Source organism: Chanodichthys erythropterus, chromosome 11, assembly GCF_024489055.1.
Source record: "Chanodichthys erythropterus isolate Z2021 chromosome 11, ASM2448905v1, whole genome shotgun sequence".
Classification (NCBI taxonomy): Eukaryota; Metazoa; Chordata; class Actinopteri; order Cypriniformes; family Xenocyprididae; genus Chanodichthys; species Chanodichthys erythropterus.
This window is the reverse complement of record NC_090231.1, coordinates 227,790-299,878: the sequence shown is the minus strand read 5'-3', so window position 1 is coordinate 299,878 and position 72,089 is coordinate 227,790. Positions and strand designations below refer to the sequence as shown.

At 37.9% G+C, this 72,089-nt stretch overlaps 2 protein-coding genes and 2 long non-coding RNA genes across 5 annotated transcripts; 2 read left to right on the top strand and 2 right to left on the bottom strand.

Moving 5' to 3' along the window:
• Positions 1-33,192: 33,192 nt before the first annotated feature.
• LOC137030165 (uncharacterized) lies at positions 33,193-37,070 on the top strand (the record flags this gene model as incomplete). Its single annotated transcript, XM_067400326.1, has 11 exons — positions 33,193-34,138; positions 34,217-34,356; positions 34,440-34,644; positions 34,827-34,931; positions 35,005-35,198; positions 35,276-35,417; positions 35,533-36,174; positions 36,332-36,427; positions 36,527-36,618; positions 36,795-36,911; positions 36,978-37,070. Coding segments are annotated over 11 exons (2,772 nt in total), but the record flags the coding sequence as incomplete, so codon positions are not given.
• Positions 37,071-37,750: 680 nt separating this feature from the next.
• Positions 37,751-39,013, top strand: LOC137029973 (structural maintenance of chromosomes protein 5-like). The gene is made up of 6 exons (XM_067399839.1): positions 37,751-37,873; positions 37,979-38,032; positions 38,118-38,162; positions 38,258-38,322; positions 38,395-38,458; positions 38,692-39,013. The coding sequence occupies exons 2-6, from the start codon at positions 38,024-38,026 to the stop codon at positions 38,980-38,982; spliced, it is 474 nt and encodes a 157-aa protein (XP_067255940.1). The 5' UTR covers positions 37,751-37,873; positions 37,979-38,023; the 3' UTR covers positions 38,983-39,013.
• Positions 39,014-42,794: 3,781 nt separating this feature from the next.
• LOC137031005 (uncharacterized) lies at positions 42,795-46,801 on the bottom strand. 2 transcript variants are annotated; one of them, XR_010896488.1, is made up of 7 exons: positions 46,762-46,801; positions 46,359-46,438; positions 46,192-46,249; positions 46,028-46,069; positions 45,693-45,768; positions 43,677-43,745; positions 42,795-43,405 (listed from the first exon to the last, which is right to left on the bottom strand). It is a non-coding gene; the product is annotated as an uncharacterized lncRNA (long non-coding RNA). The 2 variants fall into 2 exon arrangements; XR_010896487.1 differs by lacking the exon at positions 46,762-46,801 and having other exon boundaries at positions 42,798-43,405; positions 46,359-46,751.
• A 21,760-nt stretch (positions 46,802-68,561) lies between these two features.
• On the bottom strand, positions 68,562-70,889 carry LOC137030615 (uncharacterized). Its single transcript, XR_010896436.1, has 3 exons — positions 70,176-70,889; positions 69,378-69,446; positions 68,562-68,971 (listed from the first exon to the last, which is right to left on the bottom strand). It is a non-coding gene; the product is annotated as an uncharacterized lncRNA (long non-coding RNA).
• Between the last annotated feature and the right edge of the window lie 1,200 nt (positions 70,890-72,089).

Below are 72,089 nucleotides of genomic sequence, written 5' to 3'. Positions count from 1 at the left end.
GGACAGTGAGTGTTGGGGGTCGGGAGTTACGCCTGGTCTAATGCGTATCTTTTTGTGCTTATATCTCAAGAACGCCTAGACCAAATCGCACCAAACTTGAATCGAATCTAGTTGGGGAAAGGGCCTTTCCAACGAGCCCTTCCCCAAGGTCCTAGGAGGTAGGGCTCGGGAGTTACGGCCGTTTAAATTCGGGGGTCCCGCGAACTAGCGATCCGCGGGGGCGTCCCCGAGGCCCGCGACGGATGTGGCCGCTCAAGGGCCGGGAGGGGACCTTGCCATCCGAGTTTGAGCTCGCGGGGACTTTCGGTTCCTGAGTTAGAAGCAAAAATGTACCGGGATGTGACGTCATTGGCGGCCGCCATTTTAAATCGCGCCCGCTGGTTTTTGGCTAATATCTCGGCGAAAATTCAATGAAAATGCCTGAAATTCATAGTGTGGACAGACGTCATCTAGACTGTTCGAATGAGCTCAGTGCTGGCTGGATTGGTTGAGATTTTGTTTATAAACATAGGAATATTGTCATTTTTCATCATTATAACTGTTATAACTTCTATACCTGTTGCCCAATCTTCACAAAATTTGTCATGCTTATTTAGAACAATATTTGGCATATGCTCACTTATTTTCGTGAAGTTCCGAGTTTTCGTTTAGGATTTATAGGCTTTTGAGTACAATTTGCCACACCCATTTTCTAAATGACCAGTTATAGCAACCCACAGGACAAAGTTCAACTTTTTTTTGATAATTATTGATCTAGAGAGTCCATAGAATTGTCCTACACTGGTTTCATTCCAATCGGGTGAAAAACCTAGGACTAGTTCGCAAAAGTAGGTTTTTCACATATTTGCGAATAATTAATGAACGATTTGATTGACAGAATTGGTTCTTGAGGCAAAGTTGTTCAGCATGAGGAGATCTATCAAATGATATGCATTTTATGAAACACCATGTGATTACCGAGGCGTAAAACTCGTTAGCGCCAACTTGTGGCCGATTTCTTTCAAAATTCTTACAGACCTCTAGGACCATGAGTTGAACATGCCCATTGAGTTTCGTTCCGATCGGCCTCCGTTAACCTGGTCTAATAGGTGCTCAAACTTCATTGGCCGATGGCGGCCATGTTTTTTGAGATACGCCAATGTCCTCATAGACCATCATGCCCCCTTGGACCAAGACACTGCATGCCAAATTTCAAGTCGATTGGACTAACGGTTGCTTAGTTACAGACGTGTTTATGTTTTTTTCAAGTTATAGCGCCACCTAATGCCCAATCGACGAGATTTTTTTATCGTGACCAAAGAATGAGCCCATACATATGTGTACCGAGTTTGGTGCAAATATCTCTTTTCGTTCTCGAGTTATAGCCATTTTAGTAAAAGTGGCTCCGCCCTTAACGTACGTTTTGGCGCCCCTTCGTGACCGTGAATCAAAATTTCAACTTTTTTTTTGATAATTATTGATATTCACACTCCAGAGAACATTTCTGCACTGGTTTGGTTCCGATCGGGCAAAAAACCTAGGACTAGTTCGAAAAGTAGGTTTTGGACAAAATTCAAAATGGCGGGAAAACGGGACCTCGGAGAGCAAATCTGATCTTCTACGCTTGTCACCGCCTTGATGCAAGGATTCCAAATATGTAATTCTTTTAATCTACGACAAACGGTTTAGGAGTTATGAGCCATTTTGCGCATTTGATCGCTGTAGCGCCACCCATTGGCCGATTTGGGTCATACTTTGTCAACCTCTCCTCGATTTTTGTACTATCATCTGACAAAGTTTCAAGTCTCTAGGCCTTACGGTTTGGGCTGCACGATGCGTTTTACGGCAGAAGAAAAAGAATAATAATAATAATTAAAGCTGCAAGCAGCATTTACCGGGGTTCAAGCATTTAAGACCTTTAAGCAGATATGCATAAAAAGATACTTTAAAGTTTAAAAGATATTTAAGTTTTATTTAGCAAGCATGTAAACACCTAAATCATAGAAGGTATTGACCATTTTCAGCCAAAACAGGCAATTTACCATTGAAAATATATGGATTTTAAAGCTTTTACAGTTATAGCGCCACCTATTGGTCGATCTCCATAAAAATTGGCATGCTTCTTTAGAGGCATATGCTGCGTGTGCTCACTTAATTTCGTGAAGTTCTGAGTTTTAATTTAGGAATTATAAGCTCTTGAGTACATTTTGCCACGCAAAATGTTTTGTTGTAGATATTTGAAATTACATGATAGGTAAGAAAATCTTAGTGCAAGTCTTGTCTTTTTCACACCAAAATAATGAATGAATGAATGATGAATAGGAATTTGGTTTATCGCTTATATCTCAGGAACAGGACATCGAAAAATTCTGAAACTCAGAGGGTAGATAGAGCTCAACGGGCCCTGTGGAACGAGACCATCGCCGGGACAGTGAGTGTTGGGGGTCGGGAGTTACGCCTGGTCTAATGCGTATCTTTTTGTGCTTATATCTCAAGAACGCCTAGACCAAATCGCACCAAACTTGAATCGAATCTAGTTGGGGAAAGGGCCTTTCCAACGAGCCCTTCCCCAAGGTCCTAGGAGGTAGGGCTCGGGAGTTACGGCCGTTTAAATTCGGGGGTCCCGCGAACTAGCGATCCGCGGGGGGGCGTCCCCGAGGCCCGCGACGGATGTGGCCGCTCAAGGGCCGGGAGGGGACCTTGCCATCCGAGTTTGAGCTCGCGGGGACTTTCGGTTCCTGAGTTAGAAGCAAAAATGTACCGGGATGTGACGTCATTGGCGGCCGCCATTTTAAATCGCGCCCGCTGGTTTTTGGCTAATATCTCGGCGAAAATTCAATGAAAATGCCTGAAATTCATAGTGTGGACAGACGTCATCTAGACTGTTCGAATGAGCTCAGTGCTGGCTGGATTGGTTGAGATTTCGTTTATAAACATAGGAATATTGTCATTTTTCATCATTATAACTGTTATAACTTCTATACCTGTTGCCCAATCTTCACAAAATTTGTCATGCTTATTTAGAACAATATTTGGCATATGCTCACTTATTTTCGTGAAGTTCCGAGTTTTCGTTTAGGATTTATAGGCTTTTGAGTACAATTTGCCACACCCATTTTCTAAATGACCAGTTATAGCAACCCACAGGACAAAGTTCAACTTTTTTTGATAATTATTGATCTAGAGAGTCCATAGAATTGTCCTACACTGGTTTCATTCCAATCGGGTGAAAAACCTAGGACTAGTTCGCAAAAGTAGGTTTTTCACATATTTGCGAATAATTAATGAACGATTTGATTGACAGAATTGGTTCTTGAGGCAAAGTTGTTCAGCATGAGGAGATCTATCAAATGATATGCATTTTATGAAACACCATGTGATTACCGAGGCGTAAAACTCGTTAGCGCCAACTTGTGGCCGATTTCTTTCAAAATTCTTACAGACCTCTAGGACCATGAGTTGAACATGCCCATTGAGTTTCGTTCCGATCGGCCTCCGTTAACCTGGTCTAATAGGTGCTTAAACTTCATTGGCCGATGGCGGCCATGTTTTTTGAGATACGCCAATGTCCTCATAGACCATCATGCCCCCTTGGACCAAGACACTGCATGCCAAATTTCAAGTCGATTGGACTAACGGTTGCTTAGTTACAGACGTGTTTATGTTTTTTTCAAGTTATAGCGCCACCTAATGCCCAATCGACGAGATTTTTTTATCGTGACCAAAGAATGAGCCCATACACATGTGTACCGAGTTTGGTGCAAATATCTCATTTCGTTCTCGAGTTATAGCCATTTTAGTAAAAGTGGCTCCGCCCTTAACGTACGTTTTGGCGCCCCTTCGTGACCGTGAATCAAAATTTCAACTTTTTTTTTGATAATTATTGATATTCACACTCCAGAGAACATTTCTGCACTGGTTTGGTTCCGATCGGGCAAAAAACCTAGGACTAGTTCGAAAAGTAGGTTTTGGACAAAATTCAAAATGGCGGGAAAACGGGACCTCGGAGAGCAAATCTGATCTTCTACGCTTGTCACCGCCTTGACGCAAGGATTCCAAATATGTAATTCTTTTAATCTACGACAAACGGTTTAGGAGTTATGAGCCATTTTGCGCATTTGATCGCTGTAGCGCCACCTATTGGCCGATTTGGGTCATACTTTGTCAACCTCTCCTCGATTTTTGTACTATCATCTGACAAAGTTTCAAGTCTCTAGGCCTTACGGTTTGGGCTGCACGATGCGTTTTACGGCAGAAGAAAAAGAATAATAATAATAATTAAAGCTGCAAGCAGCATTTACCGGGGTTCAAGCATTTAAGACCTTTAAGCAGATATGCATAAAAAGATATTTTAAAGTTTGAAAGATATTTAAGTTTTATTTAGCAAGCATGTCACCACTTAAATCACAGATGAACAGCTATGATATATGCTAAACCAAACACAGAGAAAGAAAAGGCTTAAACAATAATACGCATGCTTACTCATACACACACACACACCACTTATTAGGTTCACTTTCATTCTGTGTCAAAACAGTATCTGTTTTGTGTTTCAAGTATATTTCCATGTTCACTACATTAATTAAACGTGCTTACAAACACATTTTGTTGCAGATATGGATATTTGAAATCAATAATGAGGTAAGAAAATGCTTATTCCAGGTTTTCCCTTTAAAAATCATCATTTTCAGGTCTCAATGTAATTGTAATGTTGTATTATTGCAAAAAAACATATGTCAGATGAACAAATGAAGAGGTAAACCTTGACAAAATGTGATTTGTAATGATATAATAAGGATTTATATAGTTTAAAAGAGATTGGAAAAACCTTGAAATCTTGAACTATATTAGTGGCCTTCTACTGCCATCTGGTGGCAAATGACAATTTCAGGACATACAAAACATATGAACATTGTCATTCAACACATTTTTAACTGTTAAAGTTAGCTATTGTCCCGATCTCCATGAAATTGCTTGTTTAGAGTCATGTCACACGTCCTTGCTTATTTTCAGAAAGATCTGAGCATTCCTTGGAGAGATATATGGCTTTCAGGGACACTTGGTGAAGGCCACATTTTGAAATGACCCTTTTATATCCACTAATGCAAAAGTTCAACTTTTTTTGATCATTATTAAACAACAGAGTCCAGAGAATTGTACTGCATTGGTTTTATTCAGATTGAGCAAAAAACCTGATTAGTATGCAAAAGTAGGTTTTTAAAATATTCTTGAATGAACAATTTGATTGGCAAAATAAATGATGGGTAACAAAATGTTTACTCCAAGTCTCCTTAAAGTTTCACATAATGTGGCAAAATTGTCATTAATACTTCAACCGAAATTAAGTGATGCATTTTGACAAAATGTGATTGTAATCATTAATAGTGATTTTATCAAGTCTAAATATGGATTATAGAACAATATGACAACTTTAACCAGCAGGTGGCAGCAAAGGACCAGTCATTAGCCTACTTTCATGGTCTGGTTTTGGTTTTGTACATTTTCCATGACTGCATTAAACATGTTTACACACACATTGTTGTAGATATTTGAAATACATGATAGGTAAGAAAATCTTAGTGCAAGTCTTGTCTTTCTGACAACAGAATAATGAATGAATGATAAATGGGAATTTGGTTTTTCGCTTATATCTCGGGAACAGGACATCGAAAAATTCTGAAACTCAGAGGGTAGATAGTGCTCAACAGGCCCTGTGGAACGAGACCATCGCGGGGACAGTGAGTGTTGGGGGTCGGGAGTTACGCCTGGTCTAATGCGTATTTTTGTGCTTATATCTCAAGAACGCTCAGGCCAAATTGCACCAAACTCGAATCGAATCTAGTCGGGGAAAGGGCCTTTCCAACGAGCCCTTCCCCAAGGTCCTAGGAGGTAGGGCTCGGGAGTTACGGCCGTTTAAAGTCGGGGGTCCCGCGAACTAGCGATCCGCGGGGGGGCGTCCCCGAGGCCCGCGACGGATGTGGCCGCTCAAGGGCCCGGAGGGGACCTTGCCATCCGAGTTTGAGCTCGCGGGGACTTTCGGTTCCTGAGTTAGAAGCAAAAATGTACCGGGATGTGACGTCATTGGCGGCCGCCATTTTAAAACGCGCCCGCTGGTTTTTGGCTAATATCTCGGCGACAATTCAATGAAAATGCCTGAAATTCATAATGTGGACAGACTTCATCTAGACGGTTCGAATGAGCCCGGTGCTGGCTGGATTGGTTGAGATTTCGTTTATAAACATAGGAATATTGTCATTTTTCATCTTTTTAACTGTTATAACTTCTATACCTGTTGCCCAATCTCCACAAAATTTGTCATGCTTATTTAGAACAATATTTGGCATATGCTCACTTATTTTCGTGAAGTTCCGAGTTTTCGTTTAGGATTTATAGGCTTTTGAGTACATTTTGCCACACCCATTTTCTAAATGACCCAGTTATAGCAACCCAAAGGACAAAGTTCAACTTTTTTTGATAATTATTGATCTAGAGAGTCCATAGAATTGTCCTACACTGGTTTCATTCCAATCGGGTGAAAAACCTAGGACTAGTTCGCAAAAGTAGGTTTTTCACATATTTGCGAATAATTAATGAACGATTTGATTGACAGAATTGGTTCTTGAGGCAAAGTTGTTCAGCATGAGGAGATCTATCAAATGATATGCATTTTATGAAACACCATGTGATTACCGAGGCGTAAAACTCGTTAGCGCCAACTTGTGGCCGATTTCTTTCAAAATTCTTACAGACCTCTAGGACCATGAGTTGAACATGCCCATTGAGTTTCGTTCCGATCGGCCTCCGTTAACCTGGTCTAATAGGTGCTCAAACTTCATTGGCCGATGGCGGCCATGTTTTTTGAGATACGCCAATGTCCTCATAGACCATCATGCCCCCTTGGACCAAGACACTGCATGCCAAATTTCAAGTCGATTGGACTAACGGTTGCTTAGTTACAGACGTGTTTATGTTTTTTTCAAGTTATAGCGCCACCTAATGCCCAATCGACGAGATTTTTTTATCGTGACCAAAGAATGAGCCCATACACATGTGTACTGAGTTTGGTGCAAATATCTCATTTCGTTCTCGAGTTATAGCCATTTTAGTAAAAGTGGCTCCGCCCTTAACGTACGTTTTGGCGCCCCTTCGTGACCGTGAATCAAAATTTCAACTTTTTTTGATAATTATTGATATTCACACTCCAGAGAACATTTCTGCACTGGTTTGGTTCCGATCGGGCAAAAAACCTAGGACTAGTTCGAAAAGTAGGTTTTGGACAAAATTCAAAATGGCGGGAAAACGGGACCTCGGAGAGCAAATCTGATCTTCTACGCTTGTCACCGCCTTGACGCAAGGATTCCAAATATGTAATTCTTTTAATCTACGACAAACGGTTTAGGAGTTATGAGCCATTTTGCGCATTTGATCGCTGTAGCGCCACCTATTGGCCGATTTGGGTCATACTTTGTCAACCTCTCCTCGATTTTTGTACTATCATCTGACAAAGTTTCAAGTCTCTAGGCCTTACGGTTTGGGCTGCACGATGCGTTTTACGGCAGAAGAAAAAGAATAATAATAATAAAAATCAGCACAATAACAATAGGGTTTCAGCACTACGTGCTTGAACCCCTAATAATAATAATAATAATAATAATAATAATAAAAATCCTAACAATTACAATAGGGTTTCAGCACTTCGTGCTTGAACCCCTAATAATAATAATTAAAGCTGCAAGCAGCATTTACCGGGGTTCAAGCATTTAAGACCTTTAAGCAGATATGCATAAAAAGATACTTTAAAGTTTAAAAGATATTTAAGTTTTATTTACCAAGCATGTAAACACCTAAATCATAGAAGGAATTGTCCATTTTCAGCCAAAACAGGCAATTTACCATTGAAAATATATGGATTTTAAAGCTTTTACAGTTATAGCGCCACCTATTGGTCGATCTCCATAAAAATTGGCATGCTTCTTTAGAGGCATATGCTGCGTGTGCTCACTTAATTTCGTGAAGTTCTGGGTTTTAATTTAGGAATTATAAGCTCTTGAGTACATTTTGCCACACAAAATGTTTTGTTGTAGATATTTGAAATTACATGATAGGTAAGAAAATCTTAGTGCAAGTCTTGTCTTTTTCACACCAAAATAATGAATGAATGAATGATGAATAGGAATTTGGTTTATCGCTTATATCTCAGGAACAGGACATCGAAAAATTCTGAAACTCAGAGGGTAGATAGAGCTCAACGGGCCCTGTGGAACAATCCTGTTCCTGCAGATCTACCTTCCTACAGAGTTCAGCTTTAGCCCAGCTCAACACAACACACCTGTCTGTAATTATGAAGTGCTCCTGAAGATCTTAATTAACTGATTCAGGTGTGTTTTATCAGGGTTATAGCTAAAATGTGCAGGTAGGTAGATATCCAGGAACAGGATTGGGCACCCCTGGTTTAAAGGGATTTTAAATGACAAAACATTGAATTCTTGAAACCTTGAATTATATTAGTGGCCTTCTGCTGCCATCTGGTGGCACAAAATGACAGTGTCAGGCAATTCATTATAGAACCCTAGTGGAAAATCCAGCTAAAACCAGCTCAAGCTGGTAGCTGGTCCAAGCTGGTCCAAGCTGGTCATTAGCTGGTCCAAGCTGGTCGGGACCTGGTTGAGCTGGTGGACCAGCTTGGCTGAGCTGGTCGTGACCTGGTTGAGCTGGTGGACCAGCTTGGCTGACCTGGTTGAGCTGGTGGACCAGCTTGGCTGAGCTGGTCGTGACCTGGTTGAGCTGGTGGACCAGCTTGGCTGACCTGGTTGAGCTGGTGGACCAGCTTGGCTGAGCTGGTTGAGCTGGTGGACCAGCTTGGCTGAGCTGGTGGACCAGCTTGGCTGAGCTGGTTGAGCTGGTGGACCAGCTTGGCTGAGCTGGTCGTGACCTGGTTGAGCTGGTGGACCAGCTGCACCTAGTGTTGCATACCAGTCACTGTACTTAGATTACATTTGTACAGCCCTTTTAAAATGGATATAGTATGCATATGGTATATTGACTATTAAAAACATTACATGATTTTTGCATGACTTTTTCCAAACTTGGAAATCACAATTCTGAAATTACCTCATATTCGTTTTTCATGAAGCTGTTAGACTAGCTTATTTATATAAAAATCCAAGTGCCCCATTCAAGCCATTTCTAAGATGATTTGATATTAAAGATCCGATTAAAGATTCCTGGTGCAGTTTACTCTCAGCCAATAAGATCCATGTTACATTTTCATATATAGGTATACAGCCTACTGCATATAGGTATTCAGATAAAAAGTCAGTCAGACAGAAAACTAAAACATCAACAGCTAAATGGCAAATAAGTAACTGTTTTCATCCTTGTTGCTGCTTTAAAGTTTGTTAATTGAAGTCTGAAGCATGTGGTGATGTGCGTATTTGCAACACAGTAAAATGAAGGTGTTTTCTTAATTTGCTGGTGTTTTTTTTTTCTATATGCATGTTTTCTTCAGTTGCAGTGTGTTGAGGTTTGTGCTAATTACGGTACATTTGCGCTAATTAAATACAAAATAAAATACAGATCTAATAAATAGCAAATATGAAACTTTTAATAAGTTAGGCAAACAGATATTAAATAATGAAACAGAAATGTAAAAATGACTATAATTCATACACAAGATAAAAATACAGAACACAGAATACAGCACAATATTCCATTTTAAATATTAATGTACATGTAAGCTAAACAAATATTTAAAAATATAATTTTTTAAAAGATATTTATAAAATATTCACACATACATACACATACAATTTATAATATAAAGTAATTTTTTTAAAGATATTTATAAAAAAATATGTATATTTTGGAAAAAAATACAGTGTACGAATGCAAATAGGTACATATTGACCTTTTAAATGGTTTAAATATCATATAGGTAAAATACTATAAACTACAGTTGAAATAAAATGCTAACATAATATAATTATTCAAAATAATTGTTTTTGCGCCTAGCTATATATAATAAAGTAGAATATCATAACACATGTGACACAATATCACACATGTAACCTAACTTTTTACAGTAATTTTGTGGTGCTGTTACAGAGTTTATATTTTCAATTCAGTTAAATGTCCCTTTCAGTTGTGTTTGGAAAGATGCAGATGTATTTTTCATTTGTGAAGGTAATGTATAAGCATTTTTTTAAGATTTCGGTTGGTGGAATGGCCCTTAACTGACCAAAATTAGAAGCGCACAGTAAAATATGTGGAAGAAAAACCCTTGATCTTCCATTCTCCAAAAGGGGTGCATCAACTGGACATATTTCTTTTATCAGCAAAAGGCATCTCTCTGACTCTTCAATTTTCAAAGTTATGATCTTACTGACAATGCCAAATGTTCCATCCTTTAAAACAACTACAGTGTCATTTGACCTGACTGGTTTTTGGTAATCAGTGGAGTGAATGACCTCAGAGTTCACCATCAGTCGGCAGTAGATGTTAAACTCTGTACCTCTAGGCATGTTTTGAACAATTTGCCTCACAGCAACGTCCTCCTCAAAACTGAGTGACAAAATTTCAGCTGAGCCAAGGAAACAGACTTCACCAAGTGAGTCAGTATGCTTTAGTCTATTTGTTTCAGTAACTTCTCGACAAAACTGGAGTGTGCTCTCACTGATTGTGTCTGTGCTTGCTAATAATGGAAGAGTTCTACTCATAATGAACTTGTTAACAATTTGAAGTGGTGCTCCCCTGGCATTTTTAACAAGTCTTACAAGCTTTCCATTGCCATTTTCAAAATTAAATGCTGAATGCGCCCAAAGAGGTCCCCAATTTTTCACACTCGTTGACAAATGCTGTAGTAAGTGGACATTAAATGTCATACACTTTCCACCATACAGAATCTGAAAGCGAAAAACAAACTCAAGGAGTAGTTGGTCTGCTTTGTTTACATCATCTTTTGAAATGCTGTCACTCAAAAGTAGGTAAACAGCTTGCACTAATAGCGCAAAATGGCAAAGATATTTTGAAGGGAGAATATCTTTCAGGCAAGGCAATGCATAAAAAAGAAGCCAAGCTCTCCACTCAGCAGCCTTCCAGTGCTTTCTTTCACTGAGATCCCTGGGAAGTCTGCGAATATACTGAGGGGGTTTTATTTTAGACAAGCGTGCATTAACAACACGTTGATTGTCTGGAGAGCCAATGTAGAACTCTCTACCAAATTCCTCCAGCCACAACTTTGACAATTGTTTAGTCACGCCAAGTAAAACACAATGCATATAATCTGGCACAAATCCATAAACCACATCAAAATATGGTAAATTTACCAATGGTGATAGGCCCTTAACCCCTCTGATAGGTTGCCCACCGCTAACTGCCTCCTCCATGTCATGGATCATTTCTGATGCATTTCTGTCAGCGTGTTGCTCCTCACTAACAGGGTACCTGACTGCTCCACAGATATATTCTCCTGGATGGTAACAAAACCCACAACCATAGTAGCCATTAAACTGGGTGAGGTTTTGCATCATGGGTCTAGCAACAGAGTCCACACAACAGCATAACCCTACCATTTTACTTTTTATCCATGAATTTGTGATTTTGTTCCACCACATTACTCCATCTACAACCAGTTTTTTCGCTTGCTCTACAAATTTTTGAAGAAATATATCCATCCTTGGTTCCCCTTTCCCATGCCACAAACCAGCAAGTATCATGTTTTTTCTACGTTCAGCAGGTGGAATTTCATTTATAGCCAGCTGTATTGGCCAGATTGATGTACCTGAGGCTTTGTACAAGGGACTTCCGTCTGAATTAAACACGTATGAAAGGTTATCCTTATTGTGCAGAATTCCACCTGGGTGCGAGAGCTCTTTGTACATATCACCATCATAAATGTCCCTGAGTACATTCTCTGATGTTTCTCTTGTAAATCTAAAATTTAGTGAATTTCTTAAGTTGTCATTTTCAAGGAGTGACTTAACCTGTAAATCCACTGGTAAAGTTACAAAGTAACTCTGACTTTTCAGATCTTGGGTACTGTTTATCTTGTTACAGTGTGAACACACATAGTGTTTCCTCTGATTATCTTTTTTATGACTTGCAAGATATGACTGACAGAATGTACAAAGGAAATGAAGTTCTGTTCTCTGGCTGAAGTGTGTGAACACCTTACCAAGCATGTGCTTACTGGCTGGCAGAACCGTTTTAGAGAAAACAAAATTAATCAATTTCAAAAGGTCGAGCAGTGCAGCAAATGCTAAATTGTGCTTTAGTGTGAATGTTATGAGCAGCAGGAGGAGTTCAGCCTTTGTAATTGAGAGAAATCTGCATATTGGGACATTTAGGTTTTCATCAAATTTTGGACCAGTATCATGTGCAAATGACTGTTTTTCTTCTCCTCCATCATCATCATGTTCCTCAACATCACTGCCTTCGTCACTTTCATCAGTTTCAGTGACTTCCCCATCACTTGCTATTTCACTGTCACCATCTACATAGTTTCCTTCCTCTAATTCCATTGCTTCTCCATCGCTTGCTTCATTTGTCTCACTTTCTTCCACATTATCGACTTCAGTGCCATTTACGCTGTTTTGTTCCTCTGGCTCAACTCCATCACATACTTTGTTTATCTCACATTCTTCCTCTCCATGCCCTTCAATGCTATGTATACGGTTTCTGTGATCTAGTTCAGGATGCTGATAAAAACTGTCATTGTTAGATGGTCCAGGTGCATCATTGTTGGAACTGTAAGTGTTTGATCTGAATCTTGTTGTCCTTGGCAATAGATAAGTAGTGTCTGGCTCCAGGTACTTCTTATACCTCTTCATTTTAGAACACAGTCCCTCTGTTGTTGTCTGGTTCTTAAACTCTGTTAAACAATGTATAATCTAAGATGAGACATAAGCCTACCATATTTGTGAAGAACAAATTTATATTTTTTATTTATTTGATTTATCCTACACAATCTCTCTCTCTCTCATATATATATATATATATATATATATATATATATATATATATATATATATATATTATACTAGCAACTAGTAGACTGTTTTCACTCACCACCATGAGTCTGTATTAGTGAGAATTATAGCCTTTGTGGTAGTATCTCAGACAGAATTAGCTGGGTGCTAGCGCCATCTAACGGTCAAAGTGTTAATTTATCTGTCAAAAAAGATCAAGTTAATCAAATAGAAATAGAAACATTTGGGTGGAATATAAAATAAACATATATTTTTTGTCACTTACATTAGTGGAGCTTTAATTCGCTAAAAAAACCTCTTCTATGTTTACAGTCTATGGTTTCCATGCCAACTACTCCAGTGCGCAACTACTGCGCGAGCCACAAAGTATCGCGCGCATTCACGTGACGTGATTAACGGTTACTTTTTGAATACGGTTACCGAGAGGGCTTTAGATATCTACATTTACGTTACATAGTTTTTACTAAAATGTTCGCATATGTTCATTATTTAGACGATGGGGTTAAGGACGTTGTTAATGTTAAATACATTAAAGACTTTGCCCCGAAAAATACGGAGGATTTCTCTGCTCACACTTACTGGATCCTGCGGAAGGGACGCTTCCTAAAGGGACAAATTTTGTTGATGAAAGGCAAGTATCTTTTCATTTACAGCCCTAACAGCTTACAGATCTGACGAGTTTTTGTGACACATGTGAAGCCGATAATTAGCCTATCTATCTATCTATCTATCTATCTATCTATCTATCTATCTATCTATCTATCTATCTATCTATCTATCTATCTATCTATCTATCTATCTATCTATCTATCTGTCTATATGTCTATCTGTCTGTTGTTGTTCTATCTATCTAACTTATCTCTCTCTGTCTGTCTGTCTGTCTGTCTGTCTGTCTGTCTGTCTATCTATCTGTCTGTTGTTGTTCTATCTATCTTATCTATCTATCTATCTATCTATCTATCTATCTATCTATCTATCTATCTATCTTATCTTATCTATCTATCTATCTTATCTATCTATCTATCTATCTATCTATCTATCTATCTATCTATCTATCTATCTATCTATCTATCTTATCTATCTATCTATCTATCTATCTATCTATCTATCTATCTATCTATCTATCTATCTGTCTATCTGTCTGTTGTTGTTCTATCTATCTTATCTATCTATCTGTCTGTCTATCTGTTTGTTGTTGTTCTATCTATCTTATCTATCTATCTGTCTGTCTATCTGTTTGTTGTTGTTCTATCTATCTATCTTATCTATCTATGTATCTATCTTATCTATCTATGTGTCTGTCGATCGATCTATCTATCTATCTATCTATCTATCTATCTATCTATCTATCTATCTATCTATCTATCTATCTATCTATCTCTGTTTATTTAAAAGTTTAGAGGTTTGAATCAAGTAGAACTACATATAGAGTAAAAATGGATGTTACCTTTAGTGTAATCCTAGACTGAACATAAACAATTACTTGGTAAGACAGTTATTCTCATTGCTTTTCCAGAAACGTGTGAGGAAATTGAAAATGTGCTGGCAACTGGGAAAAGGATTCGAGTGCCAAAGCTGCTTGATAAAAGTCCACCAGAGAACAAAACTTCAGAAAGAAAGGAGGCTAAGGATAATGCTGTAAGTAACAGGAAAAGCCTGCAAGATGAACTCCATTAACTGAAAAAATTTAAAAGCCTCATACTTGTGTTACTTGTATTTTCAGGCATCCCAGAAGGCAAGCATTGAGGAAGGAAAGCAGACCTTTCTGATGGACATTTTGAAAAAGAGACAAGCCTTGAAAAGAAAGCAACCACTATTTCCTCCTCATTCTACACCCAAAAGGGAAAAACGTATTGTGGATGATATATCAAGTGAGAGTGAAGATGAACTAATTCCAAAATCAAAATTTGATGAACTTGACAAGAGATACAAATCTCTCGCCCGGAAGTATCAAGAGGCTATTGCTGAAGGGAAGGAACTGAGGAAATTGAATGTTGAACTTCAAACATGTTTAGTAGCCAAAATCCTTTCTGGTAATTATTATTATTATTAACTTTTAGCACCACACTCAAGCTGATATTTGTCTGCCAATGATTTTAACACATGCACACATAATATTTGAGACTTTATGTTCCAGGAAGCAACACATCTCCACCCGTTATCCCAGACCTTCCAGTGACAACTGGTAAGATTTTGTGCAGCATAATAAAAAATAAATAAATAAAATAAAGATTACAGGGAATTGCTCATTGAACTGAACAAGGCAAAATTTATTTTCTGCAGTGTTTGTAGAAATATATAATTTTTGCATATGAAGTTACATTGTACCTTTCAGGTTGCAACACCACTACAGCTACTACAGCTCTTCCAAAGACAACTGGTAGGACTGGCTTTAAAAATCAAAATTGTCTGCTAAGGATGATTTTACACACATGTAATGTTTGAAAAATGAAGATAAATGCTTGTATTTTCTTAATTTGTCACTTTGGATAAAAGTGTCCATGCAAAATAATAAGAACTAATCCTAATCACTCTAAGGCCAAATACATTTTCTACAATGTGTTCAAAAATAATTTTGTATTTAGGATTACATTTTATGTTCCAGGATGCAACACCCCACGAGCCACAAATCAAGCCCTTCCAAGTACGACTGGTAAGACTTTATCACATTTACACTACAGATACACAGTAAAATCCCCAGAGTTAAATCTACTCTGCTCAGAGAACATTTGGTCCCTCTCTGAATAGTGTTAAAGTAACAGTGAAGCAGAGTTAAAGTTAATGAGATAGTTAAACAATTAATTAAGTGATGATTGAACATTAATGATGAACACCTGCTTTTAACAAGCAGAATCACTGAAGAAAAGAGAAACACAAGAACTACAGCTGACTTCAGTCACAGCCTTAGATGAAATCAACTGAAGATAAAAATCATTAAATTTCTCAAGATCTGATTCACTTATTACTAACCAGATTGACTTTGTTTCTATCACACGTCTACAAAAGTTTTTAATGAGAATTAACAGAGGTTTAGATGTTGGTGTTTTATTGGTCAATAAATTATGCCACCATCGTGGTGGTCAGGGTTTGTTTTAGTTGGGCTCTTGACCTTTTTATGTTTTTAAAATAATTTGTGTTTGAGCAATTGCAATAGTGTTTCACAGCAAACATGTGTGCATTGCTGAATCAAATGACTAAAGGAGCAGATCCACATAAATTTGCAGCTTGAAAGCCATTTCAAATAAGCATCACAAAGAGGTCTTGTTCTCTTTGGTTTATTGACTGAGATTCAGCTATCAAAAAAATACAACAAAAAAAAATTCCATTAAACTAATGCCACCGTAATACTTCAGTGCTAAAAATGAGCAACTATTACAGCTCAGGCTTATACAAGAAAATATAGCATACAGTCCTCAACAGTGGTGACAATAATTATTCATACTGCAGTGCATGATGGGAGTTTTGTCCTATGGTGATACCCAGCATGCATTGTAGCATGAAGCATTTTTTTTTTATCACCATTGTTGAGATTCATATGCTGATTCTTGATGTCTGTGTGTGTCTAAGTGAGGCAGTAGTTCAATATTTTTTTATGCACTGCATGGTTTTAAAATGAACCTATATCTGTTTGCTGCAGCACTTTCTTTTCATGCTGTAGTTTCACAGGTTTGCTAATGCAAAACCAAAATGTACAAATGACTAAACATATGATCAGTTGCTTTGGATACAATCGGGCCTCAGCATATAGGATATCTCAGCATATAAGAACTGACTTCACTGCTTTAAAACAACATATGCATTGTTGCAGAGAAAAATCTAACATAGAAAGGATCTGCTCCTTTAGTCTTTTGATTCAGTAATGCACAAGTGTTTGCTGTGAAACACTATTGCAATTGCTCAAACACAAATTATTTTAAAAACAGAAAAAGGTCAAGAGCCCAACTAAAACAAACCCTGACCACCACGATGGTGGCATACTTTATTGACCAATAAAACACCAACATCTAAACCTCTGTTAATTCTCAACAAGAAATTATTTAGACATGTGAAAGAAATAAAGTCAATCTGGTTAGTAATAAGTGAATCAGATCTTGAGAAATTTAATGATTTTTATCTTCAGTTGATTTCATCTAAGGCTGTGACTGAAGTCAGCTGTAGTTCTTGTGTTTCTCTTTTCTTCAGTGATTCTGCTTGTTAAAAGCAGGTGTTCATCATTAATGTTTAATCATCCCTGAATTAATAGCTTAATTATCTCATTACCTTTAACTCTGCTTCACTGTTACTTTAACACTATTCAGAGAGGGACCAAATGTTCTCTGAGCAGAGTTGATTTAACTCTGGGGATTTTACTGTGTAGAGTCAGCAAAGGGAGGTCTCGTTTACAAACAAATCCTGGTTACCTTATTTAAAACAATTACATTTTATAAAACCAATTTAAATTTGTATTACCTTCTCTACTTTCAGTGCTCTTAAAAACTTGCAGTGTTTATTTACAAGTTTGCAGATTTTTTGTGTATATTGAATATTGTGATGCATTTTTTTGTTTCATTCAATGCCTCAGAGAGCAGCCCCCCTTTAGACCTCATGAAAAAAACCCAAACAGCAACTGGTAAGATGTTTAGTATATGATCTATCTATGCAGAACTTTTTTTCTATTAAATCAATCATATTTTTATTAATACTATTACTGTTGTTGTTATGTGTTGTATGACAGGGCCAGTTTAACTATATGGATGGACTATCCCCTACCAATTACTCACCCTCATGTTGTTCCAAACCCCAATGACTTTATTCATTTTCAAAACACAAATAAATACATTTTTTAATGAAATCAGGGATATTTCCCTCCATTGAAAGTCTGTTTACCCAATACTCTGATGCTTCAAATCAGTCATAAAGTTTTTTTTATATATATAAAAACATTTTTTGGCAAAAAAAAAAAAAAAATCATGGTGCTCCTTGACTGATTTGTCCATATGGTTAATCTGGTTAATCTGTAATTGTTTTGAAGACATCGCCTCCCTAACTGCACACCCCCTTCCACAGAGGTCAGTTCTGCTGTTGATCAAAACTCAGAGAACCATGAGGTATGTGAACAGTCCAGCGGTTCTGTGTTTACATCAGAGCGCTCAGTATTGGCCGATGCTGTTCATGTGCGAATCACTACACATGCGTGTGATGCTGATGCAGGAGCCGGCCAATAATGAGTTGCCGTTCTGACTGACAGAAAGAAAGAAGGAGACTGACAGACTACAAAAAGTATTCTTGTTGCTTCATAACATTAAGATTGAACCTTATTTTAATGATGTTATTACTACTTCTCTGGACCTTGAATGTGGTAATTTTGTTGCTCTCTATGGAAGATAAAAACCTCTTGGATTTTATCAAAAAATATCTTAATTTGTGTTCTGAAGATGAACAGAGTTCTTAAGGTGATGATACATGGGGAAACCTTTTGAGCAATGTTGCTGGGCAGTTTTGCCTAACGATGTTGCTTGGGTGCTTTCCCATCGAGAATGGGCAACAAAGTAACAAAGTTGTTATTTGAAATTAAGTGAAAGTGAAGTGAAATTAATGACAGAATTTTTTATTTTTTTTCTTACAGGTTAATATTGGTGAAGGTGTAGTAATACACCGTCAAAAATGGAACAAGATTCAACTCAATGTGAAGGACAGCTTGTTCGTGAAAGAGCTGGCTGTGTGTATCTGGGGAACAAGTACACTGGCCAACCGCAGCCTAGAAGGGAAAAGTTGCCCTACCACCAAATCCGACCCTAGGCCACCTCTGACACCTCATAAATTTAGAACACTGAAAAGTAAGTAATGTGTTAAAACTGTTAAAAATAATGTTCAGGGCTCAACATTAACACATGTCCAGGACAAAAAGAGAATTGTACTTGCCCGACCAGACAAGTAGCCTGATTAAAACTTCAGTGACAAAAATAACTAGGGAAGCATCAAAACATGAGAATGATTCTGATTTTATTAAATTCAGTATAAACCGTGATTGATAATGGGTAATGTATTTATGGTAACAAGTTAATGCTGCCTGTCTCTTTGTGAGAGACTTTCGTGGAGAAATTGAAACAAATGAGCTTAGCAACGTGCACATAAAGAAGGTAAAAATTCACAATGTTAATTTAAGTATATGATATAGATAAGTACCGTAACACGACCAAGCAGTTTTGCCATATATTATCACAGTTGCAAATGTTACATAGATTTTATAGTACAATAAACTAATAGTTAAAGCTGCAGTCCTGAACTTTTGGCGCTCTAGCGGTTAAAGGGATAGTTCACCCAAAATGAAATTCTGTGATCTGGGTGCCCCAGAACTGTTAAGTTTCCCACATTCTTCAAGATATCTTTCCTTGTGTTCAACAGAACAAAGAATTTATAAAGTGTTGGAACAACCTGGGGATGAATAATTGACCCTTCACAAAGACCCACTCTCCTTAGTTAGTGTTGCTTTGTCCGACAAGCCATAGAGACAGAGCGCATTATCATTTCTGGGCTATAACAAAAAATAGAACAATGTCTAAAAGCTGCTATGTGACAGGGTGTACAGCAAACAAGCTAAAAAACCAGAACGAAGATTTTATAAGCTGTCGACCCCAACAAATGTTTAAGGATGCATTGGAGGGGAACGTAATCAACGACAGGTTATGCTAAACAAACAAAGAAAAAAATAATAATTATTTTTAACCATGTCAATGAATTATTTCACCTGTCGCCGATTACGTTCCCCACTAATTCATTTCTTATGGTAATATGACCCGTGGTGCTCTGTCTCACTGCCTGTATCCACTTTTGTGTTTTTAAACATTAGTTTTTTGGGGTTAACAGCTTATAAAATCTTAGTTCTGGGTTTTTTTAACTTGTTTGCTGTACACCATGTCACAATGTAGCTTTTAGGCATTGTTCTATTTTTTGTTATAAGCCAGAAATGACAAAGAGGCAGCCTTATGCTATTTAAAGTCCATGGGGACTCTGATTGTTTACCCCCTGGTGGGCGTGGTTATCAGATTATAATGCGTGTCACTGTGTCTCTATGGTGCCATCAAGCCACATAGTGAAAAATACATCGAATAATACATCAAAAATACATTCAGAATAATATGGCCTAACATATCACATTATTTTTTAACATTTACAAATGGGGAATATATTTGTGAAATGTAATTTAATATAGTCCTCAAGACAAAATCATTACAATATATTGTAAGATATGTGCAAGATATATGTAAACTCATGACCACAACTGTATGTTTCTCTGTATGGTTAGCTAATAGTACTCATACTCTGGTGGTAAAATAACCCGTTCTTAATTATAGATGTTAATTTTTTTTTTTTTTTTTTTCTGTTCACTAATCAGTTGATTATACTGATAACAGTGCAATTGATCAATCATTTCTGAGTATTAAATTAATCAAATGATCAAGAATAAAATAGCTCATATGGTCAAATTTAGCTTTATTCAAGAACATTATGTTTGTGGTAGTCAAGGCTTAAGGGGTTTCTTGTGTATATATTTTTTCCTAGGTTGCTTTCAAAAATGGCTGGAGGGCAAAAACTTAGAGGAAGCAGAGCTGAAGGCTAGAACAATGAAACTTGGACACTACCTGACAGAAAAAATTCAGGACATCAACAAAAAAGTAAAAAAAGCCAAATAAGTAAATTGGTTGCTTTATTAACTACTTTTTTGTCTATTAAGTAGTTACACTGTAATGTTTTATTGGTTTAAATTTACAAATAATTAATAATTTCATACAAATATAAAGAAAAAAACAAACAAATCTGTTGTATTGTTTTATTTTATTTTATTATTATCTTTTGTATTAATGAAAATGGTATTCACATAAATAAATTGGATTCTCTTGAATGGATATATTTGTGTCTGTGTGCTCCATTCTTAAAGCATAGGTTTGGTTTTATCATAAGCTAGGGTAGGTGTTGTAACTATCAGCTATTTTAAATTAAATCAATGACCAGCTACACAGCTTCAGACCCTGGCTGTTTACAATTCTGCAAAAAAACAAAAACAAAAAAACAACTAGTATACTATAGTATCATAAGCTGATTTTGGGTGGTCTGACCAGCTACCAGCTTAAGCTGGTTTTGGGTGGTCTGACCAGCTACCAGCTTAAGCTGGTTTTCGGTGGTCTAACCAGCTACCAGCTACCATGTTCCAAAACACAGCTTGAACTGGTCATGCTGGTTGACCAGCTTGACCAGCTTGAGCTGGTCCAGCTGGTTTTTCCACCAGGGAAATATATAGTTTTAAAGGTTTTTTGACAGTTATAGCGCCACCTATTGCCCGATCTCCACCATTTTTGGGGGATGTCCTCGGAGTGTATCCATACATATGTGTGCCAAATTTGGTGAAAAAATCTCATTTCGTTTTGACGTTATAGACACTTATATATATATGAGCGCATAAAAATTGACCCATGAAAGACTTTGATTGGATTTTTTTGCCACTTCCTATCAAAATTTTGACATTTGGGCTTTAACATATAGTAAACCAACTTAGGTTTCGTGTTTTCTACGGTGGTTTTGTGACGATCGGACAAACGGTTTCGAAAATATTCGCAAATAAAGTGCAAATAAATATTCGCAAACTGCGTGTGCTCACTTAATTTCGTGAAGTTCTGAGTTTTAATTTAGGAATTATAAGCTCTTGAGTACATTTTGCCACGCAAAATGTTTTGTTGTAGATATTTGAAATTACATGATAGGTAAGAAAATCTTAGTGCAAGTCTTGTCTTTTTCACACCAAAATAATGAATGAATGAATGATGAATAGGAATTTGGTTTATCGCTTATATCTCAGGAACAGGACATCGAAAAATTCTGAAACTCAGAGGGTAGATAGAGCTCAACGGGCCCTGTGGAACGAGACCATCGCCAGGACAGTGAGTGTTGGGGGTCGGGAGTTACGCCTGGTCTAATGCGTATCTTTTTGTGCTTATATCTCAAGAACGCCTAGACCAAATCGCACCAAACTTGAATCGAATCTAGTTGGGGAAAGGGCCTTTCCAACGAGCCCTTCCCCAAGGTCCTAGGAGGTAGGGCTCGGGAGTTACGGCCGTTTAAATTCGGGGGTCCCGCGAACTAGCGATCCGCGGGGGGGCGTCCCCGAGGCCCGCGACGGATGTGGCCGCTCAAGGGCCGGGAGGGGACCTTGCCATCCGAGTTTGAGCTCGCGGGGACTTTCGGTTCCTGAGTTAGAAGCAAAAATGTACCGGGATGTGACGTCATTGGCGGCCGCCATTTTAAATCGCGCCCGCTGGTTTTTGGCTAATATCTCGGCGAAAATTCAATGAAAATGCCTGAAATTCATAGTGTGGACAGACGTCATCTAGACTGTTCGAATGAGCTCAGTGCTGGCTGGATTGGTTGAGATTTTGTTTATAAACATAGGAATATTGTCATTTTTCATCATTATAACTGTTATAACTTCTATACCTGTTGCCCAATCTTCACAAAATTTGTCATGCTTATTTAGAACAATATTTGGCATATGCTCACTTATTTTCGTGAAGTTCCGAGTTTTCGTTTAGGATTTATAGGCTTTTGAGTACAATTTGCCACACCCATTTTCTAAATGACCAGTTATAGCAACCCACAGGACAAAGTTCAACTTTTTTTTGATAATTATTGATCTAGAGAGTCCATAGAATTGTCCTACACTGGTTTCATTCCAATCGGGTGAAAAACCTAGGACTAGTTCGCAAAAGTAGGTTTTTCACATATTTGCGAATAATTAATGAACGATTTGATTGACAGAATTGGTTCTTGAGGCAAAGTTGTTCAGCATGAGGAGATCTATCAAATGATATGCATTTTATGAAACACCATGTGATTACCGAGGCGTAAAACTCGTTAGCGCCAACTTGTGGCCGATTTCTTTCAAAATTCTTACAGACCTCTAGGACCATGAGTTGAACATGCCCATTGAGTTTCGTTCCGATCGGCCTCCGTTAACCTGGTCTAATAGGTGCTCAAACTTCATTGGCCGATGGCGGCCATGTTTTTTGAGATACGCCAATGTCCTCATAGACCATCATGCCCCCTTGGACCAAGACACTGCATGCCAAATTTCAAGTCGATTGGACTAACGGTTGCTTAGTTACAGACGTGTTTATGTTTTTTTCAAGTTATAGCGCCACCTAATGCCCAATCGACGAGATTTTTTTATCGTGACCAAAGAATGAGCCCATACATATGTGTACCGAGTTTGGTGCAAATATCTCTTTTCGTTCTCGAGTTATAGCCATTTTAGTAAAAGTGGCTCCGCCCTTAACGTACGTTTTGGCGTCCCTTCGTGACCGTGAATCAAAATTTCAACTTTTTTTTTGATAATTATTGATATTCACACTCCAGAGAACATTTCTGCACTGGTTTGGTTCCGATCGGGCAAAAAACCTAGGACTAGTTCGAAAAGTAGGTTTTGGACAAAATTCAAAATGGCGGGAAAACGGGACCTCGGAGAGCAAATCTGATCTTCTACGCTTGTCACCGCCTTGACGCAAGGATTCCAAATATGTAATTCTTTTAATCTACGACAAACGGTTTAGGAGTTATGAGCCATTTTGCGCATTTGATCGCTGTAGCGCCACCCATTGGCCGATTTGGGTCATACTTTGTCAACCTCTCCTCGATTTTTGTACTATCATCTGACAAAGTTTCAAGTCTCTAGGCCTTACGGTTTGGGCTGCACGATGCGTTTTACGGCAGAAGAAAAAGAATAATAATAATAAAAATCAGCACAATAACAATAGGGTTTCAGCACTACGTGCTTGAACCCCTAATTAAAGCTGCAAGCAGCATTTACCGGGGTTCAAGCATTTAAGACCTTTAAGCAGATATGCATAAAAAGATACTTTAAAGTTTAAAAGATATTTAAGTTTTATTTAGCAAGCATGTAAACACCTAAATCATAGAAGGTATTGACCATTTTCAGCCAAAACAGGCAATTTACCATTGAAAATATATGGATTTTAAAGCTTTTACAGTTATAGCGCCACCTATTGGTCGATCTCCATAAAAATTGGCATGCTTCTTTAGAGGCATATGCTGCGTGTGCTCACTTAATTTCGTGAAGTTCTGAGTTTTAATTTAGGAATTATAAGCTCTTGAGTACATTTTGCCATGCAAAATGTTTTGTTGTAGATATTTGAAATTACATGATAGGTAAGAAAATCTTAGTGCAAGTCTTGTCTTTTTCACACCAAAATAATGAATGAATGAATGATGAATAGGAATTTGGTTTATCGCTTATATCTCAGGAACAGGACATCGAAAAATTCTGAAACTCAGAGGGTAGATAGAGCTCAACGGGCCCTGTGGAACGAGACCATCGCCAGGACAGTGAGTGTTGGGGGTCGGGAGTTACGCCTGGTCTAATGCGTATCTTTTTGTGCTTATATCTCAAGAACGCCTAGACCAAATCGCACCAAACTTGAATCGAATCTAGTTGGGGAAAGGGCCTTTCCAACGAGCCCTTCCCCAAGGTCCTAGGAGGTAGGGCTCGGGAGTTACGGCCGTTTAAATTCGGGGGTCCCGCGAACTAGCGATCCGCGGGGGGGCGTCCCCGAGGCCCGCGACGGATGTGGCCGCTCAAGGGCCGGGAGGGGACCTTGCCATCCGAGTTTGAGCTCGCGGGGACTTTCGGTTCCTGAGTTAGAAGCAAAAATGTACCGGGATGTGACGTCATTGGCGGCCGCCATTTTAAATCGCGCCCGCTGGTTTTTGGCTAATATCTCGGCGAAAATTCAATGAAAATGCCTGAAATTCATAGTGTGGACAGACGTCATCTAGACTGTTCGAATGAGCTCAGTGCTGGCTGGATTGGTTGAGATTTTGTTTATAAACATAGGAATATTGTCATTTTTCATCATTATAACTGTTATAACTTCTATACCTGTTGCCCAATCTTCACAAAATTTGTCATGCTTATTTAGAACAATATTTGGCATATGCTCACTTATTTTCGTGAAGTTCCGAGTTTTCGTTTAGGATTTATAGGCTTTTGAGTACAATTTGCCACACCCATTTTCTAAATGACCAGTTATAGCAACCCACAGGACAAAGTTCAACTTTTTTTGATAATTATTGATCTAGAGAGTCCATAGAATTGTCCTACACTGGTTTCATTCCAATCGGGTGAAAAACCTAGGACTAGTTCGCAAAAGTAGGTTTTTCACATATTTGCGAATAATTAATGAACGATTTGATTGACAGAATTGGTTCTTGAGGCAAAGTTGTTCAGCATGAGGAGATCTATCAAATGATATGCATTTTATGAAACACCATGTGATTACCGAGGCGTAAAACTCGTTAGCGCCAACTTGTGGCCGATTTCTTTCAAAATTCTTACAGACCTCTAGGACCATGAGTTGAACATGCCCATTGAGTTTCGTTCCGATCGGCCTCCGTTAACCTGGTCTAATAGGTGCTCAAACTTCATTGGCCGATGGCGGCCATGTTTTTTGAGATACGCCAATGTCCTCATAGACCATCATGCCCCCTTGGACCAAGACACTGCATGCCAAATTTCAAGTCGATTGGACTAACGGTTGCTTAGTTACAGACGTGTTTATGTTTTTTTCAAGTTATAGCGCCACCTAATGCCCAATCGACGAGATTTTTTTTATCGTGACCAAAGAATGAGCCCATACATATGTGTACCGAGTTTGGTGCAAATATCTCTTTTCGTTCTCGAGTTATAGCCATTTTAGTAAAAGTGGCTCCGCCCTTAACGTACGTTTTGGCGCCCCTTCGTGACCGTGAATCAAAATTTCAACTTTTTTTTGATAATTATTGATATTCACACTCCAGAGAACATTTCTGCACTGGTTTGGTTCCGATCGGGCAAAAAACCTAGGACTAGTTCGAAAAGTAGGTTTTGGACAAAATTCAAAATGGCGGGAAAACGGGACCTCGGAGAGCAAATCTGATCTTCTACGCTTGTCACCGCCTTGACGCAAGGATTCCAAATATGTAATTCTTTTAATCTACGACAAACGGTTTAGGAGTTATGAGCCATTTTGCGCATTTGATCGCTGTAGCGCCACCCATTGGCCGATTTGGGTCATACTTTGTCAACCTCTCCTCGATTTTTGTACTATCATCTGACAAAGTTTCAAGTCTCTAGGCCTTACGGTTTGGGCTGCACGATGCGTTTTACGGCAGAAGAAAAAGAATAATAATAATAAAAATCAGCACAATAACAATAGGGTTTCAGCACTACGTGCTTGAACCCCTAATTAAAGCTGCAAGCAGCATTTACCGGGGTTCAAGCATTTAAGACCTTTAAGCAGATATGCATAAAAAGATACTTTAAAGTTTAAAAGATATTTAAGTTTTATTTAGCAAGCATGTAAACACCTAAATCATAGAAGGTATTGACCATTTTCAGCCAAAACAGGCAATTTACCATTGAAAATATATGGATTTTAAAGCTTTTACAGTTATAGCGCCACCTATTGGTCGATCTCCATAAAAATTGGCATGCTTCTTTAGAGGCATATGCTGCGTGTGCTCACTTAATTTCGTGAAGTTCTGAGTTTTAATTTAGGAATTATAAGCTCTTGAGTACATTTTGCCATGCAAAATGTTTTGTTGTAGATATTTGAAATTACATGATAGGTAAGAAAATCTTAGTGCAAGTCTTGTCTTTTTCACACCAAAATAATGAATGAATGAATGATGAATAGGAATTTGGTTTATCGCTTATATCTCAGGAACAGGACATCGAAAAATTCTGAAACTCAGAGGGTAGATAGAGCTCAACGGGCCCTGTGGAACGAGACCATCGCCAGGACAGTGAGTGTTGGGGGTCGGGAGTTACGCCTGGTCTAATGCGTATCTTTTTGTGCTTATATCTCAAGAACGCCTAGACCAAATCGCACCAAACTTGAATCGAATCTAGTTGGGGAAAGGGCCTTTCCAACGAGCCCTTCCCCAAGGTCCTAGGAGGTAGGGCTCGGGAGTTACGGCCGTTTAAATTCGGGGGTCCCGCGAACTAGCGATCCGCGGGGGGGCGTCCCCGAGGCCCGCGACGGATGTGGCCGCTCAAGGGCCGGGAGGGGACCTTGCCATCCGAGTTTGAGCTCGCGGGGACTTTCGGTTCCTGAGTTAGAAGCAAAAATGTACCGGGATGTGACGTCATTGGCGGCCGCCATTTTAAATCGCGCCCGCTGGTTTTTGGCTAATATCTCGGCGAAAATTCAATGAAAATGCCTGAAATTCATAGTGTGGACAGACGTCATCTAGACTGTTCGAATGAGCTCAGTGCTGGCTGGATTGGTTGAGATTTTGTTTATAAACATAGGAATATTGTCATTTTTCATCATTATAACTGTTATAACTTCTATACCTGTTGCCCAATCTTCACAAAATTTGTCATGCTTATTTAGAACAATATTTGGCATATGCTCACTTATTTTCGTGAAGTTCCGAGTTTTCGTTTAGGATTTATAGGCTTTTGAGTACAATTTGCCACACCCATTTTCTAAATGACCAGTTATAGCAACCCACAGGACAAAGTTCAACTTTTTTTGATAATTATTGATCTAGAGAGTCCATAGAATTGTCCTACACTGGTTTCATTCCAATCGGGTGAAAAACCTAGGACTAGTTCGCAAAAGTAGGTTTTTCACATATTTGCGAATAATTAATGAACGATTTGATTGACAGAATTGGTTCTTGAGGCAAAGTTGTTCAGCATGAGGAGATCTATCAAATGATATGCATTTTATGAAACACCATGTGATTACCGAGGCGTAAAACTCGTTAGCGCCAACTTGTGGCCGATTTCTTTCAAAATTCTTACAGACCTCTAGGACCATGAGTTGAACATGCCCATTGAGTTTCGTTCCGATCGGCCTCCGTTAACCTGGTCTAATAGGTGCTCAAACTTCATTGGCCGATGGCGGCCATGTTTTTTGAGATACGCCAATGTCCTCATAGACCATCATGCCCCCTTGGACCAAGACACTGCATGCCAAATTTCAAGTCGATTGGACTAACGGTTGCTTAGTTACAGACGTGTTTATGTTTTTTTCAAGTTATAGCGCCACCTAATGCCCAATCGACGAGATTTTTTTATCGTGACCAAAGAATGAGCCCATACATATGTGTACCGAGTTTGGTGCAAATATCTCTTTTCGTTCTCGAGTTATAGCCATTTTAGTAAAAGTGGCTCCGCCCTTAACGTACGTTTTGGCGCCCCTTCGTGACCGTGAATCAAAATTTCAACTTTTTTTGATAATTATTGATATTCACACTCCAGAGAACATTTCTGCACTGGTTTGGTTCCGATCGGGCAAAAAACCTAGGACTAGTTCGAAAAGTAGGTTTTGGACAAAATTCAAAATGGCGGGAAAACGGGACCTCGGAGAGCAAATCTGATCTTCTACGCTTGTCACCGCCTTGACGCAAGGATTCCAAATATGTAATTCTTTTAATCTACGACAAACGGTTTAGGAGTTATGAGCCATTTTGCGCATTTGATCGCTGTAGCGCCACCCATTGGCCGATTTGGGTCATACTTTGTCAACCTCTCCTCGATTTTTGTACTATCATCTGACAAAGTTTCAAGTCTCTAGGCCTTACGGTTTGGGCTGCACGATGCGTTTTACGGCAGAAGAAAAAGAATAATAATAATAATTAAAGCTGCATGCAGCATTTTATCGGGGTTCAAGCATTTAAGGCAGTTTAAGGCAGGATTTGTCTTATTTAGCAAGCATGTACCACTGAAATCATATATGCTAAAACAAACACAGAAAGAAAAGGTTTAAACAGTAATACCTTATACATACGAAGCATGCTTTACACACATACACACACACACATAAACAAAAAAATATAATTTTCAGGTCACAATGTAATTGTAATGTTGTCTTACTGCAAAGACATAAGTCACATGAACAAATGAAGTGGTAAACCTTGAAAAAAATGTGATTTGTAATGTTATTATAAGGATTTATATAGTTTAAAGTAGGGGTGCCCAATCCTGTTCCTGTAGATCTACCTTCCTACAATTCAGCTCTAGCCCAGCTCAACACACCTGTCTGTAATTATGAAGTGCTCCTGAAGATCTTAATTAACTGATTCAGGTGTGTTTTATCAGGGTTGGAGCTAAAATGTGCAGGTAGGTAGATGTCCAGGAACAGGATTGGGCACCCCTGGTTTAAAGGGATTTTAAATGACAAAACATTGAATTCTTGAAACCTTGAATTATATTAGTGGCCTTCTGCTGCCATCTGGTGGCACAAAATGACAGTGTCAGGCAATTCATTATAGAAATATATAGTTTTAAAGGTTTTTTGACAGTTATAGCGCCACCTATTGCCCGATCTCCACCATTTTTGGGGGATGTCCTTGGAGTGTATCCATACATATGTGTGCCAAATTTGGTGAAAATATCTCATTTCGTTTTGACGTTATAGACACTTATATATATGAGCGCATAAAAATTGACCCATGAAAGACTTTGATTGGATTTTTTTGCCACTTCCTATCAAAATTTTGACATTTGGGCTTTAACATTTAGTAAACCAACTTAGGTTCCGTGTTTTCTACGGTGGTTTCGTGACGATCGGACAAACGGTTTCGAAGATATTCGCAAACGTTTTTTAAGCGCTAAATCACAACGTGGCACAAACCGTTTTCCGAAACCTGGCAAGTCTGATATCGTTGAACTCGGCAAGGATTCAGGAGTCTAAAGATATATCTCCCGTTGAAATAAGTCGATCACATCCAGAGTTATATACAATTTCATCCAAAAGCATTAAAAACACAAGTTTTTTAAAGTTTTCTAACAGTTATAGCGCCACCTATGGTCCGATCTCCATAAAAATTGGTGTGCTTCTGTATAGTCATACTCTGCATGCGTTCACCAATTTTCGTGAAGTTCTGAGTTTTCGTTTAGGTTTTATAGGCTTTTGGGTATATTTAGCCACGCCCACTTTCTAAATGACCCCGTTATAGCGACCCAAAGGATAAAGTTCAACTTTTTTTTAATAATTATTGATCTAGAGAGTCCAGAGAATTGTCCTACACTGGTTTTATTCCGATTAGGCGAAAAACCTAGGACTAGTTTGCAAAAGTAGGTTTTTAAAATATTCATGAATAATTAATGAACGGTTTGATTGACAGAATTGGTTCTTGAGGCAAAATTGTTCAGCATGAGTAGATCTATCAAATGATATGCATATTGTGTGGATTTATGAAACACCATGTGATTACAGAGTCGTAAAACTCGTTAGCGCCAACTAGTGGCCGATTTCTTTCAAAATTGGTACAGACGTCCATGAGCACGATTCGATCATGCACACCGAGTTTTGTTCCGATCGGGCTCCGTTAACCTTGTCTAATAGGTGCTCAAATTTCATTGGCCGATGGCGGCCATGTTTTTTGAGATACGCCAATGTTCTCATAGACAATCATGCCCCCTTGGACCAAGACACTACACGCCAAATTTTAAGTCAATCGGACTAACGGTTGCATAGTTACAGCTGTTTTCATGTTTTTTTCGCGTTATAGCGCCACCTAGTGGCCAATCGTCGCGATTTTTTTATCGTGACCAAAAATTTAGCCCGTATACAGGTGTACCAAGTTTGGTGCAAATATCTAATTTCTTTCTCGAGTTATAGCCATTTTAGTAAAAGTGGCTCCGCCCACATCGTACGTTTTGGCGCCCTTTAGTGACCGTGAATGAAAATTTCAACTTTTTTTTAATAATTATTGATAATCACACTACAGAGAACATTTCTGCACTGGTTTGGTTCTGATCGGGCAAAAAACCTAGGACTAGTTCGCAAAAGTAGGTTTTGGACAAAATTCAAAATGGCGGGAAAACGGGACCTCGCAGCGCGAATCTTTTTTTCTATGCTTTTAACCGCCTTGACCCAAGGATTCCAAATATGTAATTTTATTAATCTACGATAAACGGTTTAGGAGTTATGAGCCATTTCGCACATTTGATCGCTGTAGCGCCACCTATTGGCCGATTTGGGTCATACTTTGTCAACCTCTCCTCGATTTTTGTACTATCATTTGACAAAGTTTCAAGTCTCTAGCACTTACGGTTTAGGCTGCACAATCAGTTTTACGGCAGAATAATAATAATAATAATAATTAAAGCTGCAAGCAGCATTTACCGGGGTTCAAGCATTTAAGACCTTTAAGCAGATATGCATAAAAAGATACTTTAAAGTTTAAAAGATATTTAAGTTTTATTTAGCAAGCATGTAAACACCTAAATCATAGAAGGTATTGACCATTTTCAGCCAAAACAGGCAATTTACCATTGAAAATATATGGATTTTAAAGCTTTTACAGTTATAGCGCCACCTATTGGTCGATCTCCATAAAAATTGGCATGCTTCTTTAGAGGCATATGCTGCGTGTGCTCACTTAATTTCGTGAAGTTCTGAGTTTTAATTTAGGAATTATAAGCTCTTGAGTACATTTTGCCACGCAAAATGTTTTGTTGTAGATATTTGAAATTACATGATAGGTAAGAAAATCTTAGTGCAAGTCTTGTCTTTTTCACACCAAAATAATGAATGAATGAATGATGAATAGGAATTTGGTTTATCGCTTATATCTCAGGAACAGGACATCGAAAAATTCTGAAACTCAGAGGGTAGATAGAGCTCAACGGGCCCTGTGGAACGAGACCATCGCCAGGACAGTGAGTGTTGGGGGTCGGGAGTTACGCCTGGTCTAATGCGTATCTTTTTGTGCTTATATCTCAAGAACGCCTAGACCAAATCGCACCAAACTTGAATCGAATCTAGTTGGGGAAAGGGCCTTTCCAACGCAATATTAACCAACTGCAGAACCGCAGAACCATACGTCATGACAGTCTGAGGACGACAGCGCCAGACTAACAGCGTGAGGGCGGAAGTGGGCGGAGTTACAGTGGCACGTCGGATGTGGGCGGAGTCACAGTGGCACGTCGGATGTGGGCGGAGTCAGTGACATAAACAATCATGGTGGAAGACACGGCGTGAAGTTAATAATGGCAAAAGAAGAGAACTCAGTTAAAAGCTAATGAAAACGGAATCACCATGGCGGAAGAAGAGAACAAGGTAAAAATGCCTTGTGTATTAAATACACATGTTGTGTATATCATCGATTGTTTTTAGATTAACGCTATTACAAAATGGATCTAAGTATTTTGCTAGCTGGCATTGTGACGAAGCCACTTGATCACTTAATTATTTTGCAGTTAGATTGTATTACTTTGTTAGGATACATATTCATGGTTTGTGATTTTAATCAATTGACGTTGTATTTCACGGTATTTGTTAAATTTTCTGACTTTGAGAAATGCTTTAAATTTATTTTATTTTGTTTATAGAACCATATAACGATTCAGAGAGGTTCAGCATTACCACCTTTGGAGCAATGCACAACATGCTGCAGGAATTTTCACTGCCCTTTTTGTGCTAGCAGTATTTTTAAACCAACAAGACGGGACAAATTGAACAGTCACATCAAAATTCACTTCAAAAAGGCTGTTGTGCATGGAGGTATGAATGTCTTGAGTTATTTGTTAATATTCAGTTGCAATAAATATTATTTAATATTAGTCCCTTTGGAATTGGCAGGTTTTCTGCATGATTTTTATCATACAATTGATAATGTCAAAGGTTTAGACAAACACTAACATAACAAACAAACAGTTATGTTTTTGTTTATTTGTATTTTATACTAAAATATCATCAAATATTTCAGATTTCACATTTCACAGATGTGGACTGGGCTGCAGACCAACTCAACATTTCCACTGTCTCTTCTGTGCAGCCACAATTCTAAGGAGAGAGGTTTTTCATACTCATTTAGAAATTTGTAAATCAAAGCAGCGTCCCACACCATGTAAAATGCTGTCAACGACCAGTGCAACATTTACCCCATCAGTGACCAGCACAGTGTATAACCTGCCAGCGACTACTGGGACCCCATCAGCGACCAGCACAGTGTATAACCTGCCAGTGACTACTGGGACCCCATCAGCGACCAGCACAGTGTATAACCTGCCAGCGACTACTGGGACCCCATCAGCGACCAGCACAGTGTATAACCTGCCAGCGACTACTGGGACCCCATCAGCGACCAGCACAGTGTATAACCTGCCTGGCACGGTTCGTGCACGGCCTATTATTAAACAGAAATGCCCAATATGTAGTACCCTCATGAATAAAAAAATTTGAAGAAACACATTGACCGTAAACACACACATCAACCAATAAAGGACATTAATGCCAAATTCCACCTTCCAAGCCAGTGTGTAGACAAATTGAATGGCATATTCACTGTGCTAAATGTTGCAAGAGGTCAGAGTACTCCTCTTCATGTCCAATATAAAACATGGGGAGAACAACACATGATCTGCTGTGAATCAAACGACTGCCAAGTGAACATGGAAGTAGCCCACAGGAGTGGTCTGTTGTCGTATCAGTGTATGCATGTCAGATCTGTTAGCTACTGCAAATCCTCAGCTGAAGCAGTCTCTCTAAAGGAAGATGTTTTAACAGAAATGGTGAGAGCCAAGTGGTTTGGTGAAGAGAAGAAAAAAATATGCCTTGCTCGTCAACAGCTTGCCATTTCTAGCAGTGTACCACTCTCTGTGGTAACCTCAACTGGCAGCCCTCAAACAAAAAAGTTCATTTCTGTTTTTGAGCCAAATGTCTCCTATTATAGCCGGCTAGGGCGTGTGATTGTTGTTTACAACACCAAATTAAACACTTGGCACTGCCCCTGCTCCAAAGTGCGCCGTTCGTGTACGCATAAGTACATTGCGAAATGGCATTTGTTTCAAACGGACCGTGAGCTTTTCCGTACTGTCTTCAGCAGAGAAGAATCACCACACCAAAAGGCACATTCAGAGGAGAGCGACATCACAGAAGACCACCCTTTGTATCCTCCGAATGACCTGGGTTTGAAACAAATGGTGCAGTACATTCTACAGCACAAGAGAATACCTGCTGTCCTACCAGAAAATATACGTCAACCATCACCAGGCAAAGAGTACCCAAAGTATCTTTGTCCTGAAGAGACTATATGTCAGAGATGCCCAGGTGTTGTCCCTCTTAGTGAACCAATTCTGATTACAAAGAGGGCTAAAATACTCTCCAACTGGTGCATTACCGAAGGTAGGATGGTGTTATTAATATGCATATGTGCTATGTAATTACACTGTCCTCTGATGCAATACTTGTTTTGAATGATAGATGTATTAACCTACTGCAAGCAGTGCCCAATGTGTGGATTGTTTTACCGCTACCAAGAGTGGAAAGACCAACTCCACAATTTTAATGATCACATCCTTCTTGACATACCCTTATGCTTAACCTTAAGAAACCTTCTACAGGTAACCTTCAGCTTATTAATGTGTTCACTAAGAACAGTACTTTTCAATGCGTACATAAATATAGATCTTTTTTTTTTTCCCAGGTCCATACTGCTGTGAGCAGAGCAGTCGAGTTTTTAGAAGATCAGACTGGTTTGAAGTTTCCACGTGCAGACACAGTGCTTCATGCATACCTGCACTTTGAGGCCCTTACAGATCACGACTACAAGTATACTTGCATTACTTGTGGTGATCACCCCCCTGTGGTGATTATGGATTTACACAAAAAAGGTGTTTTCCATTTATCAGGTATGACTACTATGATACTCCACTTGTAATTGTTTACATTAACTTTTATGTATTTGGCAGACACTTTTGTCCAAAGCAACTTGCGCTGCATTTTTTAGCTGTTCATTTTAATTTGACTTAATATAATTTTATAATTTTCTCAGTTTGACCTTGTCATAATGCGCTATTTTTTCACTCTTTAGTAAGTGACATCGAGGGTCCTGCAGAGAATTTTAATGGGGAGGTCAACCTGGAACATTTTTGGGAGGCCATGTCCTGTGATATGATTGGTCGGGGATTTGTTGCAAGTATGAACACAATGCTTTGTACATCACTGGAAAGCAAAAGACAACATAATACAATGCATTTTTTGGTTTTTAGGTGGTAGACACAATCCATGTGCGGTATCACCAACATACCATTTTTGGGCCCCTTGGATAGGGAAGCACACACGGCATTCAAACACTGTAATAAACACAGAGTTTGAAAAGATTCATGTTCCGAAGTCTGTATCTGAAATTTCTGAAATTACAGTTACAGAGGACAGACTCAGAGAAGAACTTTACAAACAAAAGGTAGGGTTTGTTTGTAAAAAACACTTTTATTTTTTTTTTTAATATTACCTTGTTGACAAGACTATATATTTTGTTAGGTTGGGGTCATTAGGAAGTTATGTAAAGAATGTGGTTTGGACTCCAATGGATCCCGCAATGATCTTCTTCTGAGGTTATCAAATGAAATGAAGTCCAGACAAACGTATGACAAAATCTTTGAGAAAATCTGGGGGGCCTCTGGTAAGCTTAAGTTGTCTGGCATTTAATTTTTTAATCTAGTTTATGTGTAGTTAGAAATAAAACAAAATTATACTTTGATTTACTCATTGGATGTAATTAATATCTTGTTTTTTAGGAGGCTGGGCAGTGATAATGTGCCCGTGTGGGATTGTTTATAGTATCAAATGCAATCTGCGAGCTGAGAGCCCTCGAGACTTTGCAGACTTACTCTTATCCTGGAAGCATATGCCAAATGTCATAATTTATGACTTTGCACGGGGTCTTGCAACACATTTGAATTTGAGGGCATCAGAAAAGATACCCATCTCACCATTTGAAGGTCGTTTAGCAGAACCCACTCAATCCAACATAGAATTGGCTAAATGTGGAAAGCTTAAAGTATCACTACCTTGGCTGAACACTAAAAAGACAGTGCCAGACCTTAATGGTCACCCAGTGACAGGTTCATCGGATCACTATGTGCTGTATGATCGGTTTCACGAAGCCAATACAAAAGACAGCAAAGATGTGTTGAGGAAGCTCACTCTAGTACCTCAGTTGGCTGGGAAAGTGAACAGCCAGGTTGCAGAGCAACTCTTCGCAAAGATGAAAAAAAACAACTACTTCTTGAACATGTCTTTGCCTTCAACGCATCTCTTTCAAATGAGGAACATAATTCATCACTACAATGAAAAGAAAAACAACAAAAGGCTGGAAAGATTAAAGAAGACTTTTGGGGACACAGCGGTAACAAATGTGTATGGCCAAGCTGTGTTTGGTAAATTTAACTTGTTTCTTATATCATATTAACCTACCAAGATTTGTGGACAGACTTTAATCAATCCTATGTTATAACATTATACTGGTCCACTAACCACTGATGAATTTCTGTTCGATACATTTTAATTCATTTCCTGTTTAACTCTCTTTAAAAGGTAATCCTGAGGAACCCTTGTCCCCTGAGGAACCAAGTGGGACTGAAGTTGTGATGGAGCACAGTTCCCCAACTGTTACAATGGTTACAACTGGTGGTGAGTGTGTTCATTCAGGAGTTAAATAGGGGTAGTAAGACATTGGTAAAATTCTATATTTTATGTTGTGTATAATTTATTTTCAAAATGTTTATGCAGCAACAGGAAACCGTATGGTTTGTGACATTAAACAGTTGTCTGCCAGTAGACGTTGTTGGGATTTCCAGCCAAGTGAAAGGCAGACATCAATGGTAAAATATATTTTTAATATATATATATATATATATATATATATATATATATATATATATATATATATATATATTTTTTTTTTTTATAATATAATTTTCTTTTCTTTTTTTCCCCTCATAAAACATTTTGTGTATTTTGAATGTAATTTTGGTCTCTCTATCTTTCTGTGGTAAAGCTTGACCAGGTTTTGAGTGAAAATGACCCAGATGAGAAAATTGCTCAAGTTGGAAGAATTACACTGCAGCGAAAAGATTTCCGGACCTTGGGACTCTGTGCAGAGCTTGAGGCAACAGTAAGTGAACACACAATGATTTCAAAAATAAAAAAGTGACCATACAACTTTTTTTTTTTTTAACAGATTGCAAACAGCTGTCTTGATGTAATTGTAATGGCGGCTAAGGAAAAGGTATTTTTCTCTACAGCTTTAACTCATGATAATCTGGAAACATAATTGTCTTTTGTAATGGATGTGCAATTGAATGCTATGCTTAGGGAATGGATGTGTTGGCAGCAAATTCCTACGTTGTAGTTACCTGGCTACCACCATTTGATTTGGACCCATTTTTATCATTTCCGGTAAGTCAGTAAAGTTATCTATTATCTAAAAATGGAACAGTTATAAATGCAGTTCCAAAAATGGTCTCAATCATGTGTTTCCCTCAGGATGACATAGCAACCAAGGATTGTGTTCTGTTCCCTGCTTGGAAGTTGGGACACTGGATGCTATGTGTATGTAGTTTCCTTAACTTTTTGTGAATTTAATAAGCATAATTTCTAATTAAACTGATTATTATTAAGATATTAAGTGATATTAAGATTAAATATACTAACAACTGTACTTCACAGGTTCTGAAGCCTAAAAACAAGGCTATGTACTTTTTTGATTCAAGTAATCCCTATGGGATTGGTGATTCACAATATGTGAATGTCTTCAGGTTGTACTTACAAATATAGATATTATGTTCAGAGTTCAAGGTTTGCAGTTCAAGGTTTGCTGTTCGAAGTTCACTGTTCCAAAGTTCACTGTTCATTGCTGTTTGTTCTCAGCATGATGTTCTGCATGTTTTGTTTATATTCTGAATTTGAAATGTTGTTTTTGTAATGTTGTCAGTGGCCGTTTTTGCTTTTGAACAAAGAAATACTTTTTATGTTTAAGATTTACTGTTATAATATATTAAAATATTTATTTGATTTTGTTGCAGTAAATTGACAAGTAAAATTGCTCCAGGATCATGGAAACTGATCAAAAACAAGGTTGGTTTTATTAGGTTTTCAAAAAAACATAAGCTACTTGAAACAATCTATATATGTTTGTCATATTCTTTCCAGGAATAACTTAATACTATTCCATTGTCTTAGAATGTTCCAAAACAGTTGGCCGGCTCCGTTGACTGTGGAATCTTCATGTTGATGGTGAGGAAAAAGAGAAAGCTTTAAAAAAATCTTTAAATATATGAAAACATGAAATGGCTGCCTGAACTGATTTCCTTTTTTTCAGTATGCTCTGTACATGGTCTTTGAGGAACCCTTTGATTTTACAGCTGTAAGTCTTTGCTTAAAAATAGGATCTATTAACTATATAATATAATCTGTTAAATTGTTGATTAACACTTTTTTTTTTTTCCCCTGATATGCAAGTCTGATTTTCCCCTCATTCGAAAATGGTGGTGCCTAATTCTGATGGAGAATTTTGCCATTGAAAGGTAACTCTCTTGCTCTCAAGTTTTTCTTTGTCCATGTGTTTATAAATTTAACTTAAAATTAATTTGTCACAGGAAACATGCTGCTGTTGATGTGCAGGGGCCACTGTCACAACATGACACTCAAATCGCCGACAAGGTATGTTTTTATTGTCTCAAAAGGGGGGACATTAGAAACAGAATTTCATAATTTACATACTACATTCCGATTAAAACAAACAGGGTATTGTTGAGGACACTCCCAATCTGCCCAGGGACAACAGATGGAATCAAGCTTGCTAAATCTGGTGCAAACCATCTCTTCTCTTGTGAGATACATTTATTTTAATTAATTAAATATTGTATCCCTTTTTGTAATCTTCTTGCTTAAAGGAGCCACAGATAGTAAAAGACCTTGTGACTGCAGTTGGATGGCTGCGGGAAAACTGCCATGCCTTCAGAGGTCGTGTGGAAGAGCCGTGGTATCTGACATTAAACAAGGAAGACCAGGAAAAGGCGCTCCTTCAACTTGATCAGGCAAAAAAGAATGGGGACATTGAACTGGCCAAAGAGCCTTTCATGTTTCGTTTCGAGTTTCAAGAAGATATGGAAGTTTTTTTTCAGGAGTGTCGGGACAGAAGGCGCCTCAGGATTAACGCCATAATTATGCCGTCTGACTTTTAGTTTTAATGTTATTTGAGAATTATTCTTAAGTGTGCCTGCATAACTTGTATTCTGTTTATTTATTTTTGTTTTTATTTATTTTATCTTAGTTTGATTTTGTATTTTATTAATTGTACTTATTTGAAGCAGGTACAGATAGTGTGTAATGCTTTTGCTAACTAAGAGGTAAAAAAACACTAAGAATTATTATTAAAAAAAATTCACTCCATTATAGAATTTTGTTTTTTGAGGAAAAAAAGTGTTAAGTTGTGAAATGGAGTATCAAAAATGCTTTTTCAATTAAATCAAATGTTCAAACGCTCAAGCTTTGTTTTTATTTATTTATTTTTAAGATTTGTGTTCAATTTGTTAATCATTTATGACAACAAAACATACAGATAATAAACAGGTTTTTTAAAGTTAAAATTATAAACAATTGTCTTTAGTAGTAAAATGTCTTGTGTTGGACAGCATAATTCTTAGACACTTTACAATTCATCCCTGGTGAAAAGTGTCCCATTCTCTCTCTCTCTTTTATATATTTATATATATATATATATATATATATATATATATATATATATATATATATTTCTTTCTATCTATCTATCTGGGCTTTGATAAGTCACTTCTATGTCACCATTTCCATCTATGTCGTAGTAGCATGTCTTCGATGGAATATATATAATTATACACACACAAACACTCATATATTGTAAACATATTTTCAATAAAATCGTTTTAATTAAATTATCGAAAATAGCGTTAATAACGTGGTTTTGAACGTTCCAAAACACGGAAGTACCGGAATGCCTATTAAGGCAAAACTTGCTCCGCCCACTTCCGCCCTCAGGCTGTTAGTCTGGCGCTGTCGTCCTCAGACTGTCATGACGTATGGTTCTGCGGTTCTGCAGTTAGTCCTATCTCTTCCAACGAGCCCTTCCCCAAGGTCCTAGGAGGTAGGGCTCGGGAGTTACGGCCGTTTAAATTCGGGGGTCCCGCGAACTAGCGATCCGCGGGGGGGCGTCCCCGAGGCCCGCGACGGATGTGGCCGCTCAAGGGCCGGGAGGGGACCTTGCCATCCGAGTTTGAGCTCGCGGGGACTTTCGGTTCCTGAGTTAGAAGCAAAAATGTACCGGGATGTGACGTCATTGGCGGCCGCCATTTTAAATCGCGCCCGCTGGTTTTTGGCTAATATCTCGGCGAAAATTCAATGAAAATGCCTGAAATTCATAGTGTGGACAGACGTCATCTTGACTGTTCGAATGAGCTCAGTGCTGGCTGGATTGGTTGAGATTTTGTTTATAAACATAGGAATATTGTCATTTTTCATCATTATAACTGTTATAACTTCTATACCTGTTGCCCAATCTTCACAAAATTTGTCATGCTTATTTAGAACAATATTTGGCATATGCTCACTTATTTTCGTGAAGTTCCGAGTTTTCGTTTAGGATTTATAGGCTTTTGAGTACAATTTGCCACACCCATTTTCTAAATGACCACCCAGATAGCAAACTGACATAGAATCAACGTAGAAACGACGTTTCTCGTGACATCGAAACGACGTTGATCTCCGACGTTGATCCGGCATCAGTTTGCTCATCGGGGTAATGTTGAATCAACGTCAGACACTCCATTCAAATCTAACGGAAAATCGACGCAATTGGTTTGGTTACCGAACGTTGAAACGATGTTGATTTTCGGATGGTTGAAACGACGTTGTAGAATCAACACATATTCAACATAAAATCGATCTAATTGGTTTGCTTACCTAACGTCGAAACGATGTTGATTTCAGCTGAGTGAAACGACGTTGTAGATCAACACGAATTCAACATGAAATCGATCTAACTGGTTTGCTTACCCAACGTTGATGTTGATTTCATTTGGGTGAAATAACTCTATACAATTAACACATTTTCTACTTATTTTAAAAATCTCAAACACTTAATACTAAAAGATAAGCCTGTTTACAAAATAATCACACATCACATTCAGTTAACATTGCTTTAATATTTACAAAATACAGGTACAAATAGCCTACATCGTTAGAGCATACAAACCTTCTATACAAGACTAACATAGAAAAGGCATTTACTCTCAAATACACACAAAGAGGTATACAAGTTAATTATTAGCTATTATAAATAGTCTCAAGCTACAAATTAAAAGCAATATTTACTCAAGTATAAAACTGGTCATGTTCTTTTGTACCAAATGTGTTATTTTTATTGGAGCACAAAAGGAGATGTAAGGCAGAACATCAAGAGACTGACAGCCTGAGTCAGACTACGCCATCAGTTTCTTTTCTTGCTGTGACTATATGACTCTCTCCTTTTGTGTTCAACAAAAATAAAGACATATGGGTCACTAGATGATTTATAAAGAAATCTTACCCTTAAAAATGGAGGACAGAAGAATATAGACGATGAATTGGTTTTCCTTTGCAATTAAAATGTAAGTTCCTTGCTCTTGTAACAGGGATGTAAACTCATCAGGGATGAAAAGGGTGACAAAGATGTAACCCACAATTTCAATACAATGGACAATAAAATATATATTTTTAATTACTTTTTTAATTTCAAGGTTTATGAATATTTAAATTTATTTCATAATTATTATTGACATTTATATCAAAATTAAAATATTTCATCTTTATCTAAATGTAAACCAGTGTCAATTCATGAAGTGCCCCAATGATTTAACGGATTCACTCCTGTAATTGGATAAATGCGAATGTCACTCCTGAAAATTTGCAGTGCAGGTGGTTCTCTATAGCCCCCAGCTGTTAGAACAGCGACTCAATTATGCACATGCTGTATTGTATCTGGCATTATTGTAGTGAAACTGAGCAACTGACAGTGGAAGGTGTAGACAATATTTCAGTGAAGTCATCAAAATGTTTTAGTAGTTGAAAACTTAGTTCCTTTCTCTCTCAAAAACACAACACAACAGTTACACCTTTTAAATTTCAGAGTGTCTATTTACATAAAGTGCAAATAGCGTCCCTTGTTGGCAAACGCTATTTACACTAGCTTTTGGGCCACTCAAGTTTTAAAAAAGAAGCACAGAAGGCAACGTCTTCAGTGACACAGCAGTAGAGAGTAGGGAGTTCTGGCTTTTGATGCAGGTTCAAATCTGCCTTTTGCTAAGCTCACATTTATTTTCAATAAAAATGAAAATAATGTTCTAAAAGCGGAACTAAACTGAACGAGTGTTTAATAATATTAAAAATGTTTATTGGGTAGGGTTAGGAGAAGGTGTAGGGAGGGTTTTATTCTACCAATAAGGCAGCATCCATTTAATCATTTTAATAAATACAATCATTTACACTCTATATTATTGCATCCTGTTAATGTACAAAAATACTGAGGTGCAAATAGTATCTGCCAATATTAAGTAGGCCTATAGATAGCATCTATTTACTCTTATTGCAAAGAATTGATACTTTACATGGTGTAAATAGAATCTATCACTATTTTCACCTAGTGTAAGAAAATGTGCTATTGTCACTTAGTGCAAATAGCCGCTGCCTTTAATCTTTTTCATTGCAGGTGCACTAAACCTATTCTACAAATCACAAATTAAGAAATTCATAAGCTCAATTTGTTTGTAGATCAGTAAAACTTTGGCCAATCATGCACATTTCTTTGTGTATGATTTTGTGAATCACCTACACTGTTTGGCTATTCTCATGTGGTAACATTAAAGAAATATTAAGTGCTAGCTAAAAACAAACAAACAAACAAACAAAAACAGTTTGTAATAAAAAAAAAAAATCATACATAAAAGAGACTTGTATCCCTTTAATATAGACTAAAATACTGAATGTAAAATAGTAGCATTTATAATAAATATTTAGCTACTGTTCATTTCTTGCCAAAACCATACTTCTACAGTGCATGTAATTTCGGGGTGGTGCAGTGTTGATTACTGATTGATTAATAATGACAAGATCAGATTGTCAGATTGTATATCTTTACATTTTGAATATATTTGTTAAAATTTGAATTCATGTTAATAAAAAAGATACTGCAAAGTGTGACATCATATCAGGACTGTTACAGTGTCTGAAGAGCACGGCTTAAATGTGAGCATATGAATTTCTTAATTTGTGAAATAGGATTTGTGCACCCCCAATGAAGAATTTGAAAAGGTGTAGCTGTTTTTGTAACTGGAGAAAAAAGTTTGCAACTTTTAAAAATCCTTTCAAATTTTTAAATAAAAAAATAAATAAATAATTTACTGATGTATGACTATTCTTTAAAATTAGAAATCCCACTGTCACAGGTGCTCAGTTTTGCTATAATAATACCCGCACAGAACATGGTAGTAATCAGCCATCCATTTAAAAGCAGAGGTCTTTGTGGTGTACTGTTGGTACATCTGTCCAGGCCAACATCTGATGTCCTGATGCCTTCAACTGGGGATCCCTGAGAACCTGAAACAGAAATAGTACAGATCAAAATCATACATCATACATACCCATTACAAAGTATCTCATCTGGTAACACAAATTATCATTCCAGGTTTAGTTTTAGTGGGCATGATAATGCCCAAAAGAAATTATTTCAATTCGCCCCTCTGAATATTCCTCTAACGTGGCATTTTGTGAGAAGACCAATGACCTTGTCACGTCTTCTTTTACATTGTAATTTTCATATAAGAGAAATAATTAATGCAAAATATGAAACATCCATGCATTTACAAACCTCATTTGGATAAATACAATGGTGGAAAACTTGAATCAGTGTTACACAGGAAAGCCTGTCAGTGATGTGCTATAAAGTAAAAGGAAAGACACGAATAACACTGTAAAACTGTATTTTCATAGTGGGTCCTTTTATAATAAAGTCATTATATTATGTTTTTAAAAGATCTTGTTAATTTTGTTTAATAATATGAACAATATTAATAGTAGTAATAGTAGTAGTATATATAAATGCTAGAAAAATTTCACCATGAGCTGTTTGCATGTAAATGAACATAATGGGAACAGAAAGTAAAAAACAGCTCCATCTGAAACTTTTCAATCAAATCAAAGGAGTACAAGCTCCTGTTCTAAAATTATAGTACACAAGACACACAAATGAGAGGTACAGTCTCTCCCTAATCTTACAAAATAACAACCATCCTGACAAACACGTTGTATGAAGACTAGAGTTGGAATAAAACACCCCTCCTTATCCTCACATATCATATAAAGTATTTCCCCTCCTCAAGTCCATATTGTCCTTTCATCTTCAGGAAGCCATCTTTCAGCCTCCATGCAGTGGTTGGGTAGAGCTACATTAGGTTAGGACAGCCTTAAGAAGTTATTTCATGTGACTCATAGAAGTTATGTCAGTTATGTCATATGGGTAGGGATAGGTATCGTTATAGTTCTAACAGTATTGCTACTGTTAATTATTGATCGGGTACTTCAACGGTATTCTTATCGGTTCTTTTTATTATATACAAATTAAGAACATAATTAACATTGCTTTATAGATGAAATCAACTGAAGATAAAAGACATTAAATCTCTCAAGATCTCAGCAGAGGAGGATTAAACAACTCTAAACAACAACTAACACCGTGTCTACACCAGACATGACTTTTTTTGTGTCGCGCCTCAACAGCTAAAAGCTGACCGACTGTTGAAAATAGAACGCGGAGCCCGCTTACTGTCAGGAATTTGTTGTGTTGCGTCACTCCTCATCCAGTGTAGACAAAATCACAGATTATAACAGGTTCTATTATTAAACATGCTGAGAAGATGTTACTGTTTATGTGATCACAGATATTCCGTGCATCACAGCACATATGAGCTTTGAAGCAGTCTGTCTCAATCGAGATGTGTTATAGGCTGCCCACAATATGCGCGGCAATATCCATCGGCAACTGTAACAGATTTTAGATTTTTGAATTTCATCTTGGGATTTCAAACAGAAACAAGATTTTTCTTACCCCCCCCCCCAGAAAACAAGAAATATTTTATGTAATTTTAATTATCTAGAAAAGGCATCTTGATTTAACAATTTCTAGATATTTGGAATATAAACAATACAAAAATACTAAGTAAGAAAATTTTTTTGTAGTGCAGGACATTTTTAAATATATCTCCGATTGTGTTTGTTTAAAAGAAGAAAGTCATATACATCTAGGATGGCTTGAGGGTGAGTAAATCATGGGATAATTCTCATTTTTGGGTGAACTAACCCTTTAAGGTCTTTTTTTTATCTTTGGTTGATTTCATCTAAGGCTGTGCCTGGAAGTTTTTCACTTTTTCTGTTGTTGTTTCTTTCCTTCAGTAATTCTGCTCGTTAACAGCAGGACTGGTTTACGTCACGTGACAAGCATTGATAATGACACAAGAGTGGGTAACTTCTGTCCACCTCGTCTATAGGCAAGGACTAAAATAGAGAAATTTCATATGAATTAATATTGATTCTGGAATAAATTTTTTTTTTTTTTAAATCATAAACAAATTGCGATAGGTGAATCGATTTTTTTTCCCCAGCCCTAACATCTATATAGCAATAATGAATAGTGCGTGTAATTTCTCCAGTACCGACGGCAGAACCAATATTGTTCAAGTTTATCGATACTCTGGTCTTTCAGAATTTAGCCCCGGGGCCTGTTTAATACCATGTTTCGGTACCCATCCCTACATATGGGTGAGCTCATAAGGATGAAAGCTTGAGTCAGTCTCTTGATTTGTGACTGTGCAGCTATTGTGAAACTCACCATCTTCATGTATCAAGTGTGAATGGCATCTTGTCCTGAAGAATCACAGCTCCAAACGCTAGAGATTACATCTCATCTGGTAACAAGAGCATAGTACAGCCATAACTGTAAGAACTCTAATGATATCTTTACCCCCTGATATTGCATTGATGATATAAATTCAAACACATTAGAGGCTAAGAGTATGAGCAATGAGTAAGCTGCCCAGATTTCTGTCGAAAATAACTTACTTGCCTAAAGTTGTCGACCCCTGGACCACAATCAGCATTTATAAGTAAAAATATTTAAGAATATATCATTAAAAAATGCATGCACGTATACAAATAAATAAATACCTTTGAGTGGAACAGTATGGCGTCTGTCACTGGCAAACATAACTACAAATAGACAGAGAAATACAATAAAATAGATTAATGACCATGATATCCTGTTATCATAATAGTTAAATAAATGATTATAACTACAAGCATTATAACATTATACTTGTCACGTATGTTACCTCTTTTAGCTGATTATTTAGCCTACAGGCCTTTCAAGAACAACCTCACTGAAACAACCTGGGGTTAATGATTTTAAAATGTGAGACTTCTTTCAAAGACATGTAAAAATCTTACAGACCCACAACTTTTCAACAGTAGTGTAGTGAATGATTGAGGTTTTGCTTACAATAGTCATCTGGTTCATGGCCTTTGACAGGAGGTCGCTCAGCTCTGCTGGGGTGCAGGAGGCCATCCTCATGGAAGGATCTAGGAACATAACATTCAATTTGTCACAGAGCCAACCACATTTATTACAGGTTTATTACAAGGAACCAAGCTAGAGCAGAGGTGGAAAGAATAAAATACATAATATTAAAAAAATAATTTCTTAAGTTAACAGAATTTATATTTTTAGTATTAGAATTCACTATTGTACATACAGTGTCACTTACGTTTGGATGTCAAAGCCTTCTTAACTAATGCATTAAAAATAATTTTACAAAAGAAAACTGCAGATGCATGGTGATATAGGTAAAATATATTGTGAAATAAATGCATTTTAAAATATTTAATGAGCTTTCTCAGTTCACCTGTGTTTCCTCCAGAAATGCTGCAAACTTTGGAATTTACCCTTTGTTGGAGGGGTTTTCTGTCGTCCCTGAAATTACAGAACAATTTTTATCAATATTTGTTTACCATTAGAGATCAAACCGTGTTTGAAATAGTTTCAGCTAATATTCGCGCTCATGTAAGTGACGTCACCGATTAACGGTACAGCCAGCGCATACTTTTAGGTTAAATAAATAAGTAAGTTTACCATCATTCATTGATAATATGCCAGCAAAACGTTAACAAAGCTATCAAAACATCTCATCTACACATAACGATGAGATTAAAAGCCCAAACTTTCATTAAACAAGGGCTCAAAATATAGAGTTAGCCAACCGCTTCTGAAAACGGTTGAGATGCTAACGGACTTTTTCAAAGACACTAAATCATTTCTTTTAAGTAAATATTCAACAGAAGTGTGTCAGTTACACTTAAGAAAAGTGTCAGGAACAGTTTTATATATTATGTGTGTGATTTTGTGGACTAAACTTACCTAAAATCAGTGAAAACAACAGCGAGACGGAGGCTTGCTGCTTGACGTTTCCCCGTTTCCATGGCAACTCAGATCCGCTACAGCATTTGAAAGCGATTCGAACGTTCAACGCGCACGCGCATTAAAACACGTCACAGTCATGCAGCATTTACAAACATAAACATATAGAATTATAACATTACATACAATTATTAAATCATGAAATTAAAATGCATTTTGTAGTTCTATCGACCCATTGTGCAAAATGAGAAAGTGAAACTTTAAAAGAACTTCTTTATATTTTTGGAAAACGTGCTTGGAGTATTTTTATACCAACACTTTACTTTTGTTATATATATATATATATATATATATATATATATATATATATATATATATATATATATATATATATATAAGCCAGTTTGTGCTTTTCAGATTCTCTTTAACTGTAAAAAAATAAATAAAATAAATGTACAATATATTAGATTTATTCATGTCCACTACAATGGGCACCAGGACGGAAGCAACAACAACAACAACAACAACAAAAAAACATATTTTAACCATACAGCATTATGAGCTAGAGTTCAAACACAGTATGTGAACTAGCGTTGAAGATTTTGAACTTAACACATACTGAAACAATGAGCAATGGCAATCAGAATGAAAAAATGTAAGATAGATGGAGTCTCAAAAGACATTTTGATTCTTTTTGTTGGTCGAGTGGGTGAATTGAAGTATATGTACTTGCTGGTTTTGATAAATATGTGTTTGTGTGATTGATTGCATATAGCATCCAGGCATCAGTGTGTGTGTGTGTGTGTGTGTGTGTGTGTGTGTGTGTGTTGCTTTGTGTACACTCATAGTCATTTCACATTCGTTGTTTCACAATATTGTCTCTTGTTAAAAACTATACATAACATGATTCATGAATAGGCTATATTTTTAAAATATATTTTTACATATGTACACAGGCCTATTTATGCATGTAACATGAAGATCAATTTTTAAGCTTTATGTTCTATGCATTTTTACATTTTTAAAATATAAACAGTATACATATATATATACATATATATATGGAAAAAATTAAGAGACCACTTAATATTGATTTCTGAACTTGGAGTGGTCTCTTAATTTTTTCCAGAGCTGTATATGAAGACTTCAGATGCAAAAGCCTCTAAGTGCCATCTGAAATTCTTCTAAAATGAGCATTTTTATCAAGCTTATATGTTTATGTTCAGTTATTTCACTTTAATGGCAATGAAAAGGACCTATTAATTGCCATTCAAGTGAAATTACTGAACCTACGAGCTTGATAAAAATTTCAGACGGTACTTAGAGGCTTTTGCATCTTAAGTCTTCATATTAACAGTGTTTCACATATATGTTGCATTCATGGTTTTCATTAACGCTCCTTCTCGTGTGTTTATGACCTGCCGATACCGTTTGAGCAATCTTCGGTAGGCTATGCTTTCATTTAATTTTAAAATGGATGCATCGGACAAGAAATCACGGAAACTTGAGGACTGCTCATTTTATCAGTGTCAGAGTAAGAGCCTGCTATAGATTTTGCTGCTCATTTATGTGGATTTATTATAAATAACCACTGCTATAAACTTGTTTAATTTACTTAAATAGGGTTTTTATAACGAATTAAAATTATATCAGTAAATAAGTCAAAAGACATGCACGTCCTAATAGTGCACGCAATGTCCGATTCCTCTAACCAAGTTTCAACATATATTAGACGTTATGATTTCGATCATATGCGTCGGCGTAGGTATCTGTTGATGAAACAACCTCATTTCGACATTGAATCGATGTCATATTTTCGACGTAATAACGTTCTGATGTACCGATCAAATAGTGAACGTTGAATCAACATTGAAATTTGATCGGCGACTGATACTGATCTTTACAACCAAAAATAAACGTTGAATCGACGTCCGTTTGCTATCTGGGCAGTTATAGCAACCCACAGGACAAAGTTCAACTTTTTTTTGATAATTATTGATCTAGAGAGTCCATAGAATTGTCCTACACTGGTTTCATTCCAATCGGGTGAAAAACCTAGGACTAGTTCGCAAAAGTAGGTTTTTCACATATTTGCGAATAATTAATGAACGATTTGATTGACAGAATTGGTTCTTGAGGCAAAGTTGTTCAGCATGAGGAGATCTATCAAATGATATGCATTTTATGAAACACCATGTGATTACCGAGGCGTAAAACTCGTTAGCGCCAACTTGTGGCCGATTTCTTTCAAAATTCTTACAGACCTCTAGGACCATGAGTTGAACATGCCCATTGAGTTTCGTTCCGATCGGCCTCCGTTAACCTGGTCTAATAGGTGCTCAAACTTCATTGGCCGATGGCGGCCATGTTTTTTGAGATACGCCAATGTCCTCATAGACCATCATGCCCCCTTGGACCAAGACACTGCATGCCAAATTTCAAGTCGATTGGACTAACGGTTGCTTAGTTACAGACGTGTTTATGTTTTTTTCAAGTTATAGCGCCACCTAATGCCCAATCGACGAGATTTTTTTATCGTGACCAAAGAATGAGCCCATACACATGTGTACCGAGTTTGGTGCAAATATCTCATTTCGTTCTCGAGTTATAGCCATTTTAGTAAAAGTGGCTCCGCCCTTAACGTACGTTTTGGCGCCCCTTCGTGACCGTGAATCAAAATTTCAACTTTTTTTTGATAATTATTGATATTCACACTCCAGAGAACATTTCTGCACTGGTTTGGTTCCGATCGGGCAAAAAACCTAGGACTAGTTCGAAAAGTAGGTTTTGGACAAAATTCAAAATGGCGGGAAAACGGGACCTCGGAGAGCAAATCTGATCTTCTACGCTTGTCACCGCCTTGACGCAAGGATTCCAAATATGTAATTCTTTTAATCTACGACAAACGGTTTAGGAGTTATGAGCCATTTTGCGCATTTGATCGCTGTAGCGCCACCCATTGGCCGATTTGGGTCATACTTTGTCAACCTCTCCTCGATTTTTGTACTATCATCTGACAAAGTTTCAAGTCTCTAGGCCTTACGGTTTGGGCTGCACGATGCGTTTTACGGCAGAAGAAAAAGAATAATAATAATAATAATAATAATAATAATTAAAGCTGCAAGCAGCATTTACCGGGGTTCAAGCATTTAAGACCTTTAAGCAGATATGCATAAAAAGATATTTTAAAGTTTGAAAGATATTTAAGTTTTATTTAGCAAGCATGTCACCACTTAAATCACAGATGAACAGCTATGATATATGCTAAACCAAACACAGAGAAAGAAAAGGCTTAAACAATAATACGCATGCTTACTCATACACACACACACACCACTTATTAGGTTCACTTTCATTCTGTGTCAAAACAGTATCTGTTTTGTGTTTCAAGTATATTTCCATGTTCACTACATTAATTAAACGTGCTTACAAACACATTTTGTTGCAGATATGGATTTGAAATCAATAATGAGGTAAGAAAATGCTTATTCCAGGTTTTCCCTTTAAAAATCATCATTTTCAGGTCTCAATGTAATTGTAATGTTGTATTATTGCAAAAAAACACATGTCAGATGAACAAATGAAGAGGTAAACCTTGACAAAATGTGATTTGTAATGATATAATAAGGATTTATATAGTTTAAAAGAGATTGGAAAAACCTTGAAATCTTGAACTATATTAGTGGCCTTCTACTGCCATCTGGTGGCAAATGACAATTTCAGGACATACAAAACATATGAACATTGTCATTCAACACATTTTTAACTGTTAAAGTTAGCTATTGTCCCGATCTCCATGAAATTGCTTGTTTAGAGTCATGTCACACGTCCTTGCTTATTTTCAGAAAGATCTGAGCATTCCTTGGAGAGATATATGGCTTTCAGGGACACTTGGTGAAGGCCACATTTTGAAATGACCCTTTTATATCCACTAATGCAAAAGTTCAACTTTTTTTGATCATTATTAAACAACAGAGTCCAGAGAATTGTACTGCATTGGTTTTATTCAGATTGAGCAAAAAACCTGATTAGTATGCAAAAGTAGGTTTTTAAAATATTCTTGAATGAACAATTTGATTGGCAAAATAAATGATGGGTAACAAAATGTTTACTCCAAGTCTCCTTAAAGTTTCACATAATGTGGCAAAATTGTCATTAATACTTCAACCGAAATTAAGTGATGCATTTTGACAAAATGTGATTGTAATCATTAATAGTGATTTTATCAAGTCTAAATATGGATTATAGAACAATATGACAACTTTAACCAGCAGGTGGCAGCAAAGGACCAGTCATTAGCCTACTTTCATGGTCTGGTTTTGGTTTTGTACATTTTCCATGACTGCATTAAACATGTTTACACACACATTGTTGTAGATATTTGAAATACATGATAGGTAAGAAAATCTTAGTGCAAGTCTTGTCTTTCTGACAACAGAATAATGAATGAATGATAAATGGGAATTTGGTTTTTCGCTTATATCTCGGGAACAGGACATCGAAAAATTCTGAAACTCAGAGGGTAGATAGTGCTCAACAGGCCCTGTGGAACGAGACCATCGCGGGGACAGTGAGTGTTGGGGGTCGGGAGTTACGCCTGGTCTAATGCGTATCTTTTTGTGCTTATATCTCAAGAACGCCTAGACCAAATCGCACCAAACTTGAATCGAATCTAGTCGGGGAAAGGGCCTTTCCAACGAGCCCTTCCCCAAGGTCCTAGGAGGTAGGGCTCGGGAGTTACGGCCGTTTAAAGTCGGGGGTCCCGCGAACTAGCGATCCGCGGGGGGGCGTCCCCGAGGCCCGCGACGGATGTGGCCGCTCAAGGGCCCGGAGGGGACCTTGCCATCCGAGTTTGAGCTCGCGGGGACTTTCGGTTCCTGAGTTAGAAGCAAAAATGTACCGGGATGTGACGTCATTGGCGGCCGCCATTTTAAAACGCGCCCGCTGGTTTTTGGCTAATATCTCGGCGACAATTCAATGAAAATGCCTGAAATTCATAATGTGGACAGACTTCATCTAGACGGTTCGAATGAGCCCGGTGCTGGCTGGATTGGTTGAGATTTCGTTTATAAACATAGGAATATTGTCATTTTTCATCTTTTTAACTGTTATAACTTCTATACCTGTTGCCCAATCTCCACAAAATTTGTCATGCTTATTTAGAACAATATTTGGCATATGCTCACTTATTTTCGTGAAGTTCCGAGTTTTCGTATAGGATTTATAGGCTTTTGAGTACATTTTGCCACACCCATTTTCTAAATGACCCAGTTATAGCAACCCAAAGGACAAAGTTCAACTTTTTTTGATAATTATTGATCTAGAGAGTCCATAGAATTGTCCTACACTGGTTTCATTCCAATCGGGTGAAAAACCTAGGACTAGTTCGCAAAAGTAGGTTTTTCACATATTTGCGAATAATTAATGAACGATTTGATTGACAGAATTGGTTCTTGAGGCAAAGTTGTTCAGCATGAGGAGATCTATCAAATGATATGCATTTTATGAAACACCATGTGATTACCGAGGCGTAAAACTCGTTAGCGCCAACTTGTGGCCGATTTCTTTCAAAATTCTTACAGACCTCTAGGACCATGAGTTGAACATGCCCATTGAGTTTCGTTCCGATCGGCCTCCGTTAACCTGGTCTAATAGGTGCTCAAACTTCATTGGCCGATGGCGGCCATGTTTTTTGAGATACGCCAATGTCCTCATAGACCATCATGCCCCCTTGGACCAAGACACTGCATGCCAAATTTCAAGTCGATTGGACTAACGGTTGCTTAGTTACAGACGTGTTTATGTTTTTTTCAAGTTATAGCGCCACCTAATGCCCAATCGACGAGATTTTTTTATCGTGACCAAAGAATGAGCCCATACACATGTGTACTGAGTTTGGTGCAAATATCTCATTTCGTTCTCGAGTTATAGCCATTTTAGTAAAAGTGGCTCCGCCCTTAACGAACGTTTTGGCGCCCCTTCGTGACCGTGAATCAAAATTTCAACTTTTTTTGATAATTATTGATATTCACACTCCAGAGAACATTTCTGCACTGGTTTGGTTCCGATCGGGCAAAAAACCTAGGACTAGTTCGAAAAGTAGGTTTTGGACAAAATTCAAAATGGCGGGAAAACGGGACCTCGGAGAGCAAATCTGATCTTCTACGCTTGTCACCGCCTTGACGCAAGGATTCCAAATATGTAATTCTTTTAATCTACGACAAACGGTTTAGGAGTTATGAGCCATTTTGCGCATTTGATCGCTGTAGCGCTACCTATTGGCCGATTTGGGTCATACTTTGTCAACCTCTCCTCGATTTTTGTACTATCATCTGACAAAGTTTCAAGTCTCTAGGCCTTACGGTTTGGGCTGCACGATGCGTTTTACGGCAGAAGAAAAAGAATAATAATAATAATTAAAGCTGCAAGCAGCATTTACCGGGGTTCAAGCATTTAAGACCTTTAAGCAGATATGCATAAAAAGATACTTTAAAGTTTAAAAGATATTTAAGTTTTATTTACCAAGCATGTAAACACCTAAATCATAGAAGGAATTGACCATTTTCAGCCAAAACAGGCAATTTACCATTGAAAATATATGGATTTTAAAGCTTTTACAGTTATAGCGCCACCTATTGGTCGATCTCCATAAAAATTGGCATGCTTCTTTAGAGGCATATGCTGCGTGTGCTCACTTAATTTCGTGAAGTTCTGAGTTTTAATTTAGGAATTATAAGCTCTTGAGTACATTTTGCCACACAAAATGTTTTGTTGTAGATATTTGAAATTACATGATAGGTAAGAAAATCTTAGTGCAAGTCTTGTCTTTTTCACACCAAAATAATGAATGAATGAATGATGAATAGGAATTTGGTTTATCGCTTATATCTCAGGAACAGGACATCGAAAAATTCTGAAACTCAGAGGGTAGATAGAGCTCAACGGGCCCTGTGGAACAATCCTGTTCCTGCAGATCTACCTTCCTACAGAGTTCAGCTTTAGCCCAGCTCAACACAACACACCTGTCTGTAATTATGAAGTGCTCCTGAAGATCTTAATTAACTGATTCAGGTGTGTTTTATCAGGGTTGGAGCTAAAATGTGCAGGTAGGTAGATATCCAGGAACAGGATTGGGCACCCCTGGTTTAAAGGGATTTTAAATGACAAAACATTGAATTCTTGAAACCTTGAATTATATTAGTGGCCTTCTGCTGCCATCTGGTGGCACAAAATGACAGTGTCAGGCAATTCATTATAGAAATATATAGTTTTAAAGGTTTTTTGACAGTTATAGCGCCACCTATTGCCCGATCTCCACCATTTTTGGGGGATGTCCTCGGAGTGTATCCATACATATGTGTGCCAAATTTGGTGAAAAAATCTCATTTCGTTTTGACGTTATAGACACTTATATATATATGAGCGCATAAAAATTGACCCATGAAAGACTTTGATTGGATTTTTTTGCCACTTCCTATCAAAATTTTGACATTTGGGCTTTAACATATAGTAAACCAACTTAGGTTTCGTGTTTTCTACGGTGGTTTCGTGACGATCGGACAAACGGTTTCGAAAATATTCGCAAATAAAGTGCAAATAAATATTCGCAAACTGCGTGTGCTCACTTAATTTCGTGAAGTTCTGAGTTTTAATTTAGGAATTATAAGCTCTTGAGTACATTTTGCCACGCAAAATGTTTTGTTGTAGATATTTGAAATTACATGATAGGTAAGAAAATCTTAGTGCAAGTCTTGTCTTTTTCACACCAACATAATGAATGAATGAATGATGAATAGGAATTTGGTTTATCGCTTATATCTCAGGAACAGGACATTGAAAAATTCTGAAACTCAGAGGGTAGATAGAGCTCAACGGGCCCTGTGGAACGAGACCATCGCCGGGACAGTGAGTGTTGGGGGTCGGGAGTTACGCCTGGTCTAATGCGTATCTTTTTGTGCTTATATCTCAAGAACGCCTAGACCAAATAGCACCACACTTGAATCGAATCTAGTTGGGGAAAGGGCCTTTCCAACGAGCCCTTCCCCAAGGTCCTAGGAGGTAGGGCTCGGGAGTTACGGCCGTTTAAATTCGGGGGTGCCGCGAACTAGCGATCCGCGGGGGGGCGTCCCCGAAGCCCGCGACGGATGTGGCCGCTCAAGGGCCGGGAGGGGACCTTGCCATCCGAGTTTGAGCTCGCGGGGACTTTCGGTTCCTGAGTTAGAAGCAAAAATGTACCGGGATGTGACGTCATTGGCGGCCGCCATTTTAAATCGCGCCCGCTGGTTTTTGGCTAATATCTCGGCGAAAATTCAATGAAAATGCCTGAAATTCATAGTGTGGACAGACGTCATCTAGACTGTTCGAATGAGCTCAGTGCTGGCTGGATTGGTTGAGATTTCGTTTATAAACATAGGAATATTGTCATTTTTCATCATTATAACTGTTATAACTTCTATACCTGTTGCCCAATCTTCACAAAATTTGTCATGCTTATTTAGAACAATATTTGGCATATGCTCACTTATTTTCGTGAAGTTCCGAGTTTTCGTTTAGGATTTATAGGCTTTTGAGTACATTTTGCCACACCCATTTTCTAAATGACCAGTTATAGCAACCCAAAGGACAAAGTTCAACTTTTTTTTGATAATTATTGATCTAGAGAGTCCATAGAATTGTCCTACACTGGTTTCATTCCAATCGGGTGAAAAACCTAGGACTAGTTCGCAAAAGTAGGTTTTTCACATATTTGCGAATAATTAATGAACGATTTGATTGACAGAATTGGTTCTTGAGGCAAAGTTGTTCAGCATGAGGAGATCTATCAAATGATATGCATTTTATGAAACACCATGTGATTACCGAGGCGTAAAACTCGTTAGCGCCAACTTGTGGCCGATTTCTTTCAAAATTCTTACAGACCTCTAGGACCATGAGTTGAACATGCCCATTGAGTTTCGTTCCGATCGGCCTCCGTTAACCTGGTCTAATAGGTGCTCAAACTTCATTGGCCGATGGCGGCCATGTTTTTTGAGATACGCCAATGTCCTCATAGACCATCATGCCCCCTTGGACCAAGACACTGCATGCCAAATTTCAAGTCGATTGGACTAACGGTTGCTTAGTTACAGACGTGTTTATGTTTTTTTCAAGTTATAGCGCCACCTAATGCCCAATCGACGAGATTTTTTTATCGTGACCAAAGAATGAGCCCATACACATGTGTACCGAGTTTGGTGCAAATATCTCATTTCGTTCTCGAGTTATAGCCATTTTAGTAAAAGTGGCTCCGCCCTTAACGTACGTTTTGGCGCCCCTTCGTGACCGTGAATCAAAATTTCAACTTTTTTTGATAATTATTGATATTCACACTCCAGAGAACATTTCTGCACTGGTTTGGTTCCGATCGGGCAAAAAACCTAGGACTAGTTCGAAAAGTAGGTTTTGGACAAAATTCAAAATGGCGGGAAAACGGGACCTCGGAGAGCAAATCTGATCTTCTACGCTTGTCACCGCCTTGACGCAAGGATTCCAAATATGTAATTCTTTTAATCTACGACAAACGGTTTAGGAGTTATGAGCCATTTTGCGCATTTGATCGCTGTAGCGCCACCTATTGGCCGATTTGGGTCATACTTTGTCAACCTCTCCTCGATTTTTGTACTATCATCTGACAAAGTTTCAAGTCTCTAGGCCTTACGGTTTGGGCTGCACGATGCGTTTTACGGCAGAAGAAAAAGAATAATAATAATAATTAAAGCTGCAAGCAGCATTTACCGGGGTTCAAGCATTTAAGACCTTTAAGCAGATATGCATAAAAAGATACTTTAAAGTTTAAAAGATATTTAAGTTTTATTTACCAAGCATGTAAACACCTAAATCATAGAAGGAATTGACCATTTTCAGCCAAAACAGGCAATTTACCATTGAAAATATATGGATTTTAAAGCTTTTACAGTTATAGCGCCACCTATTGGTCGATCTCCATAAAAATTGGCATGCTTCTTTAGAGGCATATGCTGCGTGTGCTCACTTAATTTCGTGAAGTTCTGAGTTTTAATTTAGGAATTATAAGCTCTTGAGTACATTTTGCCACACAAAATGTTTTGTTGTAGATATTTGAAATTACATGATAGGTAAGAAAATCTTAGTGCAAGTCTTGTCTTTTTCACACCAAAATAATGAATGAATGAATGATGAATAGGAATTTGGTTTATCGCTTATATCTCAGGAACAGGACATCGAAAAATTCTGAAACTCAGAGGGTAGATAGAGCTCAACGGGCCCTGTGGAACAATCCTGTTCCTGCAGATCTACCTTCCTACAGAGTTCAGCTTTAGCCCAGCTCAACACAACACACCTGTCTGTAATTATGAAGTGCTCCTGAAGATCTTAATTAACTGATTCAGGTGTGTTTTATCAGGGTTGGAGCTAAAATGTGCAGGTAGGTAGATATCCAGGAACAGGATTGGGCACCCCTGGTTTAAAGGGATTTTAAATGACAAAACATTGAATTCTTGAAACCTTGAATTATATTAGTGGCCTTCTGCTGCCATCTGGTGGCACAAAATGACAGTGTCAGGCAATTCATTATAGAAATATATAGTTTTAAAGGTTTTTTGACAGTTATAGCGCCACCTATTGCCCGATCTCCACCATTTTTGGGGGATGTCCTCGGAGTGTATCCATACACATGTGTGCCAAATTTGGTGAAAAAATCTCATTTCGTTTTGACGTTATAGACACTTATATATATATGAGCGCATAAAAATTGACCCATGAAAGACTTTGATTGGATTTTTTTGCCACTTCCTATCAAAATTTTGACATTTGGGCTTTAACATATAGTAAACCAACTTAGGTTTCGTGTTTTCTACGGTGGTTTCGTGACGATCGGACAAACGGTTTCGAAAATATTCGCAAATAAAGTGCAAATAAATATTCGCAAACTGCGTGTGCTCACTTAATTTCGTGAAGTTCTGAGTTTTAATTTAGGAATTATAAGCTCTTGAGTACATTTTGCCACGCAAAATGTTTTGTTGTAGATATTTGAAATTACATGATAGGTAAGAAAATCTTAGTGCAAGTCTTGTCTTTTTCACACCAAAATAATGAATGAATGAATGATGAATAGGAATTTGGTTTATCGCTTATATCTCAGGAACAGGACATCGAAAAATTCTGAAACTCAGAGGGTAGATAGAGCTCAACGGGCCCTGTGGAACGAGACCATCGCCGGGACAGTGAGTGTTGGGGGTCGGGAGTTACGCCTGGTCTAATGCGTATCTTTTTGTGCTTATATCTCAAGAACGCCTAGACCAAATCGCACCAAACTTGAATCGAATCTAGTTGGGGAAAGGGCCTTTCCAACGAGCTCTTCCCCAAGGTCCTAGGAGGTAGGGCTCGGGAGTTACGGCCGTTTAAATTCGGGGGTGCCGCGAACTAGCGATCCGCGGGGGGGCGTCCCCGAGGCCCGCGACGGATGTGGCCGCTCAAGGGCCGGGAGGGGACCTTGCCATCCGAGTTTGAGCTCGCGGGGACTTTCGGTTCCTGAGTTAGAAGCAAAAATGTACCGGGATGTGACGTCATTGGCGGCCGCCATTTTAAATCGCGCCCGCTGGTTTTTGGCTAATATCTCGGCGAAAATTCAATGAAAATGCCTGAAATTCATAGTGTGGACAGACGTCATCTAGACTGTTCGAATGAGCTCAGTGCTGGCTGGATTGGTTGAGATTTCGTTTATAAACATAGGAATATTGTCATTTTTCATCATTATAACTGTTATAACTTCTATACCTGTTGCCCAATCTTCACAAAATTTGTCATGCTTATTTAGAACAATATTTGGCATATGCTCACTTATTTTCGTGAAGTTCCGAGTTTTCGTTTAGGATTTATAGGCTTTTGAGTACATTTTGCCACACCCATTTTCTAAATGACCAGTTATAGCAACCCAAAGGACAAAGTTCAACTTTTTTTTGATAATTATTGATCTAGAGAGTCCATAGAATTGTCCTACACTGGTTTCATTCCAATCGGGTGAAAAACCTAGGACTAGTTCGCAAAAGTAGGTTTTTCACATATTTGCGAATAATTAATGAACGATTTGATTGACAGAATTGGTTCTTGAGGCAAAGTTGTTCAGCATGAGGAGATCTATCAAATGATATGCATTTTATGAAACACCATGTGATTACCGAGGCGTAAAACTCGTTAGCGCCAACTTGTGGCCGATTTCTTTCAAAATTCTTACAGACCTCTAGGACCATGAGTTGAACATGCCCATTGAGTTTCGTTCCGATCGGCCTCCGTTAACCTGGTCTAATAGGTGCTTAAACTTCATTGGCCGATGGCGGCCATGTTTTTTGAGATACGCCAATGTCCTCATAGACCATCATGCCCCCTTGGACCAAGACACTGCATGCCAAATTTCAAGTCGATTGGACTAACGGTTGCTTAGTTACAGACGTGTTTATGTTTTTTTCAAGTTATAGCGCCACCTAATGCCCAATCGACGAGATTTTTTTATCGTGACCAAAGAATGAGCCCATACACATGTGTACCGAGTTTGGTGCAAATATCTCATTTCGTTCTCGAGTTATAGCCATTTTAGTAAAAGTGGCTCCGCCCTTAACGTACGTTTTGGCGCCCCTTCGTGACCGTGAATCAAAATTTCAACTTTTTTTGATAATTATTGATATTCACACTCCAGAGAACATTTCTGCACTGGTTTGGTTCCGATCGGGCAAAAAACCTAGGACTAGTTCGAAAAGTAGGTTTTGGACAAAATTCAAAATGGCGGGAAAACGGGACCTCGGAGAGCAAATCTGATCTTCTACGCTTGTCACCGCCTTGACGCAAGGATTCCAAATATGTAATTCTTTTAATCTACGACAAACGGTTTAGGAGTTATGAGCCATTTTGCGCATTTCATCGCTGTAGCGCCACCTATTGGCCGATTTGGGTCATACTTTGTCAACCTCTCCTCGATTTTTGTACTATCATCTGACAAAGTTTCAAGTCTCTAGGCCTTACGGTTTGGGCTGCACGATGCGTTTTACGGCAGAAGAAAAAGAATAATAATAATAATTAAAGCTGCAAGCAGCATTTACCGGGGTTCAAGCATTTAAGACCTTTAAGCAGATATGCATAAAAAGATATTTTAAAGTTTGAAAGATATTTAAGTTTTATTTAGCAAGCATGTCACCACTTAAATCACAGATGAACAGCTATGATATATGCTAAACCAAACACAGAGAAAGAAAAGGCTTAAACAATAATACGCATGTTTACTCATACACACACACACCACTTATTGGTTCACTTTCATTCTGTGTCAAAACAGTATGTGTTTTGTGTTTCAAGTATATTTCCATGTTCACTACATTAATTAAACATGCTTACAAACACATTTTGTTGCAAATATGGATATTTGAAATCAATAATGAGGTAAGAAAATGCTTATTCCAGGTTTTCCCTTTAAAAATCATCATTTTCAGGTCTCAATGTAATTGTAATGTTGTATTATTGCAAAAAAACATATGTCAGATGAACAAATGAAGAGGTAAACCTTGACAAAATGTGATTTGTAATGATATTATAAGGATTTATATAGTTTAAAAGAGATATAACATGACAAAACCTTGGAAAAACCTTGAAATCTTGAACTATATTAGTGGCCTTCTACTGCCATCTGGTGGCAAATGACAATTTCAGGACATACAAAACATATGAACATTGTCATTCAACACATTTTTAACTGTTAAAGTTAGCTATTGTCCCGATCTCCATGAAATTGCTTGTTTAGAGTCATGTCACACGTCCTTGCTTATTTTCAGAAAGATCTGAGCATTCCTTGGAGAGATATATGGCTTTCAGGGACACTTGGTGAAGGCCACATTTTGAAATGACCCTTTTATATCCACTAATGCAAAAGTTCAACTTTTTTTGATCCAGAGAATTGTACTGCATTGGTTTTATTCAGATTGAGCAAAAAACCTGATTAGTATGCAAAAGTAGGTTTTTAAAATATTCTTGAATGAACAATTTGATTGGCAAAATAAATGATGGGTAACAAAATGTTTACTCCAAGTCTCCTTAAAGTTTCACATAATGTGGCAAAATTGTCATTAATACTTCAACCGAAATTAAGTGATGCATTTTGACAAAATGTGATTGTAATCATTAATAGTGATTTTATCAAGTCTAAATATGGATTATAGAACAATATGACAACTTTAACCAGCAGGTGGCAGCAAAGGACCAGTCATTAGCCTACTTTCATGGTTTTGGTTTTGTACATTTTCCATGACTGCATTAAACATGTTTACACACACATTGTTGTAGATATTTGAAATACATGATAGGTAAGAAAATCTTAGTGCAAGTCTTGTCTTTCTGACAACAGAATAATGAATGAATGATAAATGGGAATTTGGTTTTTCGCTTATATCTCGGGAACAGGACATCGAAAAATTCTGAAACTCAGAGGGTAGATAGTGCTCAACAGGCCCTGTGGAACGAGACCATCGCGGGGACAGTGAGTGTTGGGGGTCGGGAGTTACGCCTGGTCTAATGCGTATCTTTTTGTGCTTATATCTCAAGAACGCTCAGGCCAAATTGCACCAAACTCGAATCGAATCTAGTCGGGGAAAGGGCCTTTCCAACGAGCCCTTCCCCAAGGTCCTAGGAGGTAGGGCTCGGGAGTTACGGCCGTTTAAATTCGGGGGTCCCGCGAACTAGCGATCCGCGGGGGGGCGTCCCCGAGGCCCGCGACGGATGTGGCCGCTCAAGGGCCCGGAGAGGACCTTGCCATCCGAGTTTGAGCTCGCGGGGACTTTCGGTTCCTGAGTTAGAAGCAAAAATGTACCGGGATGTGACGTCATTGGCGGCCGCCATTTTAAAACGCGCCCGCTGGTTTTTGGCTAATATCTCGGCGACAATTCAATGAAAATGCCTGAAATTCATAATGTGGACAGACTTCATCTAGACGGTTCGAATGAGCCCGGTGCTGGCTGGATTGGTTGAGATTTCGTTTATAAACATAGGAATATTGTCATTTTTCATCATTATAACTGTTATAACTTCTATACCTGTTGCCCAATCTTCACAAAATTTGTCATGCTTATTTAGAACAATATTTGGCATATGCTCACTTATTTTCGTGAAGTTCCGAGTTTTCGTTTAGGATTTATAGGCTTTTGAGTACATTTTGCCACACCCATTTTCTAAATGACCCAGTTATAGCAACCCAAAGGACAAAGTTCAACTTTTTTTGATAATTATTGATCTAGAGAGTCCATAGAATTGTCCTACACTGGTTTCATTCCAATCGGGTGAAAAACCTAGGACTAGTTCGCAAAAGTAGGTTTTTCACATATTTGCGAATAATTAATGAACGATTTGATTGACAGAATTGGTTCTTGAGGCAAAGTTGTTCAGCATGAGGAGATCTATCAAATGATATGCATTTTATGAAACACCATGTGATTACCGAGGCGTAAAACTCGTTAGCGCCAACTTGTGGCCGATTTCTTTCAAAATTCTTACAGACCTCTAGGACCATGAGTTGAACATGCCCATTGAGTTTCGTTCCGATCGGCCTCCGTTAACCTGGTCTAATAGGTGCTCAAACTTCATTGGCCGATGGCGGCCATGTTTTTTGAGATACGCCAATGTCCTCATAGACCATCATGCCCCCTTGGACCAAGACACTGCATGCCAAATTTCAAGTCGATTGGACTAACGGTTGCTTAGTTACAGACGTGTTTATGTTTTTTTCAAGTTATAGCGCCACCTAATGCCCAATCGACGAGATTTTTTTATCGTGACCAAAGAATGAGCCCATACACATGTGTACTGAGATTGGTGCAAATATCTCATTTCGTTCTCGAGTTATAGCCATTTTAGTAAAAGTGGCTCCGCCCTTAAAGAACGTTTTGGCGCCCCTTCGTGACCGTGAATCAAAATTTCAACTTTTTTTTGATAATTATTGATATTCACACTCCAGAGAACATTTCTGCACTGGTTTGGTTCCGATCGGGCAAAAAACCTAGGACTAGTTCGAAAAGTAGGTTTTGGACAAAATTCAAAATGGCGGGAAAACGGGACCTCGGAGAGCAAATCTGATCTTCTACGCTTGTCACCGCCTTGACGCAAGGATTCCAAATATGTAATTCTTTTAATCTACGACAAACGGTTTAGGAGTTATGAGCCATTTTGCGCATTTGATCGCTGTAGCGCCACCTATTGGCCGATTTGGGTCATACTTTGTCAACCTCTCCTCGATTTTTGTACTATCATCTGACAAAGTTTTAAGTCTCTAGGCCTTACGGTTTGGGCTGCACGATGCGTTTTACGGCAGAAGAAAAAGAAGAATAATAATAATAATAATAATTAAAGGTGCAAGCAGCATTTACCGGGGTTCAAGCATTTAAGACCTTTAATCAGATATGCATAAAAAGATATTTTATAGTTTGAAAGATATTTAAGTTTTATTTAGCAAGCATGTCACCACTTAAATCACAGATGAACAGCTATGATATATGCTAAACCAAACACAGAGAAAGAAAAGGCTTAAACAATAATACGCATGCTTACTCATACACACACACACCACTTATTGGTTCACTTTCATTCTGTGTCAAAACAGTATGTGTTTTGTGTTTCAAGTATATTTCCATGTTCACTACATTAATTAAACATGCTTACAAACACATTTTGTTGCAAATATGGATATTTGAAATCAATAATGAGGTAAGAAAATGCTTATTCCAGGTTTTCCCTTTAAAAATCATCATTTTCAGGTCTCAATGTAATTGTAATGTTGTATTATTGCAAAAAAACATATGTCAGATGAACAAATGAAGAGGTAAACCTTGACAAAATGTGATTTGTAATGATATTATAAGGATTTATATAGTTTAAAAGAGATATAACATGACAAAACCTTGAAAAAAACTCAAAATCTTGAACTATATTAGTGGCCTTCTACTGCCATCTGGTGGCAAATGACAATTTCAGGACATACAAAATATGAACATTGTCATTCAACACATTTTTAACTGTTGAAGTTAGCTATTGTCCCGATCTCCATGAAATTGCTTGTTTAGAGTCATGTCACACGTCCTTGCTTATTTTCAGAAAGATCTGAGCATTCCTTGGAGAGATATATGGCTTTCAGGGACACTTGGTGAAGGCCACATTTTGAAATGACCCTTTTATATCCACTAATGCAAAAGTTCAACTTTTTGATTATTATTAAACAACAGAGTCCAGAGAATTGTACTGCATTGGTTTTATTCAGATTAAGCAAAAAACCTGATTAGTATGCAAAAGTAGGTTTTTAAAATATTCTTGAATGAACGATTTGATTGACATAATAAATGATGGGTAACGAAATGTTTACTGCAAGTCTCCTTAAAGTTTCACATAATGTGGCACAATTGTCATTAATAATTCAACCGAAATTGAGTGATGCATTTTGACAAAATGTGATTGTAATCATTGATTTTATCAAGTCTAAATATGCATTACAGAACAATATGACTACTTTAACCAGCAGGTGGCAGCAAAGGACCAGTCATTAGCCTACTTTCAGTTTAAAAATGGTCTGGTTTTGTACATTTTCCATGACTGCATTAAACATGTTTACACACACATTGTTGTAGATATTTGACATACATGATAGGTAAGAAAATCTTAGTGCAAGTCTTGTCTTTCTGACAACAAAATAATGAATGAATGATAAATGGGAATTTGGTTTTTCGCTTATATCTCAGGAACAGGACATCGAAAAATTCTGAAACTCAGAGGGTAGATAGAGCTCAACAGGCCCTGTGGAACGAGACCATCGCGGGGACAGTGAGTGTTGGGGGTCGGGAGTTACGCCTGGTCTAATGCGTATCTTTTTGTGCTTATATCTCAAGAACGCCTAGACCAAATCGCACCAAACTTGAATCGAATCTAGTTGGGGAAAGGGCCTTTCCAACGAGCCCTTCCCTAAGGTCCTAGGAGGTAGGGCTCGGGAGTTACGGCCGTTTAAAGTCGGGGGTCCCGCGAACTAGCGATCCGCGGGGGGGCGTCCCCGAGGCCCGCGACGGATGTGGCCGCTCAAGGGCTGGGAGGGGACCTTGCCATCCGAGTTTGAGCTCGCGGGGACTTTCGGTTCCTGAGTTAGAAGCAAAAATGTACCGGGATGTGACGTCATTGGCGGCCGCCATTTTAAATCGCGCCCGCTGGTTTTTGGCTAATATCTCGGCGAAAATTCAATGAAAATGCCTGAAATTCATAGTGTGGACAGACGTCATCTAGACTGTTCGAATGAGCTCAGTGCTGGCTGGATTGGTTGAGATTTCGTTTATAAACATAGGAATATTGTCATTTTTCATCATTATAACTGTTATAACTTCTATACCTGTTGCCCAATCTTCACAAAATTTGTCATGCTTATTTAGAATAATATTTGGCATATGCTCACTTATTTTCGTGAAGTTCCGAGTTTTCGTTTAGGATTTATAGGCTTTTGAGTACATTTTGCCACACCCATTTTCTAAATGACCAGTTATAGCAACCCAAAGGACAAAGTTCAACTTTTTTTTTGATAATTATTGATCTAGAGAGTCCATAGAATTGTCCTACACTGGTTTCATTCCAATCGGGTGAAAAACCTAGGACTAGTTCGCAAAAGTAGGTTTTTCACATATTTGCGAATAATTAATGAACGATTTGATTGACAGAATTGGTTCTTGAGGCAAAGTTGTTCAGCATGAGGAGATCTATCAAATGATATGCATTTTATGAAACACCATGTGATTACCGAGTCGTAAAACTCGTTAGCGCCAACTTGTGGCCGATTTCTTTCAAAATTCTTACAGACCTCTAGGACCATGAGTTGAACATGCCCATTGAGTTTCGTTCCGATCGGCCTCCGTTAACCTGGTCTAATAGGTGCTTAAACTTCATTGGCCGATGGCGGCCATGTTTTTTGAGATACGCCAATGTCCTCATAGACCATCATGCCCCCTTGGACCAAGACACTGCATGCCAAATTTCAAGTCGATTGGACTAACGGTTGCTTAGTTACAGACGTGTTTATGTTTTTTTCAAGTTATAGCGCCACCTAATGCCCAATCGACGAGATTTTTTTATCGTGACCAAAGAATGAGCCCATACACATGTGTACCGAGTTTGGTGCAAATATCTCATTTCGTTCTCGAGTTATAGCCATTTTAGTAAAAGTGGCTCCGCCCTTAACGTACGTTTTGGCGCCCCTTCGTGACCGTGAATCAAAATTTCAACTTTTTTTTTGATAATTATTGATATTCACACTCCAGAGAACATTTCTGCACTGGTTTGGTTCCGATCGGGCAAAAAACCTAGGACTAGTTCGAAAAGTAGGTTTTGGACAAAATTCAAAATGGCGGGAAAACGGGACCTCGGAGAGCGAATCTGATCTTCTACGCTTGTCACCGCCTTGACGCAAGGATTCCAAATATGTAATTCTTTTAATCTACGACAAACGGTTTAGGAGTTATGAGCCATTTTGCGCATTTGATCGCTGTAGCGCCACCTATTGGCCGATTTGGGTCATACTTTGTCAACCTCTCCTCGATTTTTGTACTATCATCTGACAAAGTTTCAAGTCTCTAGGCCTTACGGTTTGGGCTGCACGATGCGTTTTACGGCAGAAGAAAAAGAATAATAATAATAATAATAATAATAAAAATCAGCACAATAACAATAGGGTTTCAGCACTACGTGCTTGAACCCCTAATAATAATAAAAATCAGCACAATAACAATAGGGTTTCAGCACTACGTGCTTGAACCCCTAATTAAAGCTGCAAGCAGCATTTACCGGGGTTCAAGCATTTAAGACCTTTAAGCAGATATGCATAAAAAGATACTTTAAAGTTTAAAAGATATTTAAGTTATATTTACCAAGCATGTAAACACCTAAATCATAGAAGGAATTGACCATTTTCAGCCAAAACAGGCAATTTACCATTGAAAATATATGGATTTTAAAGCTTTTACAGTTATAGCGCCACCTATTGGTCGATCTCCATAAAAATTGGCATGCTTCTTTAGAGACATATGCTGCGTGTGCTCACTTAATTTCGTGAAGTTCTGAGTTTTAATTTAGGAATTATAAGCTCTTGAGTACATTTTGCCACGCAAAATGTTTTGTTGTAGATATTTGAAATTACATGATAGGTAAGAAAATCTTAGTGCAAGTCTTGTCTTTTTCACACCAAAATAATGAATGAATGAATGATGAATAGGAATTTGGTTTATCGCTTATATCTCAGGAACAGGACATCGAAAAATTCTGAAACTCAGAGGGTAGATAGAGCTCAACGGGCCCTGTGGAACAATCCTGTTCCTGCAGATCTACCTTCCTACAGAGTTCAGCTTTAGCCCAGCTCAACACAACACACCTGTCTGTAATTATGAAGTGCTCCTGAAGATCTTAATTATAACTGATTCAGGTGTGTTTTATCAGGGTTGGAGCTAAAATGTCCAGGTAGGTAGATATCCAGGAACAGGATTGGGCACCCCTGGTTTAAAGGGATTTTAAATGACAAAACATTGAATTCTTGAAACCTTGAATTATATTAGTGTCCTTCTGCTGCCATCTGGTGGCACAAAATGACAGTGTCAGGCAATTCATTATAGAAATATATAGTTTTAACCCTCTGGAGTCTGAGGCTGATTTTGGGCCCTGGAGAAGTTTTGACATGCCCTGACATTTGTGCTTTTATCAGTTGGTTATAAACATATTAATGACAAAAGTGTCATTACACTGTATTCAGCACAAACTAGGCTACCATAATATGTGAGGAACATGTATGTACATGTTTGTGTTTTTAAAGGAATAATGTTTATGCGTGGTTATTGAAAAAAAAAAAAAAAAAGTAACTGAAACAATACCTAAAAATGCATACTAAATGTTTTTTCACAAGACTTTTGAGAATTGTATATTTTAGTGTAGAGTTTTTGCTTCAAAATGATGTGGAAATGATCCTCCCTACTCTGACACATAAAACATTGTATTGATTTTAAATTTCTAAGACACTTTTTGTTTAGGTAGGCCATATGCGAAGAGGTGTGACTCTTCATGAATAATGAAGTGATTTACACCTGGGGAGATTAAGACCCTGCCCCTAATGAGCCGCATAATGAGCCATTCAGTCAGGAATGTGACTGAGTCAACTAAGAAAATGCAAAGACAAGACATATCATTGTTTTTTTCTTTTTTATTTAAAATAAAGTTAACAATATAATCCACATATAAACTAGGGTCAAAGGCACATTTTTTGTGTATACAGGCAAATAAAGGTAAGGTTTATAAAAAAAAGCCCACTTTTACACCCTATACATAACCTGCTTGATCACATATAGATAATCTTTGCAGCCCAATGGTCAGTGAGAGGTGGTGAACAGAGAATCTGAACAGTCACACATCTGTGTGCCATTTTTGAAAACAGTTCAACTGAAGACACAAGTAAATGTCACATGCCTGGCATTTCCAAGGTGTGTCTTGCCTTTTACCAAGCTGTACTTTGCAAAGCATGCAGTTCCGATGACCAGCGGTGGCATTATTCCTTGCATCTGATGTCAGCTCTGCTCCTGGAACCGGTACATGGTCACTTTTGGTCCGTTTTGGAGCTGCTTTCTGTGACGACACACCACAGAGCTCTGCAAATATATTATCATCAAATATGAATCTTATTAATATTATCATCAAATATTATCATCAAATATGATGATTTGCTACTTATGAAACATTTCTGAACAATTGTAAACAATAAATGTTTCTTGAGCTGCAAATCATCATATTAGAATGATTTCTGAAGGATCATGCGACACTGAAGACTGGAGTAATGATGCTGGACATCACAAGAATAAACGACTTTGTGAAATATATTCAAATAGAAAACAGTTATTTTAAATTGTAATAATATTTCACAATATTACTGTTTTTACTGTATTTTTAATTGAATAAATGCAGCCTTGGTGAGCAGACGAAACTTATTTTAAAAACATGAAAAATCTTACAGATTTCAATATAGGCCTACCATATAGTGGGTAAAAGTGTACTTACTCAACTGTGTTGCTGCGTGCCCTCCTAGTGGGAATTGCAGGTGAATGTGAGAGTGATGGATCCACATTCCTAAAAAAAAATGTAAAAAAAACCCTGTTATTATTAGCATATAAGATAATACTCTCATACCATTAGCTATGCATAACTGACAGGAAAGTAACAGGTATACAAGCATGCTGTATATGTCTGTCAATTGGCCATTACCGGACAAAGTGTGCGAATGTGTAAACGTTTACAGTCTGCTATATCAGTTAGCACATTTAGCAAATAGCAACATGTTCGCGCATTTCACAACCAAGCATATTTTAGCACATTCACGCCTATCATATACGGTACTTAGATACGCTATATATATATTTATAGATAGATGTAAATATAAGGCAAATATAGATGTACGCTTGTATATAAAAAAAAAACACGTCAAATAATTTGAGTATATCAACAGAAAAGCATTCTATTTATAAGCATTTTTATGAGATAAAGTTATATATATATATATATATATATATATATATATATATATATATATATATAGATAGATAGATAGATAGATAGATAGATAGATAGATAGATAGAAGTAAATATAAGGCAAATATAAGGCAAATATAGATGTACGCTTATATAAATAATTTAAGTAGGCCCTATATCAACAGAAAAGCATTCTATTTATAAGCGTTTTTATGAGATAAAGTTATATATATAGTTATATAGATAGATGTAAATATAAGGCAAATATATGTACGCTTATATAGAAAAAAAAAACACGTCAAATAATTTAAGTAAAACTAAATCACTTACTCATCAGAAACTGTATCTTCAGCTGGATCAAGTCGCTCTTCAAAATGCAGACGTTCATCGTCAGAGTCGTGTTCTTCTTCCGAGGAAAGAGTGAACTTCCTCACTGTCCAGGACCATCTGAAGAGCCTGCTCACCTGTGTAGTGTGCCATCTTCCAAACGCGAAGGACAGCGAATGAATCTGATGAAACTTGATGCTTTTTAAGACGCTGTTAGGGGCGTTTACAGTTTGCATAAATCGCCTCAGCACATTATCTTATGAATAGAGCGCTCTGCGCGTGGGCGGGCACACATTAAAGATAATTAGGTCAGACAGGAGAAACAGTACCTCTCTTTACTTTTATACTGATTACATAAAGGGAGAATATTTGTTTTAGAATTTATTTGTTTTGTTTAAAAGTAGACACTTAAAGCTTTCCAAAGACATATCTCTCATGTCCATGTAGCATGTATAAGCCATCTATTTTAGTTACTTTTAGTGACGTTTTAGAACGATGTTTGCAGAGACGGAGACGGCAGGACAGCACACCCTGTATATTTTATTTATTTTTAAAAAGCACAAAGTTTTATTTTGATTGTGAGTGTACACAAAAAAAAGAAGACATTCTATAGTTTCAATTGATATATTACTTATGTCTCTATGACAAAAAATGACGGAGTATTTTAAGTCTGTTTTGCTGCAATGTGAAAAAAAAACTGCAAAACGCGCCGGCGCGTTTTTAGACCTCAGAGTGTTAAAGGTTTTTTGACAGTTATAGCGCCACCTATTGCCCGATCTCCACCATTTTTGGGGGATGTCCTTGGAGTGTATCCATACATATGTGTGCCAAATTTGGTGAAAATATCTCATTTCGTTTTGACGTTATAGACACTTATATATATGAGCGCATAAAAATTGACCCATGAAAGACTTTGATTGGATTTTTTTGCCACTTCCTATCAAAATTTTGACATTTGGGCTTTAACATATAGTAAACCAACTTAGGTTTCGTGTTTTCTACGGTGGTTTCGTGACGATCGGACAAACGGTTTCGAAAATATTCGCAAATAAAGTGCAAATAAATATTCGCAAACTGCGTGTGCTCACTTAATTTCGTGAAGTTCTGAGTTTTAATTTAGGAATTATAAGCTCTTGAGTACATTTTGCCACGCAAAATGTTTTGTTGTAGATATTTGAAATTACATGATAGGTAAGAAAATCTTAGTGCAAGTCTTGTCTTTTTCACACCAAAATAATGAATGAATGAATGATGAATAGGAATTTGGTTTATCGCTTATATCTCAGGAACAGGACATCGAAAAATTCTGAAACTCAGAGGGTAGATAGAGCTCAACGGGCCCTGTGGAACGAGACCATCGCCGGGACAGTGAGTGTTGGGGGTCGGGAGTTACGCCTGGTCTAATGCGTATCTTTTTGTGCTTATATCTCAAGAACGCCTAGACCACATCGCACCAAACTTGAATCGAATCTAGTTGGGGAAAGGGCCTTTCCAACGAGCCCTTCCCCAAGGTCCTAGGAGGTAGGGCTCGGGAGTTACGGCCGTTTAAATTCGGGGGTCCCGCGAACTAGCGATCCGCGGGGGGGCGTCCCCGAGGCCCGCGACGGATGTGGCCGCTCAAGGGCCGGGAGGGGACCTTGCCATCCGAGTTTGAGCTCGCGGGGACTTTCGGTTCCTGAGTTAGAAGCAAAAATGTACCGGGATGTGACGTCATTGGCGGCCGCCATTTTAAATCGCGCCCGCTGGTTTTTGGCTAATATCTCGGCGAAAATTCAATGAAAATGCCTGAAATTCATAGTGTGGACAGACGTCATCTAGACTGTTCGAATGAGCTCAGTGCTGGCTGGATTGGTTGAGATTTTGTTTATAAACATAGGAATATTGTCATTTTTCATCATTATAACTGTTATAACTTCT

What these genes read in the sequence shown, in the direction of transcription:
- LOC137029973 (XM_067399839.1), top strand. An exon ending in AACCCTTTGATTTTACAGCT is followed by an intron (nt 38,163 to 38,257) that starts GTAAGTCTTTGC and finishes CTGATATGCAAG; the next exon opens with TCTGATTTTCCCCTCATTCG. An exon ending in GAGAATTTTGCCATTGAAAG is followed by an intron (nt 38,323 to 38,394) that starts GTAACTCTCTTG and finishes AATTTGTCACAG; the next exon opens with GAAACATGCTGCTGTTGATG.